Genomic DNA, 72,089 nt, shown 5'->3' on the forward strand with positions numbered 1-72,089 from the left:
AACACAAGCACTATGAGTTTATCAGCATAGCAATACTGAGCAGCTGCTCCCCCTTGCAAGAGTTGTGCTTTGAATGAAGAATGCATGGCAAGGGAGTCTTTTAATAACACCTGCCCTTAGGTCCTTTTAGGGCCTAGCCAGTAACATACCAGCCTGTAGTGATGAGAGAAATTTGTCACCAGGCATGGATTCGCAGTGAATTTCCACGTTCCAATATGGATGAATTTTTTCGAAAAACAGCCGCTCAACAAAAAAAGTCATGCACGAAAAAAAATGATTTGTGTAATTTTTTTGCTGCGCATGAAATTTTTTTTCGACGTGCATCATTTTTCACATTTCCCAAATTTTTCGCTGTTTTGCAAATTTTCTGACAAAACAGGACAGATTCGCTCATCACTATCAGCCGGGGCTGGGGCCGGTATATTTACAAGCAATCTAGCTGCTGGTAAATTTGTAATAACTTGTCCTCTACCCCTGCCCCACCTCCAACCTGCCCCGTCCCATCTCCAACCCACCCCTGTCCCATCTCCAACCCGCCCCTGTGCCACCTCCAACCCGCCCCTGTGCCACCTCCAACCCATCCCTGTCCCATCTCCAACCCGCCCCTGTGCCACCTCCAACCCGCCCCTGAGCCACCTCCAACCCCCCCTGTCCCATCTCCAACCCGCCCCTGTGCCACCTCCAACCCGCCCCTGTGCCACCTCCAACCCACCCCTGTCCCATCTCCAACCCACCTCTGTGCCACCTCCAACCCGCCCCTGTGCCACCTCCAACCCACCCCTGTCCCACCTCCAACCTACCTCTGTGCCACCTCCAACCCGCCCCTGTGCCACCTCCAACCCACCTCTGTGCCACCTCCAACTCGCCCCTGTGCCACCTCCAACCCGCCCCTGTGCCACTTCCTATCCCCTCTCCCAGCCCTTTCTAACCCACCTTGCTCCCTATTTCCCCTTGAATACGGGCCACCAATGTTATGGATTTGCAGTGGATTTCTGCATTGGGTGATTTTGTGTGACTTTTATGCCATTACGCCTATCTTTTCAAACATTCACAAATTTTTCGGCAAAGCAAAACGGGACAAATTAAGTCATCACTAGTGGCAACCCTAGCTCCTTGCATCCTGTGCGACTCTGTTGAGTGTCATAAAGGAAGTACAATAAAGGGGTTTGTGAGGTAACACCAACCTTTCATCTATGCACTGTAGCTTACAAAGACAGGAAAACTCTTTGCACTTCATTGTGGAACTCCTGGGGGACCAGGTGCATTGTGGGCAAGAAAGCATGGAGCTGTGTGCCTGTTTTTTCATGTCTTGCTTCCAATGAGCCCAGTAGTGCAACAGAATGGATTCACATGCTCACAACTTTAGTATTGGAGGCAGGCCCGAATTTTTGAGGCCACAAAGGCCGAATTTGCCCCCTGCAGAACACTGGGGATGGTACGAGCAGAAAACTTCAGCTCGGTATGCGAGCTGTAAAGATGCGCATGTGGGGGCAGAGAATGAGGACTGCCTCTGGGCACGCGTAAAAGAAATCCGGCGCTGATTGGAGGGGATCCATAGGAGCCGCATCACTAGAGGGTGCTATTGCATTCTCTGCACTGGCAGCACCAAATTCTCATTTTAAAAAAAACACAATTTTACTCTTAAAGTTAAAAGCGACGGCTTTTTGCTGCCCCAGGTAACAGGCCGCTCCCTTCTGCCTGATGGCAAGAGTGTAGCCTTATGGCAGGAGCAGCCCTGAATAGACTAATACATTGCATTACATAGCTTCATTAGAGATCATTTTAATGACTACAGTCCGTTTCATTGCAGATTTGAAAAAAAGGGTTCTGGAAGTCTAAGACAATTCTATTTTCAATGCATTTTTACAGCCATGACAGTACCTGCCAGCAGATTCCATAACAAGTGACTCAGTATTGAATAAATCTATGAATTAGGCATTTAGTGCAAGTCATACAGTTAAATACATTCGGTTCATAATAAAGTAAATGTCTTATTACAGTTTTTATTATGAATTCGGACTAAGAATATGAGAAATTGGTGTTAACTATAGTATCTATAATTAATTGTTTCACTTTTATCAACTACATGACAGCAAGCACATTTACAATGAGAAACTTTAACATCATCTTCATGTATTTTCACCTCTCAGGCGTTGGTTGTTTTGTCCTACAGGCTTTCAGAAGGAATACGTGATTGAGACGTGTGTGAATAAGTTACCCTTTCCATGTACAGATTTACACAATAAAATGTGCATTTTTATTGTGTTTTTATAAACTGTGCATATAGTCATTATGCCACGCTCTCATCAAATCTAACACCTTTAATTAACACTTGACATCACTGCTCTTTTCAGTAAAAATGTGAAATGATTATTCATATTGTTCTAATGCTATATATCGTATCCAGAGGGGCACGGGTGTTATATAGATGCTTTAGTAATGTCTAATTCTGTTTCACATTTTTTTTTTTGTTTTGTTACTACTGTTTTGAGGTTAATAAAAGTGAATTTGGGGGAGGTTAGAAAGGTTAAAATGTATATGAACAGTAATATGTATGATGCAGATGGTTGCCTTGTACTTCCCGCAAATATGAGGAATTATTTACAAAGTGAAGGGTACAGTGCAAAGTTAACAATGGGCAGAAACTGTGATCTTTATGGAAATGATGGTGCTCATTGTTCATGAGGGACAGGCTGAGGTAGAGACAAATCCCCACCCGCTTTCTTACTTGCGTGTCATTCAGACAAGAAAGTTGGTAAGTGTTGAGAAGAGCTGGGTGTGAAGGAGACCTGTCCAGAGCACATTATGGGCCCAAACACAAGTGTTTACTGAAGTACCACTAAGTCCACAACCTTTGCATTTTAGAAGGGTTAAATCTTTACCTAGATAGAGGTCCATAGGGTAAGTTTCCCCTATGGCTCGGAAATCCCGTACTGGTTGGAAATTCCCTGGATTTAGCCAGCTAAGAGTTGGACCTAATTTAGATTTGGGAGGGGGAGTGTTTCCCTTTCCATGTTGAAGTGTACCCTTGCAGCTCCAGATTTGGTTTCTGTATTTTCTTAATCTTTATAAAGGAGAGACACCAAGTTTTCTTTCTTATTAGCTTTCCCCTGAGGAACAGGGTGAATGTCTGTTGGAATCCTGGGCCTTGGGTCTACTAAATGAGTTAGGACCTTGGTGAAGTCAGGGAACAGGGCCCAGTGAATGGGCATTAGATAGTGGCAGGTGTAGCTCCCTGTATAGTACCACTCTAGGAGAGTAAGGCAGTTAGGGTTTAGCCAGAAAGAGCAATCCTGAGCTCCAGGAAAGGAGATATAGAAGTTACAGCTATCATAAAAGATTGTTTCATGCTGCAGTAAGGATGAGCAAATACTGATGCTCCCATGAATAACATTATGGAGGTAATTTACAAAGTACCCACAAGAGAACAGAGGAGCTAAGGTATGCCCTTAGTCCTCTTGAAGAAAGCACTCCTGTCTACTGTCTACCATCCATCTCTTAAAGAAAGAGCAAGGCACCACTGCTGCTTTCCTTCAGAATTCTAGGGAGTGTAACTGCAGCATGAAGGAGACATTCCCTTGCATTTCATTAACATCTATGGATTTCTAATAATGTCTAAAACTGGCAGATACTTTCCATGTTTCATGTTGTATTTATGGCTAGACAGACTTTGCTTCCTCACAGCCTCTATGATAATGTCTCCATATTCTTATTATGATACGGTTTCTCTGTCTGCGAGGATCATTGTCTCTGTAATTATGTTATGTTTTCAGTTTTTGTTTTACTCTATGATTAACTTTTTAGGGAAAAAAGAATGTAAATGTCCAATTCCAAGAAACATCAATATTGTGCTGTAAAATTGATTGTCTAGTATCAACAAGTTTAATGGATATGTCAGCAGAAGATTGATCTTGTGCAATCATTGGTTGAGGGTTTGAACATACAGAACCACTTGAAATATGAAGTCAGTGTTCTGCCATTAAAACACAAGATTCTTAGAATGAAAGTTGACAGTGGACAAGAGGTAGGCAGATAAGTGCGGCAAGGCAGCACAGAAAATGCAATTTCCACTGTAATTTTTAGTTTTGTAATTTGTGTCTACATAAGTGTTTATACAATTCTATCTTTTAGTTTTACTATTAAACACAAACTGTCAAATGTATTATTTCTGTTGCTACTGTTCTGTTCTGCTACTATTTATATAATCAGTAAATTATGTTTTGTAGCAAAGTAAAACAAAATATTTTGTAAAATATAAGGTTAAAGGTTCTTTTAAATCAGAGGTGCTCTTCTACAATGAGCTGGAATAATAACTTAGTTGAATTGCTTTATGTCCCAACTAGTGATGGGCGAAATGTTTTGCCAGGCATGGATTCGCGGCAAATTTCTGCGTTTCGCCATTAGCGGATTGTCTCGCGAAACGGATGAAAAAATTCGCCGCACGTCCAAAAATTGTCGCCCGCATCAAAATAATAGTCGCGGTCGACGAAATAATAGCCACGCAATGAAAGAATAGCTGCGGGCAACAAAAGAATAGCCGTGCAACATTTTTGCCGGTTCTCGAATTTTCCGCCGTTTGCAAATCTTTCGAAAGATTTGTGAATTTTTCGGCGAAGCAAAATGAGACAGATTCGCTCATCACTAGTCCCAACTACTCTTGTTTAGGTGGGACAACCCTTATTTACAGCCTGGTAAGAAGAAGGGTTTGCCAACAAATACAATTTAGGTTTGGCATATAGGGGAGCATGACTGAGCCCAAATATTATTAGCTGATGTGCAGGCATAGGGGCAATATAATGGCAAAATGCACTTATTGGTTATATTCTGTTGGGCCATTAGAGGGAAGTAAAGCATATTCTCAACTGTAAGGAAGGTTATAGTTGTGAGAGGTCTTCCAGACAGAGGATTACTAGTGAAAACAAAAGGAGTAAGAGAAACACTCAAAAGATTTTTTGGCTGATGTATTCCAAACGGCGAGTGTGATTCCTAGAGTCTAAGGAACCAGGTTTCAGTGGTCAGGTTTAGGTATAATTGTGTCCTCCAGTGGTGGAGTACCAGACAGGTGGACTAGAATATAATATATTACATTGTATTAGGGGTCCCCAACCTTTCTTACTCGTGAGCCACAGTCAAATGTAAAAAGACTTGGAGAGCAACACAAGCACCATAAAAGTTCATGGAGGAGCCAAATAAGGGCTAAGATTGGCTATTAGGCAGCCTCTATGTACCCTATCAGCTTACAGGGGCTTTATTTGGTAAATCTTGTTTTTATTCAACCAAAACTTGCCCCCAAGTCAGGAATACAAAAATAACTCCCTGGTTTGGGGGCACTGAGAGCAACATCCAAGGGGTTGGGGAGCAACATGTTGCCCCTGAGCCACTGGTTGGGGATCACTGCATTATATTATGGCATCATGCTACTGTAACCACTTGGTGTGTGTGTGTGTTACATCCTCTGACTCACCTTTATGGGTGGAGACACACGGAGCTACTAGTAGCAGCCACTTGTCACATTTACTAAAATAGACAATGCTGATCATTTTCTGATAATTGTCTCTACGTGTGCTTTATTAGAGGCAATTCTCAGTATTGTCTATGGCAGGGAATTTTCTGGAGTTTAGTAGCCATGAAAAAGTAGCTGATACTAGTAGCTCAGTGTGTCTTTACCCTAAAATGTAAATTTCACCTTCACAAGGAGATCAAAAGCAGACCAGTGCATTTTATATTACAAAGGTTACACCATTCTGAACTATTTTCTGGGTAGTATTGACAGAGCTAACAGAGGTTATTATAGTAGCATAAATTCTACAAATGTGCAAAACATGAAATATATTTGGCAGACTGTCATTTTTGACACTAGAGAATCTATGTTCTTAGAGAATTAGTTATTTTTAGTATAACAGGTACATTAGATTGATATCAGACAATCGGCAGCTTGCTCGGAGTGGTGAAATGGACCTACGTAGATGAATGAGAGATACCATCTAATTAGTTGCTGTGACTTACTGAACGCAACATCACAAGTTACCTGCAAAACCTGTTTCTGTTATTTCACTATTCTCCCAGCATTTATTCATTGGCCCATTCCCCTCTGCTCATTTTAGTTGACTGCTGAGGAACTTTTCCCCCATATTGAGACATTTCGATGCGGCAAAGATGAGATGATGTCAGGAAGCAGAGCTTTTTTATGCTAGAACATGTTCCCCGACTGTCAGTAAAGCTTTGGAATATATGATAAGCAATTCACTGAGCATCTTTATGTGCCCAGAAGGACAACACACAGACTAGTAAATTAGGACTTGCCTTTTAGTATGTTACTAGAGCAGTCTCTGTATAAAAAGGTTACTACACCGTGACCATTCGATAAAAATGTTAAAGGAGAAATAAAATCCCTTGTGCAAAGCTTTGAATACTGTACTACTGTGGTGATTTATCAAGGATCTGTAACTTCGCTGAGCCTTTCAGATGTAACTATTTATTTCTCACACTGGAACAGTTCAATAATTCCCAGAATTTTGTCTCCAAGATTCTCCAAAAAGCATTTGTATGGGGGATAACACTGCTGGTAACCAACACTGACCACTATCACCCCATAGAGCGGAATAGTGTGTGAACTGGTGTCAGGGTTTGCTAAATGTATCCATTTATTTACAACTTTCCCCACTGTCAGAGTTTTGATGGTAAAAATATTAAATTACATGTATCAGACCACTTAACGAGAAACCCATTATTCAGAAAGTTCCAAAATACGGAAAGGCCATCTCCCATAGACCAAATTTCAACCAAATAATTCACATTTTTAAAAATGGTTTCCTTTTACTCTGTAATAATAAAACAGTCCCTTGTACTCCATCCCAACTAAGATATAATTACCCCTTATTGGGGGCAGAACAGCCCTATTGGGTTTATTTCATGGTTAAATGATTCCCTTTTCTCTGTAATAATAAAACAGTACCTGTACTTGATCCCAACTAAGATATAATTACCCCTTATTCGGGGCAGAACAGTCCTATTGGGTTTATTTAATGGTTAAATGATTCCCTTTTCTCTGTAATAATAAAACAGTACCTGTACTTGATCCCAACTAAGATATAATTTCCCCTTATTGGGGGCAGAACAGCCCTATTGGGTTTATTTAATGGTTAAATGATTCCCTTTTCTCTGTAATAATAAAACAGTACCATGTACTCCATTCCAATGAAGATATAATTAATTATTATTAGAGCCAAAACTATCCTATTGAGTTTAATTACTGTTTAAATAATTTTTATTAGTAGACTTAAGGTAGGAGATCCACATTACGGAAAGACCCCTTATTCAGAAAACCCCAGGTCCTGAGCTTTCTGGATAATGGGCCCCGTACCTGTACTTGGAATGGTCCAGGATTCGTGTTTATGATAATTCAATTTCCTCTACACAAAACAATATATAGCTCATAGAGAAGTTGTGATGAGCGAATCTGTCCCATTATGCATCACCAAAAAATTTGCAAAACTGTTAAAATAAAAAAAAAAAAATTCACAAAAAGGGGAAACATTCAGAAAATTTAGCTACTGCATGACTTATTTGACACAGCAGCGACTTTTTTTGTGAAAAAATTTGCCAATGGCGAAATGTAGAATTTTGCAGTGAATCCATGTCTGTGAAAAAAATTCACTCATCACTAGTGATGAGCGAATCTGTCCCGTTTCGCTTCATCGAAAAATTAGCGAGTCTTTCAAAAGATTCACGAAACGGGGAAAATGTTGCGCCTCAAAAAAAATTGTCGCCAGCGACTATTCTTTTGACGCCCGCGGCTATTAATTTGTCACGCAGCTATTCTTTTGACGCCCGCAATTATTCTTTTTTGACGCAGGCGACAATTTTTGGACGCGCAGCAAATTTTTTCATCCGTTTTGCAAAACAATCCGCCAATGGCGAAACGTGGAAATTCGCAGCGAATCCATGCCTGGCAAAACATTTCGCCCATCACTACTCATCACTATATAGAAGTAATTATTGGATCAAATAATGTTACATATATCACTTTAGTGGTCATTTACAGCCGCAACTGCAATTGCGGTCAAACAAAAATGGGTGCTGTCATGAAATTTAACATCATTCATTATATATACTTGTATGTCACTATAGTTACACTTGACAACAGTCCATCATCCCACCTCCTGTTCTAAATGTCCCACAAGTGCGCCAATTGCCACACATGAGATAGGTAGGCATGAACACCTTTGACATTTCACTAATCAATGTATGAATAAAACCCACTGACACCATTCATTGAGTGGTGATATCTTTAATGATATTACTTGCTTCTAATTGGTCCCAAACTGCGCTGACAAGGAGAGCATGTACCCTCCTCTATTTAGAAACTCTGCAATTCGCACTAGCCCCTGTCTGGGGTAAAAACCATTTTCCAATCAATGAATGGGATGGGGGGCGTAAACCACTTAATTTAACCTTTGGTGTCCTGCCACCATCCCATGCCCACAAAGGGGCAATTTACCCCCCCCAGTGGGACAGAAACCTCAAAGGCAACTCCAGGGTCCGGGTTTCACATTGGTCTGTGCCAATATACGCAGTGCACTTGTGCTTAAAGACTAATATGAAGACATCATTATGATGCTTAGCGCTGGACATAATGACATACCTCAGTCATTTCCAATTTGTGTGAAAACAGAAGCACAATTTCATGTTTATTGATTGGCTGCCATTGCACCAGGAGAAATGCACCCTTAAGGCTTCTATGATACTGGAATTGCTGGGAAAAAAAAATGCTGCATTTTGAGTAAATTGCCTTTGAATTCCATGTGAAATTGCACTTGGATAAGTACCCGACCCTTTATTCCTCATGTTTATTTTGATGAATATTACTCAAGTAGCCCAGATAAATTAGTATCCTAAAGACATAACATACAATCCAATGACTGCTAGAATCACAAAATTAACACATACAAAATTCCAAATTATCAGCAAAGAATTATTTATTTGAGGTACAAATCCTGTTTTTCCAGCTCTCCTGTGTTCAACCACTTTTTATTTGTTGTCTGAACAAAGCCATACCTGATCCGTTGCATTCAGTGTTGTAATTAATACTCATGATCTGCTCTCAAAGCCCAACCTGAGACAGCTTCAAGCATTTTGAAATGCAATTATCTAGTTTTATAGAAATCGTGCCTGGTTGACAGTAGTGCAGACTAAGGGGCTGATTTACTAAGACACGATTTCGAATCCGAATTGGAAAAATTCCGATTGGAAACGAACATTTTGCGACTTTTTCGTATTTTTTGCGAGTTTTTCGAAAGTTTTTTACGAAAGTTGCGCAAAGTCGCGATTTTTTCGTAGCGTTAACACTTGCGCGCAAAGTCGCGCCTTTTTCGTAGCGTTAAAACTTAAAAGGCGCGACGTTTCGCGCAAGTTTTAACGCTACGAAAAAATCGCGACTTTGCGCAACTTTCGTAATGGCTACGAAAAACTCGTGTTTTTACGCAAAAATCGTAAAGACGCCGAAAAACTCGCGTTTTTATGCAAAAATCGTAAAGACGCCGAAAAAATCACAAAATTACCGATCATTACGAAAAAAACGCAATCGGACTCATTCGGCCCGTTCGTGGGTTAGTAAATGTGCCCCTAAGTAAACATTACATGTGAATGCTTTTAGGGCATATTTATTTCCTGCCATTATTGGTCCTTGCTGGAAAATATAGCAATGTGTTTTTGTACATAATAAATGTTAGAATTAGACGTGTTATTGGGTTTCTTTAGAAACACAAGTGCTATAGTATACCAACGCCTGAAAGCCTTTGGAAACCATTTTAGGATTTTCCCTATTCTCAGACTGAGCGATGCAGCATCTTGAACTCATCCCTCTTAACAGGCAATTTAACGGAATTCTGTCATGATTTTTATGGTATACTTTTTATCGCTTAATTACACTGTTTACATAGCACATAATTCATTCTACTATTTAATGTGTTAGTGCTATTAGCCCACAGAGACACTATCAGTTCAGCTAAATCCTTCAGCAGAGGTGTCATGAGGGTGCTCCTATATAATAACCTGCTGATAGGCTGCTGTGGGGAGAGGGGTGTACCTCTCACACTACAGCCACACTTTACTGCTATGCTGCAAGTTGATTAGTACACTAGTCACATGGCTTTTGCACCCCAGGAACTTAAGAATATGGATTTCAATGCAGCTCTTTTAATTGATGTGTTTTGGTTAGAAGTTGGAAGGCACTAAATATATTATTTGGCACAAGACTTTTGGCTTTTTTTTTCTCAGTCAGCTACAGGTAGAACAATAAATGCCACAATTTAATTGGTTGCCATGGGTTACTGCCCATGGGTAAATTTGCCCAGTGTTACTAAATGAACCAGAATGGGGGAACACCCTGAGCTTTCTTGTAGCCATCTTTGGACTTAATATACAGTACATGTCATAGGATTTCAAATACCACTCAAGATGAATGAGATTAAGGTAATGTAATAAAAGGCACTAAATTTGCCCAGGAGCAGTAACCCATAGCAACTAATCAGTAGGTAGCATTTACTGGTAACCTGTTCAAATGCAAAAATCTTATTGGTTACTATGAGTTACTTAGTGCCTTTTATTACATATAGGCGTAAATCAGTAATTCCTGTCATGTGACTGTTTTAATCTGTGTAAAGCCCTGTGAAATAAGTCTGTCTTATATAAATAAAGGATAATAATAACTTATAACAACCAAAATGTTCTAGGAGCAGAAGAGACAGCTTCCTTAAAAAATCAGATGGAAGTCTGTCTTAAACTCAAGCTAAAATATGTCATAGTTTGGAGGATTTTGTGCACAGCAATTGAGTTTTTAAAACATTTTTTCTCATTAACAAATGGAATAAGACATTTATAATTTATTATTGAAGAGGAGAAGGTTGGGGGCATTCTTCCTCAGCAGCCAATATCACCTTAAGACTCCTGAGAACAACTGACTGAATAAAATGGATAGGAATAAGGCAGGAACATCACCCAGGCAGAGCAATGTTTTCTACTGTGTATTCAAATGCAAAAAAAAGCCTATAATTTATGCAACCTCAATGTCCAGATGTCTTGCTTGACAGTAAAACCCGCTCATAATGCTGCACTTCCATCTTCTGAAAATACAGATATAAAAATAAAGCGCCCTCTTGAAAATGTCATTTGCATTATAATAAATATATTTCTGTAAAACCTTTCCGGCGCCTATCAGCAACTCTTCTCTAATTTGCCTCCGCAATTCCTTTATTAACAGCACTTTGTTTTACACGGGCACAGAGTGGGGAGAACATATTGCTGCACAGATGCAATTCACACAACATTAGCTAGAAACATGTACGACTTGATCCTGCTATTTGTAGTGAGGATATCAATTTAAATTAGACAGCAACTCAACCCTTTCTACTTATGTTGCTCATATACTGTATTACCGCTATGGGACCACTTTGTCTTACAAAAAGAAAATAGAAAAGAACCTTCGTGCTGGCCCTTCACACAACTTCTCATTTTACTATAAACATCATATTTGTAGAAATAAAACGCAGTTGCCTTTGTTTTGGCTCTAACTAAGGACAAAAGGGTTAGCTTGGACTTGTGCCCACTACATTTTTAGAGCATACACTTGCATTGACTTTATTAAAGAGTAGAAATATGTATTGAGAACAGAAGCTTCCGTCTGTTGCTTCTCTTGTAAAATAGTAGCCAAGCAACTATTATCTTTTTACAGTATTATACAGGCTTCCTGTTTCAACATAAATGTAAAGGTTGCTAATGGTAACATCGTCTTCTCAAAGAACTATCATGGGAGGGATAGAGAGGAAGAATAAGCAGAAAGTAAGAATATAATTAACTATTTTTTTAGTTGACAGCGGGCAGGTTAAAAAATCTAGTCGGGTCAGGGACCGCATCAACGAGCCGATGCGGTCCCCAATCCAACTAGATTATTTAACCAGAACCGACTTTGCCTATACCCTTCGTTATAATTCAATCATTTGGCCCCAAGGCCTACACTTTCCCTGATATCGCCTACCTGTAGGTGGGGATATCGGGTGAAGATCGCCAAGCGAGTGAATCATTACATGTATGGGGACCTTTAGTCATGCTATGCATTACCTAGTTGGTTTTGTAGCTTGACGTTTCATTCTACCTTGTGCTTATATATGCCTTTGACTATTTATTGAACACCTAGGGGCACATTTACTAATCCACGAACGTCCGGAAAGCGTCCGAATACGTTTTTTTCGTAATGATCGGTATTTTGCGTTTTTTTCGTGCTTTGTTGCGACTTTTCCGTAAATTGTCGCGACTTTTTTGTAGCGTTACGACTTTTGCGCAAATTGTCGAGACTTTTTCGTAGCCGGCGCGCCGAGTACGAAAGTTTTGGATTCATTCAAGCTTCAGTATCGTGACTTTCCTTGGGCCAGGTTGGAGCTGCAGAGTGCCATTGAGCCCTATGGGAGACTTTCCTTGGGCCGGGTTGGAGCTGCAGAGTGCCATGAGCCTTGGAGGCTTCCTTGGGCCAGTTGGAGCTGCAGAGTGCATTGAGCCCTATGGGAGACTTTCCTTGGGCCAGGTTGGAGCTGCAGAGTGCCATTGAGCCCCATGGGAGACTTTCCTTGGGCCATGTTGAAGCTGCAGAGTGCCATTGAGCCCTATGGGAGACTTTCCTTGGGCCGGGTTGGAGCTGCAGAGTGCCATTGAGCCCTATGGGAGACTTTCCTTGGGCCGGGTTGGAACTGCAGAGTGCCATTGAGCCCTATGGGAGACTTTCCTTGGGCCAGGTTGGAGCTGCAGAGTGCCATTGAGCCCTATGGGAGACTTTCCTTGGGCCGGGTTGGAGCTGCAGAGTGCCATTGAGTCCTATGGGAGACTTTCCTTGGGCCAGGTTGGAGATGCAGAGGACCATTGAGCCCTATGGGAGACTTTCCTTGGGCCGGGTTGGAGCTGCAGAGTGCCATTGAGTCCTATGGGAGGCTTCCAAAATCATGCAAAGTCTGAAAGGTTTGCCCGCCGTTTACGAGCGCTCAATACGAAAAAGTCGCGACAATATACGAAAAAGTCGTAATGGTGACAAAAAAATCGCCAAAAATACGAAAAAGTCGCAAAATGTTCGTTTCCGATCCGAATTTTTCCCATTCGGATTCGTGGATTAGTAAATGTGCCCCCTAGATTTATGTTTTAGTTCTCAGCTGTGTTACTAGGCTTAACACACACTTAACAATAGATGGAGAGTACATTATCAGGCCTTCCATCGCCATTGTGTGTGGTGTTTCCCATGTTAGTCAGATGAGGTTCGAGGCAGTGGCAGAATTATCAGATATCTGTTTAGAGCCTGTTTCATATTCTGCATTATGATCACAAAAGCCTTAATGCATTTTTCTATGCTTTATCAAATAAACAAGTTCCTACTGAAAAAAAACATTAAATTCAATGCAAAAGATCAATTTAGTTGAAAACAATAGCAAACGGTATTCATGTAAATGTTTGCCCTTGGAAAAAAAAAAACAAATATTAAAGCACAGAACCATTAATACATTGCTCAATCTTATTGGCTTTTTGAATTCCTTTTCTAAAATTTCTTAAATTCGAGATTAAGTCGTTTAGAACGTATCAGTCCTGCAGCCACTAGGTGGAGTTCGGGATTTATTCCACAAAAGATTTATTTTACAATAAATTATTTAGCACTGAAGTGTCTTGTCAACCTCAAAAGCACATTTTAACAGCAGGTTTACAAAAAAGGTGTTTTGATACATGAGAATAATTGATGAAACAAAACAAAAAAAAAAAAACCAGACACAAATGTTCAATGTAGTTTGAACAACCATAAAGGTCATTGAAGAGAATCATTTCATGTAAAAAAAAAAAAAAAGTTATAGTACTCACAGTATATACATTATTTATGGGAAAATGATTTTGCCTTTATACTCTGATGTTTGATGCCTATAATGTTGTCTGTCAGTTACGTGGAAAATATGGTTTTCTGATTATGTACCACTCCAATCAATATAAATATGTTTTAAACAAAAGGGCAGAGCAGGATAAGGATCACTAAGTACATTTTTACAAATGTTCTAGATATAATTTTGGACTAAAAATAATGATCAACTGCCTGACTGGCTGTCACACATGTTCTAAGCCTGTTAGACATGAGATTTGTATTCACTGATCTCCCTTGTGTTTGTGAAGACAAGACCCCCCTGGTAATTTTAGTGTTTTGCATACTGTATATACTCGAGTATAAGCCTAGTTTTTCAGCACCCAAAATGTGCTGAAAAAGTCACCCTCGGCTTATACTCGAGTCGGGTGCCATGGGTCCCTCCATACTAGCACCCTCTCTCCTTTGTGTGCAAATTAGGCCACCCGCAACCAGACCCTCCAGTGCCCTGGCCCACTCTCAAATTCATCTTCATCTACCATCCTCACTTGTCCCATTCTGCACTAGACATTGCACTTTATATTCTATATAAACTATATATAGTTTTGAAGGATTTTAACTCTTTGGGGCTGATTTACTAAGACACGAATTCCGACCGAATTGGAAGAATTCCGATTGGAAAACGAACATTTTGCGACTTTTTCGTATTTTTTGCGATTTTTTCGGCGCCTTTACGACTTTTCGGAAATTATCGCGACTTTTTCGTTACCAATACGATTTGCGCGAAAAAATGCGAGTTTTTCGTAGCCATTCCGAAAGTTGCGCTTTTTTCGTAGCGTTAAAACTTAAAAGGCGCGACGTTTTGCGCAAGTTTTAACACTACGAAAAAATCGCAACTTTTTGCGCAAGTTTTAACGCTACGAAAAAATCGCAACTTTCGGAATGGCTACAAAAAACTCGCGTTTTTCAGCAAAAATCGTATTGGTAACGAAAAAGTTGCGATCATTTTCCGAAAAAATCGCAAAATACCGATCATTACGAAAAAAACGCAATCGGACGCATTCGGCCCGTTCGTGAGTAAGTAAATGGGCCCCTTTGTGTTTTAGCTTGGTTGCTGAGTACTCTTAAGGTATCATTGTTGATAAAACAATTGTTTTTGTTGACCCTCGACTTACAGAGCTAGTTTACAGTTTTTACTTGAAATAAATATTTAAAAACCTATACCCCACTGATGCCTCATTTAATGTAATTTTATTGGTATTTATGTTGATTAAACTTAGCAGTAGCTGCTGCATTTCCCACCCTAGGCTTATACTCGAGTCAATAAGTTTTTCCAATTTTCTTAGGTAAAATTAGGTACCTCGGCTTATACTCGAGTATATACGGTAATTATATTCCCTTAATGATGTAGTGCCGACACATTTTACAGTGCTTTACAGAGAGTGTTTAATCATTTATAAGACCCTACACCAGTGGCCCTATTACATTCAAAACACATTAAGGTCAGTTTAATCAGGAACCAGCCTTCGGACATCTGATCAACTTTTTGGGTTTAAACCCACTTTGTGACTCAAGCATTGGTCAAGATGTGTCAATGTTTAAAAAATATTGTAAGCCTTTCAAATATACTATCCCCCACCAAACTGTAAAGTATTGCAGTTTCACGTTGTCACATATACAGATATTTAAAAATACATGGATGGTGATGAGCAAAAGTTTTCGCCAGACATGGATTCGCTGCGAAATTCTACATTTTCAATGGTGAACTTTTTTGCAAAACGGCTGCAGTGAGGAAAAAGTCACGGTTGGGTCAAATAAATTGCGGTCACATTAAAAAAAAGTAACGGTTCCGTCAAACTGTTTCTGGGTTTTGGAATCCAGTGGCCTTGTACAATTTTGGGTGGGAAGAAGTGTCCATTTCTTGATCCACAATGGACTTTGCAGCAAGTACTCATGATTAACCTTAGTTGTCTATTAATATAAAGGTACTGGCCCTTATTTTGTTCAAGATGGAGGAGCCCTTTTGGACCCCAGCAGAGTTAGGTTCTATCTTCTCTTTAAATGGTGTTTCTAGAAAACATGACTTTGCGTTTGTTACATTTTCTGCTTGAATATTGGACTGTGGATAATAAAGAGCAAAGGAAAGTTGCTTTAGAATGGTTTGTTGTCTCGAGACTTAAAACTGCAGCTATCCCACGATCCCTTGAATATCTTGATATGGGCCAACAAAGGGCAGCTCCTTTCTACAGCTGGAGTCTATGCCATCATTAAACCAATTATAGATTGCAATCTTTGCCAGAACAGGATATCCAGATGGCTAGAAGCGATCCTAAATATCACAATAGCTCAGCTTATTGCAGCATATGCAAAGCGTACAAAGGCCTTATCACCAGTCTACTTACTGGATGTGGCCCTAAAACTCCTCCATAGGTCATATGTTACACACAATCTTGCATACAGAATAGGCTTGGCTACTTCCCCACAATGTATAAAATGCTCCTGTCCCAGTGGCAACTTAGAACCATACCATGGACCTGCACAGTATTGAATACTTCTGTGAAAATGTCCTAAAAAATGTTCTGCAACAAATACAAACCCCCAGATGATATTAGGGCTGTACCCTAAGCCCACAGACAGTACCAATAAAGGCAACATTAGACTTGCAGACATCTTTGTCCTGACAGCAATAAAATCCATATTAGAATGTTAGACTGCCACACAACCCCCCTCAAAACAACTATGGGAATGCAAATTACTACTCACCATGCAACTTCAATGGGTCCTGGCACTCCAAGATAAAGAGTCCAGAGGCTCACTCTTACAACATTTGGAAGGAACCAAGACTAAAAACATCACAAATTACTAGCCCCATGTTGATACACAAAATGGTGGGCAGAAACCTGTTTTCTAGGGAAACTAAATAACCCAGCAGTGGATGGACTGTGTGGACTGCCCTTTCCTCTCCCGTCTAAAGCTTTAAACTTTCTTAGGGATATATAATAATGTCACAAGCCAAGAATAACAATAATGTAACTGCCAAGCATAAGGAATAGTTCTCCTCTGCATACTTTGCCTTCTTGTCTTGCTGTTTACTCTCTTTTTCTTCTTTCTCTAATGTTGTCTGGGACATTATTATAGATCCCTAATAAAGTGGATGTCATTTAACACAGCTTTGAAATGTATATATGAATGTACAATCTGAAATGTCATGGCATTACTCACCTGTGAAATCATGACACGGAGACATCCAAGGTGTTTTGTATTGTTTATTTCTTGTTCTAAAATAATAAAAAAAACAGTTTGATTTAAAAGAAAAACAGTTTGGTGTCCTTGTCTTCTGTCTGCAGTAACTCATTGCCAATTGTTGATGTCATTGCCAGTTGAGGCAATTCCAACAATATAAATACCATATATATAGGATATTTTAAAAAGTACCAAAAAGTATTTAGTTCTATTTGTGAAACAGAAAGAATTGTTACATTTAAGCTAAACCATAACAAAAAATATGGCTTGAAATGCTATATTTTATATACTAAACTGACTGCACAAGCCAAGCGTTTCAGCATTTTTATAGTAGTAATGGTATTGGTCTTTGCAGTTGTCACAGAAGTTACTCCATCTTGGATTCTGTTAGAAGTGTCAGTGGCACTGCACATGCTCAGTGGGCTCTAGGCAGCTGTTGAGAAGCTGAGCTTAGGGGTCATCACAAATAATCAAACAGAAAATGAGGTTTGTCTGCCATATAAATTGATGCTACAGGGCTGATTATAAAATGCTGATACTAATTGCACTGGTTTCAGAGCTGCCATGTTGTGTTAATCTGAATGAATTACTAATCCGCCTTATACTGTTATATTTATATTCTGTATATACAGTATATTGTGAGTGGGTCCCTAAGCTCAGTAAGTGACAGCAGCAGTGAATCAGCAGAAAAGAAGATGGGGGGCCATTGGAGGCATCTTTGGGGGCACAGATCTTCCCTGCTAAAGGACTGCGGAAGCCCAAACCATAATGTACAACATTTCTAGCCTATATCTTTAGTTAGGCTTTATTTCTCCTTTAACATCATAGTCTGGGGCCTGCTGTGCATTACATATGATTCATTAAAATCTCTCTCTTTATTCAGATTCAAATGTTCTTATTGTTATGGAGGTACATACACACATAATGGGTATTTTGGCTTTGAAAATCATGAATCATTTTCACAGCATTAAGAATGGCCTTGATATTTCATATGCCCTCTTTGTGCTATATGCTGAAATAAATTGTTGCATTAAGGAGAAATAATTTGAAATCTTTTGCTTTATGTTTATGTTCCATAATAAAAAAAAGCTAGCAACAGAAATAGCAGGGTAACAATTACTGCTTATTTATATAAACTCTGCTAAAAAATTGTTTTAGATATTTTACAATAAATAAAAGCACATTTCTAAACTAGCTGACAAATATACCGTTGACATAATGCAGCCTGACCAGAAATACATTTTAGATTGACACTTCTCGGGTTTCTGGATTTATATTATATATATATTAATGGAGAACAAAAGGAATATTGACAAAACCGTGCATAATTATTCTCCAAATGGTGCTCCACTGAACACCCAGGTATATTACTTACTTTTACCCCACTTATTTTCATGTGAAGTAAAATCTGTTTCAAGTAGTTTTGTAGCTGCCATCTTTTGTATCTTCGTGTTAAAAAAGTAGCATGCATCAAAAAAGTCACAAAAAAAGTAGTGTGTGCCAAAAAAGTTGTTGTTGCGTCAAAAAAGTTGTGCCTCAGATTCATGCATTCCCAAAGAAACATGGAGCTTTGGTTCATATTGATGAGACAAATGGTACAGTTGGCAATTAATGCACAGGAAGGTCATAACCTGATTTAATCACTTATTGGTAGTGATGAGCAAATCTGTCTGTATTTCCGTGTTCCGCCACGGAACACAGGGAATACAGACAGATGTATTTCAAAAATTTGCAAATATTCCAGCAAAACGGCGAAAGATTTGTGAAATGGTGAAAATGTTGCACGTCAAAAAAAATTGTTGCAGGTGATAATTTTTTTGTGCAACTGGCAATTTTTTTGCCATGAGCGAGAATTTTTTTGACAAATTTTGATGTCCGTTTCGCAAATAAATTCCCCAATGGCGGAACACGGAAATTCGCCGTGAATCCATGACTGGCGAATTATTTCTCCCATCGCTACTTATTGGTAGTGAGGAGCGAATTTTTTTCGCCAGGCATAAATTTGCAGCGAATTTCTGCATTTAGCCATTAGCAAATTGTTTTGTGAAACTCCCGTGAAAATTCGCCGTGGACAAATTTGTTGCGCGTTAAAAAAAAGGACAAGGTTGCGTCAAATTGGGCGTGGTCACATAAAAAAAGGTGCGGTTGTGTCAAATTGGCCGATGTCACGACAAAAAAAAAAGACGCGGGCAACAAAAAAAATAGGCAAGAAATGCGTTTCCTGAATTTTCCACTGTTTCGCGAATTTTCTTGCCATTTCGTGAATTTTATGGTTAAGTGAAACGGGACAGATTCGCTCATCACTACTTATTGGTAAATTATTTCAAATATTTTAGGATTGCAGGGTTTGGTTTGGATTTGAATGTGTTTGTCCATGGGAATGGGGTTAACTCATAATGATCCTGACCCTCCCTTGTCCTTTACTTGTTCTTTAATTTTGGTGAATTGGAGTCGGCTCCAGTAGCTTTTTTTGCTTTCCATTTGATTATCTAAAAGTCAAATGACAAAAAGTTGGCCATAATACCCAAGCAATCATAAATCAGGCCCTTACATTTTTGTAATTTTAAAGCTCTGGTCAACAAATGTGACAAATATTTGTTTGCAGATAATGCAATTTTTTTCATTTATGTAAAATCTTTTGTGGAGGATTTCAAATTTGGCAGAATCCCCAAATTAGAATTTTTGTACATTCATAGTGCTAAATATATACATAAACAGATTTACATTAAAGCAAATGGCTTAAATCTGGTTGCTGAATGAACAGATGTTTTAATACAACAAACAACTTTTCCACTCTGACTTCAAAAACAACTTGACTTCTCTGTAACTTTATTAAACAATTTTCGAAAGCTTTTATAAATAACCTTTAACAGTGTAAAAGTAAAATGGTGTTAATATCCGATAGTTTATCATTTCTGCTTTGATGTCTGAAATTTAGTAAATGCCAGCTCCATCATTTGAGCTACTGTACCATATATTTTTTTCATTAAAAGGTGATACAAGGGCTTTAGCTCTCTTGTTTTTGCTTTTCCTACAAAAAGAAGGAAAGCAATACTTATATAATCCTATAATTATTCTTAATTACTATATTGTGCTGTTCTTTGGCTGAAATAAAGATACTTAAAAATGCTGCTATTTCTATAAGTAAATATGTTTGAGAAAAATTGGGCAAAGTAAATGATGTTCTCTCAGAACATTAATTGGCACTACAAACACACATAGACTCGCTAATTAACACCTCTGACACTCTCTGCATTTGCAAAACATGGAAAGTAAAATGGCACCAAAAGCACAGACTAATTATAATATATTTGGAATATTTCATATTATTCCCCTTGGATCATTGTGTATTGAAACTTTGTATTTTGAAGAAACACAGAAGATATAGTAAATGCTTTTAAAAGCCCTAAAATGAAGATTTTTGCAGGTTACTATATCTCAATATCTCTCTATAGTCATCAAGATATATTTATACAGGTATCGGACCCCTTATCCGGAAATCCGTTATCCAGAAAGCTCCGAATTACGGAAAGCCCGTCTCCCATAGACTCCATTTTAATCAAATAATTCAGAATTTTAAAACTGATTTCCTTTTTCTAAGTAGAAATAAAACAGTACCTTGTAATTGATCCCAACTAAGATATAATTACCCCTTATTGGGGGCAGAACAGTCCTATTGGGTTTATTTAATGGTTAAATGATTCCCTTTTCTCTGTAATAATAAAACAGTACCTGTACTTGATCCCAACTAAGATATAATTACCCCTTATTGGGGGCAGAACAGCCCTATTGGGTTTATTTAATGGTTAAATGATTCCCTTTTCTCTGTAATAATAAAACAGTACCTGTACTTGATCCCAACTAAGATATAATTACCCCTTATTGGGGGCAGAACAGCCCTATTGGGTTTATTTAATGGTTAAATGATTCCCTTTTCTCTGTAATAATAAAACAGTACCTGTACTTGATCCCAACTAAGATATAATTACCCCTTATTGGGGGCAGAACAGCGCTATTGGGTTTATTTAATGGTTAAATGATTCCCTTTTCTCTGTAATAATAAAACAGTACCTGTACTTGATCCCAACTAAGATATAATTACCCCTTATTGGGGGCAGAACAGTCCTATTGGGTTTATTTAATGGTTAAATGATTCCCTTTTCTCTGTAATAATAAAACAGTACCTTGTAATTGATCCCAACTAAAATATAAATAATCCTTATTGGATGCAAAACAATCCTATTGGGTTTAATTAATGTTTTATTGATTTTTTTTAGTAGACTTACGGTATTGAGATCCAAATTACGGAAAGACCCCTTATCCGGAATACCCTTGGTCCCGAGCATTCTGGATAATGGGTCCTATACCTGTACTAGCTTAGTTCTCATCATCTTGTTATTACAGAATAAGCTAATGGTAAGCCATTCTAGGAGGCAATGGAAGCTTAGGCAGCAACACCTTCATATATCATAAAAGGGAAATCAAGATAATTATATAATCTCTACTATGAACAAGGTTTTTCTCAAGTAATGGAAATTTTACAAATTTGCTCTAGAACAGTGACCCCCAACCAGTGGCTCTTGAGCAACATGTTGTTCACCAATCCCTTTGATGTTGCTCCTGGTGGCCTCAAAGTAGGTGCTTGGAGACAAGTTTTGGAAGCCCAGTTTTACTCCAAGCAGAGCTTCCTGCAGGCCAGCAGTCACATGGAGCTACCAAATCACTGGCAACTGCCAATCACAGCCCTTATTTGGCATCCCCAAAGAACTTTTTGCATGCTTGTATGATTCACCAATACTTTTTACTCCTGAGTGTGGCTCACAATTAAAAAAAGGTTTGAGATCTCTGCTCTAGAATGTCCCCATGTATTTTGTTTGGTGGTGACGGAGGGAAGAAATTGCATTTCTTCATGCTGGAGAAACAAAAATGACCATTGATTCCAAAGCATTTGGCAAGAGAAAAAGCACAGCAAACCCCCTTCCCACTGACTTGCATTTGGAAAGAGAAAAAACAAAAATCCCTATTGACTTCAATGCTTTTCGTTTGAGAGAAAAGCAAGAAAAATGGCACCAATTAATTTGGCACAAGAAAAAATTGTGGTGAAAAAAATGGGCATAACTGCATTTTGCTAGTGATGAGCAAATGTTTTTAGCAGGCGAATTGTTTCGCAAAACTTCTGCAAAAAAGTCTCGTTTCGCGAATTATTCTGTCATTTTGCAAATTTTTCTCTGAAACTAAATGGGACAGATCTGCTCACTACATTTTGCAAATTTGTCAGCAGTTTTGCTAATTTTTCAGTGAAGCTAAACAAGGCACTTTCGTTCATCACTAATCTACACCCTGTTTAAATTTGACAAGTGAAAGAAAAAGATCTGCAGTTACAGGGCCCTGAGGAAGTGTTTGCTTATTTTATCAGCGATATTTATGACCTATGTTTCACTGGTCATAGCTGTGACTTTCAGCTAATAATGTTAATTAAACTTTAATTTTGTAGACAGTAAAACTCCAAACCACATGATAGTTAAGGAGAGTGACTAATTAAAAAGTACTGTAACATAATTGCTCTTGATTGCTAATGGAAAGTGGGCACATTCATGAAATGATTTACCTCAGTAGAGAAGTCACCAATATTTACTTTGAAGGGGGATCTATTCCCAAATTGAAAAATTAATATAAAACAACTTTGAGGGTAGGGATGTAGCAAACCTAAAAAAAAAAATCCGCGAACATGTTCGCGAACTTACGCCAAAACCCGCGAATATTCGCAAACTTTGCGAACCCCATAGACTTCAATGGGAAGGCGAACTTTAAAACCTAGAAAGGCCATTTCTGGCCAGAAAACTGATTTTAAAGTTGTTTAAAGGGTGCCACGACCTGGACAGTGGCATGCAGGAGGGGGATCAAGGGCAAAAACTTCTCTGAAAAATACTTTGTTGGCACAGAGTTGCGCAAAAAACGCAAGCTATTCTAGCGAAAATACGCAGCTTTTTTGCTATGTCGCGCTAAACACCATGAAAACGGGATTTGCGTAAAAACACCATGTGTGACTTGTGCGGCGTATTGTACAATACTTTTGCGACGATAAAAAACGCGGCGGAAAACGCCACGCGAACCCAAACTGCGAACATACGCTGAAAGTTCGCGAACATACGCTTTTGCGAACACCCGATGTTCGCGCTAATTTGTTCGCCGGCGAACAGTTCGCTACATCTCCATTTAAGGGATCATCTGCAGAGATGAGATGTTATGGAAATCAGATGCTGCCCACATAGAGCTTGCAATCTAAGGTTCATATCATGTTTCTACAAAACTACGATGGTCAATTTTATGAGAAATAAGAATAAATAGTGATGAGCAAATATTTTAGCCAGGCATGGATTCACATTGAATTTCTGCATCTGTCCCTCGTCAAATTAGGCGTGGTTGCGTCTAAACAGGTGCAGTTGTGTCAAATTGGATGTGGTCAATGACACGTGACAAAAAAAAGACGCGGGTGATGAAAAAAGTCATGTGACAAATGATTTTTCACAAATTTTTCGCTGTTTCGTTAATTTTCTTGTTTTGCGATTTTTTTGCACAAACCGAAACGGGTCAGGTTCGCTCATCACTAAGAATAAACTGTCTGTAGGGTTTTGCCAATAATAATGTATATTTCAAGACTTCAATGTATTTTGCAATTTGTCACGCTCAGATTATATTTTAGATTTTTTTAGTTACTAAATGAATATTTAGCACCATTTTAGGGCATTGTTATTAACACTGCAAATAAATTGCTGTTAATATGCTTTAATGCATTAATGAATACAATTTTAAATGAGCTGTACATTAAAAAGCCTATATTTTCACACAACATAACACAATTTATAATTGCTCAGTCAAACTACGAAATGAAAGGAGATCTCCACCCAAAAATAGTTTTTGCATAGTAGAAGACAATGTAATTCTTAGTAACTTCCCAATGTGCTATTAATATACACTTGTAATGGTTTTAAAGTAACGGACAGGATGTTACGATATTTTACATCCCCCAGGACCTTACTTTCTCGCTCGGTGTCAGAACCTCCCAATCAACAGGTGACTACACTACAGGTGACTCTCTTTCTCATCTGGTTTAACCACAGACTAAGGCCCTGGCTCTTGCTCATCTGCCAAAGTAAGCTTTGTGGCCTTTTTGCCCCAGTACCCATTGGTGGGGAATCAGCTCTCTGTAGCACTAACCAGACAAAAAGATCACAGTCACAAAATATCCTTTATGAATTGTGATTTTGATCAAAATTAAAAATGCTCTAAACTCTGTAAGTGTAGGGTTAAGCCTGTATACAATGACACCAAAATCTGCTGTGGGTGAAGCTGGGAGGTAAATGTTAAAGACCTTACAGATGAGCAAGGGGACCAAACACCACTCTAGAGGTTTGTTATTCATATAGGCACAAACAGTTATGATTATATTAAATATATAATACTTTCCGCATGCTATATTTTATGGAAGTTAGGAACTCTCCTACCTGTTTGAGATGCAGTCTAGATACTTCCACCCTTCTCTATACCTGAAGGAGCTGCCTTTCTCTACAACCTTATTTGCAGGAGATAAACTCCTACATGGTGGACATCACTCAGATAAAAATAAAATAGCTAACCTGGATTCCCTACCTGGCAAAGGGACTACATTGTTTGTATCGATAATTGAGGTCAGAGGGCTAATAACATTGCACTGAAATTATCCCTTACCCCTTAATCATGCATAAAAGACATACATTTTTTTTGTATCATTATAGAGGTACAGGTATAGGACCCATTATCCAGAATGCTCGGGACCAAGGGTATTCCAGATAAGGGGGTCTTTCCGCAATTTGGATCTCCATACCTTAAGGGGCTGATTTACTAAGACACGAATTCCGATTGGAAAACGAACATTTTGCGACTTTTTCGTATTTTTTGCGATTTTTTTGGCGCCTTTACGACTTTTCGGAAATTATCGCGACTTTTTCATTACCAATACAATTTGCGCGAAAAAACGCGAGTTTTTCGTAGCCATTCCGAAAGTTGCGATTTTTTCGTAGTGTTAAAACTTGCGCGAAAAGTTGCAATTCCAATTTTTCGTAGCGTTAAAACTTAAAAGGCGCGACATTTCGCTCAAGTTTTAACACTACGAAAAAATAGCAACTTTTTGCACAAGTTTTAACGCTACGAAAAAAACGCATCTTTCGGAATGGCTACGAAAAACTCGCGTTTTTTCGCAAAAATCGTATTGGTAACGAAAAAGTTGCGATAATTTTCCGAAAAAATCGCAAAATACCGGTCATTACGAAAAAAACGCAATCGGACGCATTCGGCCCGTTTGTGGGTTAGTAAATGTGCCCCTAAGTCTACTAAAAAGTCAATAAAACATTAATTAAACCCAATGGAATTGTTTTGCATTCAATAAGGATTATTTATATCTTAAGTTCAAGTACAAGGTACTGTTTTATTACTACAGAGAAAAAGGAAATCAGTTTTAAAATTCTGAATTATTTATTTATCTGAGACAGCCTTTCTGTAATTCTGAGCTTTCTGGATAATGGGTGTCCGGATAAGGGATCCCATACCTGTATAGAATCTATTTTTCAGAATGTCTGGGTTTTCCAGATAAGGAATTGCCATAAAACATTTACACATTAAATTTGTTTTGCCACCAAATGGATTCATGCAGGTTGGTTAGGATCAACTTACACAAGTTCAGATGGCAAATTTGGCCTTTTTCGGCAGGATTCGGCCAGATCCATGGTCCTGGCCGAACCAAATCCTAAGGTTGATGCCACACGTGGCGTTTTTCCGCTGCGTATTTTCTAATTCTCTCGGCGGCTGAAAAACGCCTGATATCATCATCCATAGAAATAGCTTGAAAAGACTCGAAGCAAACCACACAATGAGGAAATACGCTAGAAAACGCCTTAGCACGGATTTTTCAAGCGTAGGCCGAAATACGCCAGTATTTGCACAGCAAGCTATTCCTATCTATACGCAAAGGCAGCTGGCAGACCTAGCGGAAATACGCAGCGTTTTTTGCTATTTCGCACTATTAGCACCATGGAAACGGGATTTGCTTACATCACCAGTACTAGGCTGAAAAACTCCATGTGTGGCTTGTGCGGCGTTTTTAGGCTGAGAAAAAATGCAGCGGAAAAACGCCACGTGTGGCATCAGCCTAAAGATCATGTGACTTTTTGTCGTTATGTGCGTTTGCAGTTCTAATTAGGATTCAGATTCGGTTTAGTGTTCGCATAGTTTAAATAAGGAAGCCATTACAGAAAGAAAAAACTAGCATAAATAACATTATTTCACAGAAGGAACTAAGACAAAGTAAATGGTAATTATTTTGAGATGGCTTAGTGCTTAGGTTAATACTTTTTTATTTTACTGAAATTATCAGAAGGCAAAGTAGAAGAAATGATATTAAAATAAACTTAAACACTCATTTTTTTCCCCCTCCATGTTTGGTCGACATCCAGAAATAATTTTTCTGACCTTATATTGCAAGTCACGCAAATATTGATGGCGACTGCCAAGAATTTAGATTTCTAATTCATTGCCAACAGCAATTTATTGAAAGTGTATGCAATGTGAAGCTATTTTAATAAAAAAGACTTTCTTTTAATCAGAAATTTCTGTTGCCTTTTTTCTGTTCGGTAGAACTTTTGCCTGTGAAGTAAAATCTGACACTTTCATAAATTCTTTTTCCTTTTAAAAAATAAGCACGACCTGGGGTCATTTTTGTCAGCTTTTCCTTTTGGTCAGTTTATGTGAGGTTTTCTATGATATTCAGTTTTTTTAGTTAGCATTAAGCTTTGTAGACCATCAAAAAGATACTAATATTTATTCAGAGGAAAAAATAAATCAAACAAACCCCATAAGGGGTAATTGGGTTGATTCACTAAAGGTCGATAAGTTTTATCGCACCCTTTTTTGCATTAAAATTGACGTGAAAAAAAAAAACGTGAGATTTGCTAAAGTATTAACGCATGCGTTAAGTTGCATATTGCGTGCATTAATTAGCATGCCGAAATAACACTAACGTATGATTCACAAACACTTAAGGGCACATTTACTAATCCTCGAATCCGAATCCCGAATGGGAAAAAATCAGAGTGGAAACGAAAATATTGCGACTTTTTCGTCGCTGGCGAGATTTTTTCGTATTTTGCGCAACCAACCCGCAACCAATCCGAATTTTTCACAACGGCGACGGAAAAGTCACGGAAAATATACAAAAAAGTCGTAATGGCGATGAAAAAGTCGCGCAAAATACGAAAAAATCACGACGCCTACAAAAAAGTTGCAAAAATACCGATCATTACAAAAAATTCAGACACTTTCGGACGTTCGTGGATTAGTAAATGTGCCCCTTAGACGCGCTAAATATCGCATTAGTCTGTACGAAAATTAACACCTACTTGGCGCAGGCGGTAATTTTAGAAAAGTACAGTTAATGAGCTTTTGGCAACACAATATGGACTTTGCAGTGTTATTTATTCAAGTCTGTGTTGGCCCCAGAGTGATGCAGCCGCCAGTTTGCAGGGAAATGGGCATTTTCATTAAAAGTAGTTTTACGAAAGTAATGATGTGTATGGTTAATATGGCATGCATTTTTTCGCACACGACGACTATTTGTGCGCAATGTGTTGATTAGTGCGTATTCCGTCAAATACCACATGAAAATAGTCTTCGCGACTTAAATAACACAATAATCAGCCCTAATTACTCCTCTCCGAGCCTTTTCACCTGCAGCGAGTTGAGCTGTGGCCATTGGGTAGATCCAATAAAAATGCAAAAATACATTATAAAATCGGTAGTGCAAGCGGAATGGTTATAAAGGCAATGAACCCCAGGCAATGGGAAAAAAACCTGCAGTCAGGTTTTTGTCATTCTGCCGAAGTCCATGGTAGGAAATGCTGAAATATCTTATTAAAGACTTGCTTGAGTATCCTGAAATGTTGGCTGAATCTTAGTAATATGATGAAAAGCTGCCCATAAACTGCAAACTTGCATTTAGCTTGCACATCACAGACCATAATGCCATGGGCTCCAGGTCATACTTGGCCAAGGAAAACAGTTCCTTAATGACTTTACCGGATCTAACATTATAACAGGATTATTGTGCCTTTCTTCTCTCTCCTCTTCCTACGTTTGTTGAGGTACAGCCTGGTGTCTGCCGCTGCTTGACGACCAATATCTCATAGATCATTTAAACTGAGAATATGTTTTTTGTTCCTGCTTTCGGTTACATAAGTTGCTTCAAAAGTTACATTCCTTATTTAGATTTGTGGGGTTTTTTTCCACGTGAAAACTTTTCATTTCTGTTTTTTTTTTTTTAATTATCATGCCATTGAAAAAATTCAGCTATCATCTGAAGCTAAGTTGACATCTGTTTGAATCTCCCACTGAGCTCCTGGATATGGTGTTCAAGTTCTGTCAATAGCTTAGACAAGTAACAGGAAATTTCCCCCAGGCAAAGAAAGTGCATCAGGTAATTTTCTGCTGTATTACTTTATTGGGAAAGGTTATACAATGCCAACAGGGAAAGCGAATAGAAACAGGGCAGGCAGAGGGAGACTATTCATTTTAGATGATAGATGTTAGAATCCCCCACCCCATTAAGTGCTGATGGGTTATGTAATATGTTTGTTTATGAGCAATGTTTAAAAAGGACAGTTTTTTAAACTTTTAAGTAAATGAAGTTTTATTTATTTAGCTGCAAGCTAAAATGGATGCAAATGTTATGATTATTTATAAGATTCATTGAAAGCACAGGTATGGGATCCATTCTTCAGAAACCAGTTATCCAAAAAGGTCCTAATTATGGGAAGGTCATCTCCCATAGACTGCATTTTAAAATTTTAAACCATATTTCCATTTTTTCTGTAATAGGAAAAAGTATCTTGTACTTGATAGACTTAGAGCTCCTTTTATTGTGCAAGAAAACAGAAACCATCTTGTTTTCTTAACTCCATCTTGTTCATATCATTTGTATGTATGTATGTATATCTTTATTTATAAAGCGCTACTTATGTACACAGCGCTGTACAGTAGAAAACATTAATACAAACAGGGTGTTAAGATAATAGATAAATACAAAGTATAATAATAAATACAGATTAATAAATAAATACATTTAATACATTTAATATACATTTAATATTAGAGGGCTTTGAAATATGCTTAAGTTGTTTTTCTGTTAAAAAGCTGTGTTTGATGAGTTTTGCTGAGTCCGCCTGACAGAGGGGCCTTAAATGCCTCCACCCATTGTGTTTATGTAACACGTTGGCCTTGTTGTGTTGGCCAACTGGGCCCCAATGCCTGTTCTGCTTTTAGAGATTAAAGAGTATGCTCTGAAACACTCTTATCAGTAGTATGTATGTATGTATGTATAACTTTATTTATAAAGCGCCACAAGGGTACGCAGCGCTGTACAGTCTTACAGAATACAAAATTAAACACAGGGAGGACAAGTGATATAATAAATAAATATAATAAATACATATATGTATATATATATATATATATAAGTGCCATGTGGTATGAGACACAGTAGGAAGGAGGTCCCTGCCCCATAGAGCTTACAATCTGAGTGGTTGGGTAACATACAGGCACAAACTGGAAGGTAAGAGTGCATCAGGTATGGGCATTTGCCCTTAAGCGCAGGACTGGGCAAAATAATGTTTTAGTGCTCCAGAAGGTAACAGCTGAGCTTTTTCTTAAAGAGAGTGGGTGAGTTTTCCCTACGGAGGGATTCAGGGATAGAGTTCCAGAGGTAAGGAGCAGCAAGATAGAAAGGTTTAAGACGAGAGAGCGCAGTGGGTGTGGATGGTGTAAAGAGACGGAGGCTCTGAGAGGAGCGGAGGAGACGACCAGGAACATGTAGGGAGACCAGTGAAGAAATGTAGTGAGGAGCAGAGGAGTGAAGGGCTTTGAATGTTAGCAGAAGGATTTTGTAAGCTCCTTTGCTTGACAGGCAGCCATGCTAGTGAGCTTAATTGAGGCTGAGCAGGATTCCTCTTAGGAGAGAGCAGGAGGATCCTGGCAGCAGAGTTTAAGATTGATTGCAGGGGAGAGAGGTGGGAGTCTGGGAGGCCGGTTAGTAGGAGATTGCAGTAATCTAAGCGGGAAAGGATAAGGGCATAGATTAGTGTTTTAGCTGTTGCTTGTGAAAGAAAGGGGCGTATCTTGGCAATATTACGGAGGAAAAAGCGGCAGGTTTTGGCAGTGTTATTAATATGGTTAGAGAAGGAGAGGGACTGGTCAAAGATAACCCTAAGGCAGCGTGCAGAATTTACAGGGTTGATGGTCATGCCATCAATAGTAATGGTGAAAGGAGGAGGAGGGCCAGGTTTGGGCGGGAAGACCATGAGCTCTGTTTTAGCTAGGTTAAGTTTGAGCTGGCGTCGGTTCATCCAGGAGGAGATAGCCAGGAGGCAGTTACCAATCTGGGTTTGGACATCAGCAGTTAGTGCAGGGGTGTCTAAATATATCTGGATGTCATCTGCATATAGGTGATATTTAAGACCAAAAGAAGAAATAAGGTCTCCCAAAGAGAGAGTGTACAGGGAGAACAGCAGGGGACCAAGCACAGAGCCCTGAGGCACCCCCACACTGAGCGGAACCGGGGTAGAGGTAGTTAGCTCTGTCAGGACTGTCTGTATGTCAGGCTTACCAGGAAGGATCAAGTATGTTGATAGAGAGACCCACAAGTGCCCCACAATGTCGCCACAATGCGTCGTGACATTCTGGTCGTGACATGCACTGCGCGTCGGATCCCACTCGGATGGAGGACTGCACGACGAACACGGTGAGTATCCTTACACTGTAGATATAGATGTAGAGAGTATACAATCAAACTGGCCTGTACAACAGTTTCATTTTAACATTATCAACACTCCTCATTTCCGTTTTTGAGTAGTTTTTGAAACCACAGGAAAAACAAATTTTCTACAAAACCATGAATGCCAAGTAATTTATTAAAACAACATTTAAAAAAAGCACAAATAAAAAAAAAATGGAAAAAAAACACAAACACAAAAAATACAAATTTTTCATTTTGTCGCACAAATGAAAGCATCATAAAAATAAAAACAAAATCTCTAAAGCCATGAAGCAAAGACAGATTAGCCAATGGAAAAAGGGCACCTGCCATTGACTACTACAAGACCTATAAGCTTTTAGTTGGCATATTTTTACTTTCAGATTTGTTGTAGTTTTGACGCATAAGAAATGGCAAAAAAAATTACGGGGGTTTTTTCCTGACAAAATATTTTTGAGCAAAAAAAAAATACAAATCATGAAAAAAAATATGAAAAGGACCCCTTAAAAGTATGGAGATCAAAATGACAGAAAGATGCCTTAAAGAGAAAAGGCCAGGTCAAATATTCTTGATATCAGGTCCCTTACCTGTACTTGCCACAAAATAGGCTCCTTGCACTTCTGTGTAGAGATGTAGCGAACTGTTCGCCGGCGAACTAATTCGCGCGAACATCGGGTGTTCGCGAACACGGAAATTCGCGAACTTTTGGCGATGTTCGCCATTTTGGGTTCGCTGCGGTTTTTTTTGGCGTTTTTTTTTTTGGCGTTTTTTTTACAAAGTATTTTTCAGAGAATTTTTTGCTTGATCCTCCTCCTGCATGCCCCTGTCCAGGTCGTGGCACCCTTTAAACAGTTTTCTGGCCAGAAATGGCTTTTCTAGGTTTTAAAGTTCGCCTTCCCATTGAAGTCTATGGGGTTCGCAAAGTTCGCGAATATTCGCGAGTTTTGCCGAAAGTCCGCGAACGGGTCCGCGAACATTTTTGGCGATGTTCGCTACATCCCTACTTCTGTGTGGTTGGCACCCAGCGTCATTGTGTCTGTTCTGCCTCTTCTGCTGAATCATGTGCAAGTGCACTTATTGACACTAGGGACCCATACAGCTACCACCATCCTGAATGCGGCAATAATTCCAGGGTTTCCATATAGCATTTCATCATTAGGTGCAGCAGCACAAGAGTCAGATGAAAAAATCATTTGTGAAAAGTAATGATGAGCGAATCTGTCCCATTTCACTTCGTCATAAAATTAAAAAAATGACAAGAAAATGAGCGAAACGGCGAAAAATTAGCGAAATGCATTTGTTGCGCAATTTTTTGTCGCCTGCAGTTTTTTTGTCACCCACAGGCATTTTTATGTGACCACGCCCTTTTTTGGCTTGACCACGCCCAAACTAGACGTGACCGCACCTATTTTGACGTGATGCACCCCATTTTAACGTGACCATGCACAATTTGGCATGACCATGCCCAATTTGATGCGACTGCAACTTTTTTTTTTTTACACAAGACAAATTTTTTTGCAACACGGAAGTTTGGCAAAACAATTTGACAATGGTGAAATGCGGAAATTCGCTGCAAATCCAGCGTTTTTGAAAATGTTAACCACAATTTTCATCCAATGTGCTACCACAATCACATGCAATCGTATTTGGTTTGATGCATCGGGAGAAATTGTGTCAGATGTAATCCATGGAATTGTGGCTAAATATCCAGCATTATGGGTAAAAAAAAAAAAGTGTAAATTTCATTCAAAATTGCAATTAGCACCTTGTACACTATTGTATAAGACCATTAAAGTATCTATACATACAACTGTGGTTTTATTTTCATTCAAAGGAAGGTATGTGCCAAGTGATTTTACTTGTCTCTTATATTTGCAGTCTCATCCCATAGAATCTTTCAGCTCTGATCCACACTTTAAAAGGACTATTCTAAAAATAAATATAGTTCTATAAATAAACACTAATAATTGTGAAACGTAAAAGGTTAAATGATTTAAAAGAAAATAATCAGTCCCTTTAGTTTGAATGAATCCAAAACTTTCGTACTCGTTGCGACAAATACAATTGTCACGTAAATTTTGACGCAAAGTACAAAAATGTTGTGCAAATTAGCAAAAAAATCACAGAAAATACTCACAGTACGAAAACTTAGAAAAATAAAAAAATTCTTGAATTCGGAATGTGCCCCCTAAACTCGGTTAACTAGGAGTTATTTTTCCCTGGTCGTACTCCATATCAGCACTATCTGGGATATCCCCGCCCCCATGCCCCCTCAGAAGGATCCTCCCCAAAGCTTTAAAAGCCACCCCCACCCCCACTATGGCGTCTTTTTTTCCTTCTGCTTTCCTTACTCCATTGGAAGCAACATTTTTGCTTTTTAGCCTTGGGAAAGCATTAGGTGACCGGAAATGGCACCTAGGGACTGGGGTTTTTTGGTCCATGAGATCTTTTCCCCTGCACATTACCTCATATCCTGGGATCTTCGGCTCTGTTCTGCTTGATAAGGTAGGACAATGCTGTTTGGTATATTTGATCCCATGTGCCTTTCTGGTTTGTCATAATGGCATCCAATGGCAAGTGCTAGTCCCCCCATCCGTATGCCCTCCCAGGCCGTGAGTGTCTGGTGGCAATGGTGTGTGGCCCGACACACTTAATATTTTTGCGGATGGGCGAGGGAGGTGGAAGTTAGCAGTCAACATTTAGTTAGTGGCCTGAGTCTGGCGATCTCCATATTCCTTTTTGTTCTACTGTGTGGAGAGAGTTTTTTTTTTTGAATAGAGCCAGAGTTCAAAGCCTACTGCCTCCCTCACAAAGTCTTTCCTAAGGTTTTGTATTAAGAGGTGTTTTAAAAAAAAAAAAAAAAAAAAAAAAAAAGGGCCTGACACCCCACTGTCTTTAAACATTGGGCTGCATTATGTACTACAAATGGGTTAGTTTGCCTGCTAGTTGCTACATACCTGGATAGCTTTAGCTGAATGTAACCAGTCAAATATTATGGTTACTTGCAGACCGATTGGGTGATTCATTGAACCTTTCAGTTGTTCTGGATTGTGTTACAGTTGCTAGGGCAGAGCCATGTAGTAACCTTGGGAACTGCCTAATGAAATGCATTCCTGAGCAGCCTCAGGTGAATGTGATTATGTGCTAAGTTACACTCTACCTGAGCTTTCCAGAGATTGCAGCAGTCCTGTGTTATGGCTACTTGCTGATGCATGGGGTAATGCGTCAACTCCTTTCAGCTGCCCGCATTGTGTTATGGTTGCTAGGGCACTGTAGTGTAGTTACTACTAAGAACTGGCTAATTAGATGCATTCCTGAGTAGCCTCAGGTGAATGTGATTACGTGATCAGCTACACTCCAGCTGAGCTTCCCAGAGAGTTGCACCAGTTCTGTGTTATGGCTACTGCTGCTACACCAGGTAATGCACTAATATTTCACTTACTGTGGAAGGTGTTTATAGTAGTCAGGGCATTATAGAGTTGAAGTACCTCTGAGATCTGTATCTGCATTAGCTGTGTATAATTATGTGTATGCACATGGATCCAGTACTTTGCCATCACGATTGTAGCCAGATTGTATTGCTGCATTAGGGCCGAAGTTGTTCAGGTGCCTCGCTAGTAGTAGCCTGGCTAATTATGTTTAAAACTCTGTATAAGGGTCTGTAGTATAACCCTACTGGCTAATAGGGGTGTAACCAGAGTACCTCTGCTGAAGGTAATTATGTAATTAGCCAAAGGTGTTGTGGCTCTCATTCCAATCCTGAGTTCCCAGAGTATAGCACCATGGGCTGGGAAGGTAAGGTTCTGTATACTGATTTTGTTTGCTGGTTTCCTTTAATCAGTCCTCCTTTAGGAACCTCTTTCCAGTTGTCTATGAAGATTTTCATTCTTCTACACTGCAGAGGGCTGTAATCCTACCTTGTCAGCTAGCAGCAATTATTGGCCACGCTTTGGGGTCCCCAGGCCAGGCTTGTGTTGCTACCAGTAAACTAACACAATTATTGATTTGTGATTAGCATTATCTGCATATGTGTTAATAGTGTATTGCCATGTAGTTTTCTTTCAGGCTATGCATGGGCACATTGCCATTAAGTGTTCCTATACTTATGCTGTATGTTTCTCTGTACAATAATCACCAGCAGATTTTTTTTTTCACTTTTCTAAGGTTTAGAACCCTGTATTATGTATGCTTAAACTGCAAATGTCTGGGTACCAGATAATATTCATTAGTTCTTCAGCAACCCTGTAGAACCCTGTATTATGCATGCTTAAACTGCAAATGTCTGGGTACCAGATAATATTCATTAGTTTTTCAGCAACCATTGGCTGGTAAAAATTTGGGCAGTAAGCATACCTAAAGCTTTAGCTGACTGAATGTTTTGCTGTACTGGGCAATGTGCATGTTCATGAATCTGCAGCCCAAACAGAGTGCATCTCTAGCATTTCCAAATCTGTGCTATTAGCATGCCTAAAGCTGCAGCACAATTCATGGTTCCTGTATTATGCATGCTTAAACTGCAAATGCCGGGGTACAAAATAATATTCATTAGTTTCTGCAGCAACCAGAGTCTGGTACCAGTTTGGGCAGTAAGCATACCTACAGCTTTAGCTGACTGAATGTTTGCTGTACTGGGCAATGTGCATGTTTATGAATCTGCAGCCCAAACAGAGTGCATCTCTAGCATTTATTTTATCTGTGCTATTAGCATGCCTAAAGCTGCAGCACAATTCATGGTTCACTGTGTCCTATTATTGATAAACTTCATAAGCTGTTGCCAGTTCTGGGTTTTGTAGGCCTTTTTTGCAGTACTTCTAAGACCAGGTAGTATGTATGGGCCAAGCTGCAGGTTTCATTGGGCCCTGTGGGTATGCAAGCTGAATGCATTACGGTTATAACTACAGCTGAACCAAAAGGGTTATGCTCACATGCTGTAGTTCAACTGTGGGGCCATTGGGCCTGTAGTAATTATTGAGCCTGGCATAAACCATGATCCATAATATGCTGCAAAACAAACATTCCTCTGAGTTTGCAGTTATTCTAGAGCCCAGCAACATGCGTTCCTTTGTGCTGCAGGGAGGTATCACTTTAGTAGTATATACACTTGGTGAACAGCATCTGACTTGCATGTTCTACAGGGCTCTCTCATGAGTTTGATCTACATGGTAAGTCAGTCCGAAAACATTAAATAGTTAAATAGGGGATGGCTCCATGACCGGTTTGAAGCAAACCCATCAGTGTGTTCATGAATCTAGCCTTTTTTGAAAGGTGCCATTACACTTGTTGGTATTGCCTCTTGGGAGCTAAAGGCTGGCAGGTTGCAGCCAATCTCATGGCATCTGCGGGATCGCAGTAGCTCAAGCAGGGTAATAAGATGGCATGTACATTACATCTTAATTATGTTGCTGGGTATCTTCTCTGCCTTGAATAGCTTCAAGCTGGACGCTTGTTTTCGAAGCTGTTTTTTTGTTGACAGGGGTTAGGTGTTTTTTGCCCAGCAAGCAGCCGTTAAATAGACTATGCATTACCTTGCTAAGCTATCATTGTCACTTCTGTTGGGTTCGGAGGGTCTAACCCTTGCATTGAATTGGCTGTGGGATTACAGCTGTTTAGGCATATTGTATACATTCTACAGGGCTTGAGAATATATAAAGGTTCACCTGGCTTCCAATTACATGCTGTGAGTAAATGTTCTGGGGTAGCTGCCATTCCATACCTAGTTCCCCCAAGAGGACACGTGTTTGCTCTTTGGGTTTTCTGTTATACACTGTTCTGATTGCAGGGCATATGGCAGGGAATGACCTTGTCTCTCAAGGGATGTGTCACATTCGCACTGCTTGGGATGACCTATGCTTTCCAATTTATGGACTGTGCCATCATAATCTTTAGAGGTAAGTTCTACCTACATCTCCCTGCCTAGGGCCCAGTTATCTGGCCCATAGTATTGCCTGCGCAACAGTTAATTACTTGCCCTGAAGTATTCTCCCTTGGGTGAGGGTGCCTCCAGCTGGGAAGCTTGAAACAGGGGGTTTTTGGCTTCCATCAAATTAGTCCGGATACAGGGCATACACACTGGTTAGGTCTAGAAGCTCTAACCTTAACTCATCCTTGAAAGACAATCCTTATTCCTACCCAGTTTTCTACATTGGCTGGGATTGTCTTCCTGTTCCTATGCTATATATTAGTTTAGCGGCATGGTGGCTATGAGTATGCCTTCCCGTCCAGGGTATATCATATGTAGTGGCATTGCCGTTCATGTCTTCTGTCATGGGTTGCCCTGCTTGTCTCATTTTATGCTAGTCCCCATAAAGGGACAGCATATAGCCCAAAAATTAGGGACTGTTTTGTCATTGCAGTACCTGAGATTCCTGGAATTAGGTTACTCTTGTGGAGGGTTATCATTCTAGTATGTGACCTCGGCATGAGAGCAACCTTTAAAGATTGTTATGGGATAGAGTGCTACTAGCGGTCAAGAGGTCAGCATAAGCACATATAGGACTCATAAAGGTCTGACAGGGCTCACATGGTTTCTGCCTATAGTACTTCCTTCATGATGCATATCTTCTACGTTGTAATGTTCATGTTGCATTAGTTCCAGATACTGATATGTATAGAGACCGGATTCTCTGCTATGGTTTAGCAGGTATTTTCCACTTGCGGTGAATTTCACAGCTGTCAAATGGTATGTCTCTAAATAGTTTTGTGAAATTCTGGGAGTTTGTTCTTATGGTGTGTCAGGCACTGTCCACCTCTAACCAAGTGGCGATGAGATGGTCAGTTTGGGGTCACACTCACTGTGTGTGTTTCTCTGTGTAGGTCTGGGTCCTAGCAGGATCTTCTTTCCTTAGTATCACTGTTCATTCTTTCTCCTGGTTTGGTTTGAGATCAGCCAATCCTATTAGAAGTCTTCAATACATTGCTAGGTTCTTTTCCTGAAGTTGTTAGCATGACAATGGATAGGTTACTATGACGTTCAGCAAAGTTATTGCAGTACCATCCAGAAGTCTGCCAGAGCCTAGTTTCCCTCCCAACTGGGTATTAGCTTGCTATGTCCCAGATAGTGCTGATATGGAGTACGACCAGGGAAAAGGGAAAATTGTATCATACTTACTGTGATTTTCCTTTCCTGGGAGTACTCCATATCAGCATGTTCCCATCCCTTATGCAATGGTAGTCTTAAAGCTCATAACAAAGACGCCATAGAGGGGGTGGGGGTGGCTTTTAAAGCTTTGGGGAGGATCCTTCTGATGGGGCATGGGGGCGGGGATATCCCAGATAGTGCTGATATGGAGTACTCCCAGGAAAGGAAAATCACAGTAAGTATGATACAATTTTCCCTTATCAAGAGATCCGAATAGTGATGGGTGAAATTTTTCAGCAGCAAATTTCCACGTTTCCCAATTGTCAGATTTTTTTCGTGAAACAGGCGACAAAATTCACTATGGAAAAATTTGCTGCCTGACAAAAATTTGTCGCCCTTGTAAAAAAAAGTTGTGAGCATCTAAAAAATCATGCAAAGCAAGAAATATCACGTGTAGCAAAAAAAATGATACGTGCAACAATGTTCTGCACGGGCGTGACAAATTTTTTTGTATGAGCAACATTTTTGCTGTTTCATGAATCGGTACAAATTCGCTCATCACTAGATCCAAACTGAGAGTATGAATAGCACAACTTTTCATACTGTTGCTTTTCATATTGTTGCACAAATGACAAAATTAACAAAATGACAGGAAAATTTGTGAAGCGGTGGAAAATCTGCGAAATACATTTGTCGCCCGACTTTTTTGTCGCCCATGTCTTTTTTTTGAAGCAACCGGGATTTTTTTTTTTGTTGTGCGCCGGATTTTTCTACACAACTTTTTTCTGAAGTTTCGCGAAAACAATACGGCAATGGCGAAGTGCGGAAATTTGTTGCTAATCACTAATTACAGCATCAAAATACTTGCGAAGATCTCTAAAACCACAAAGCAAAAAAAAAAAAAATGTTCCAGTTGTAAAAGGGACATCTGTCATTGACTTCTCCATCATCTCAACAGGTTTTAGATTACATATTTTGGCTTTTGACTTTGTCAGTTTTGTCGCATGATAAAACGCAAAAACAAATTGTGTTTTTTTTTTTTTCTGTGACAAAATCCCATTTTGGCATAAAGAAACACGAATCGTAAAAAACATTTGAGCATTAGTAATTGCCCCCCTTAGTTTTCATGTTCCAGGGAAGAGAACAAAAAGCAAAATCTGGATGAAAAATTGTTTTCCAACTTTAGCACCTGTGAGTACCATATGTCAGACACAGAAGCATAAAGGAGACGTTGTTAGCGGTGACACCACAAGCCAAGAACAGAGTAACGTGCAACACATTATGCTGAACATGATCTGGTTCACAACACAACCCTGTACTAATGAAAAGCTGCCCATTTCCACCAACTCGACAAACTACCGACACGCGCAAATGGTCATTCAGTGCTCATGTTTATCGAGCAGCAGCCAGAAAGCAAACTGCTAGATTGGCAGAACTATTTTTCATTTTGCAACTCTACTTTCACTGTTATATTTCCACATCAAACTTGGAACTAAAATATTTAGTAAATGACAATCCTGAAATTATTTGTGCTACATTAAATATTGGCAAATAGTTTTTACTATGAAACTTAATGAGATAATTTGCCACAGTGCAATAGCCCATAGCAACTTTAGATTTATTCCATCGGCCGTAAAGTGTTCAGCTATTTGCTTATCGCTTTCTGTGCGTTAGGCAACATAGGGTGAGAGTTCAGTTGTGATGGGTTGCACCCCAATAACCCTGTAACACAGTGTGAGAGAGTGAATCTATTGCAATTCAGGTTTTTGACCTCAGTCTCAACTGCACTGAAAATCATTAATTTTACACCTAAAGGTCAGTTTAATAAACCTAACAAAAACATGGGAATTGCACAAATATGTTTGTATTGGCTGCATTACACATGATTAGTAATGGGCGAAAAGTTTCGCCAGGCATGGATTCGCGGTGAATTTCCGCGTTTCGCCATTGGCGGATTGTTTAGCGAAACGGATGAAAAATTTCGCCACGGAAAAATTCGCCGCACCTCCAAAAATTGTCGCTGGCGTCAAAAAAGAATAGTCGCGGGCGACAAAATAATAGCCGCAGGCGACGAAACAATAGCCGTGCGACAAAATAATAGCCGCGGGCAACGAAATAATAGCCGCGCGACAAAACAATAGCCGCGGACGACGAAACAATAGTTGCGCGACAAAATAATAGCTGCGGGCGACAAAATAATAGCCGCGGGCGACGAAACAATAGCCGCGCAACAAAATAATAGCCACGGGCGACAATTTTTTTTGTTGCACGACATTTTCACCGTTTCGCGGATCTTTTGAAAGATTCGCGAATTTTTCAGCGAAGCGAAACGGAACAGATTCGCTCATCACTACACTTGATATGTAACTAAGGATATTTAAAAAGCCTTTCATATACATAGGGGGAGATTTACTAATCCACAAACGGTCCGAAGGCATCCGAATGCGTTTTTTTCGCAATGATCGGTATTTTTGCGACTTTTTTGTCGCCGTCGCAACTTTTTCGTATGTCCTGCAATGTCAACCAATACAAGTTTTGGTTGAATACAAACAAGATTTCCCACCAAATAAAGCCCCTGTAATCTGATAGTGTGCATAGAGGCTGCCTAATAGCCAATCACAGCCCTTATTTGGCTCCTCCATGAACTTTTATGGTGCTTGTGTTGCTCCCCAAGTCTTTTTACGTTTGACTGTGGCTCACAAGTAGTGATGAGTGAATCTGTCCTGTTTTGCTGAAAAATTTGAGAATCTTTCAAAAGATTCGCAAAACGGCGAAAATGTTGCACATCAAAAAAATCGGCGCCTGCAACTATTCTTTTTTCGGCCTGGAGAAACATTTCCCCCATCACTACTCACAAGTAAAGGTGCCCATACACTATAAGATCCGCTCACTTGGCGATGTCGCTAAGCGAGCGGATCTTCACCCGATATCCCCACCTACGGGTGGGCAATATCGGGTAGCAAGTAGCTTAAAAAAAAAAAATAATCCGATCGTTTGGCCCCAGGGATTACATTTGTAGCCATGGGGCAGTCGGTTCAGGGACCGCATCAACAAGCCGATGCGGTCCCCGATCCGACTGGATTTTCTAACCTGGCCGATCGAGATCTGGCCAATTTCAGGCCAGATATCGGTCGGCCAGGCCACTCGGTGCTGCCGAAATGGTCCAAGGGACCGATATCGGCAGCTATAATCGGCCGTGTATGGGGACCTTAAGAAAGGTTGGAGATCCCTGATATAAGCCATTGACTAGGCATCTAAGCCTTAATTCTACATGCATGCCACTCATCTTGTATACATTTGTACATGTTATTGTTTCCTTGTACTTTACACAGTGTTTAATGCACTTTGCAGTAGTTGCAATTCTATGTTGTACTCTATAGAAAGCACTGTTATTCCCCAGTTTCCCACCTTCCCTTTGTGAATAAAACTGACGCATACAAATCTGGTCTGAATAAACTGACAAAGGAAGGAGTTTCACTGCATGTCAAACTATACACTGCCTCAGGGTAGGACGTAGTGAGAACAGAACAATGCACTATATAATTTCATCCATCCACAGCTATTATATTTTATGTATTTGTTGCCCAACAAATTGAGTGTTGCTTAATTATATTAATTAAAAGCTAACTTACCATTTACAACAAGTTGAACTGTACGCATTTTATTTATTGATTTAATAACCAAGTTGCTCATTAGAAATACTGCCCAATAACCAATGGTCTAAGGGTTTTTGATTCAACGCCCATCTCTATCTTCCTTCGTTTCTTCCTTTTTATATATTATTTCTTTAGCACCTTTAGGCCGAGAATATTGGATAGGAGTACTGCTAACTCTATCATTGTCATAATATCTGCCAGCCAGAAAGAAATACAATTATGGTTTAACTTCTTTTAATGTTCCACTCTAAATTACCTACAGTACTGTAGTTCCCCGACACCATTCAATATACTAAACTGATGTATATATAAGTGAGTGACCCACTACACAATTGGCCCTTTATCCATTTTATTATATTAGTGGTACAAGTAGGTCGTGGAAGATGAGCTGAAATATAAAAATTTCAAAACGTATCCACAATGTCAGAAATTATATTTTCATTAGACCTAAAAACCTGAAATTGTACTTGACAAAATATATGGCTTTATTCACTCTGTGTTCCAGCGGAAGCAATTTCAAGGACGTTTTTACCTCCGTCAATACCTGCCTTATAATGAAGTTGAAAAAAGGCACATTCACTCTTCATAATACAAAAATCCTCACAATAATGTAATAAAAGTGAGCACTGACAAGCAAATAAAAGTGGGAAATTCTAACATGAATAGAAAAGCTTTTCCAGCCCTTCTACTTTTAAGCTGAGGAATATCAGTGAAAGGTACAATTGTTGCTGTCAATCACATCTTTGTTGCTCTGTGACTAGAAATGTTCACCTGTATTAAAAGCCCATTAGCAATCTGTCTCTAATGACAGCACTGCCATTCATACTGAGTAACTTTCCATTTGATTGTCATCCTATAAACTGTATTTAATGTTCTATTTTGCAACACAGGCCATGGGAACCCAACAAAGTCGTAAGTGTTTCTGAGAAACTGAAACTTTGAATGACCAAATCGTTTTGTTTAATACGTATGTAATTATTCGGCATAAATATAAATGTGCACAAGTAAACCGGCAAACAGATTTGCAATATCAGCAGTCTAAGCTTTGCTTAACATAATAAATATTGACTGCAGACTTGATGTTGGTTAGTTAGCTAACGGGCGCTGATAAAGTTTTCACCCACAGGACAAACATTTCCAATAAAAAAATATATTATATTCTTTATATGCCTTATTATGAGTCTTAATAGTCCACATTATGGGGATGATTCACTAAAGGGTGATAAAACGAGCGCTATTTATAGCAAGCGTTAAAAATTTTCTCTCCTTTTTTTTTTTTTGGAGACTTAACGCTCGATTCACTAAAAGGACAGGTGTCATAATTAAGACGCGATGTTCTTTGCGTTATTTAACATGTGATGAGCGTTTTTCTTGTATTAATTCCCGCTGTGTGCGTTATTTCCTGCTGCGCGATATATATCGCCGTGTGTGATATTAGCACAGGCTATTACGCCCATAACCATCATTTTCTGAAAACTACTGTTCTGAAAATGACCATTTCCCTGCAAACTGGCGGCTGCATCACTCTGGGGCCAACACAGACTTGAATAAATCCCACTGCAAAGTCCATATTGTGTTGCCAAAAGCTTATGAACCGCAATGTTGTTTAAGTACCGCCTGCCCCAAGTAGGTGTTAATATTTGCACAGACTAAAGCAATATTTAGCGCGTTTAACGCTTCATATATGTTTGTGAATCATGCATTTGTACTATTTCTATTCACTAATTACCGCAATGCGATATAAATAAAGTGTGTTTTTTGGGAAATTACTTTGATGAATAGGTACTTAATTATCGTGTACATTTTAATGCAAAAAAGTAGGTGATAAGCGTTATCGACCTTTAGTGAATTGGCCCCTATGAGTCTTAAAAAACCTAAATATTTTAGAAACCCCATTCTGGATTTATTTAAAGAAAAAGTAACACATAACTTAAGTTAAAAATCCATTCTATGCCCTTCTAAAAATACCTCTACCTGCACAATGTTTATTATTTAAGGCTTTATGTTTGTTATTTGTGTTTTATGCAAAAATACCATAGTAAAGGATCACTTCCTGCTGTATGAAAAAGGTGATAGGGCAACAAACTGTGCTGGATAATACCTGTATGTGTACCCTCCTCAGCAGCTCCTCAAACCAGAAGTCACTTCCTGCTGTATCAAAAAGATGATAGGGCAACAAACTGTACCGGATAGTACCTGTATGTGTACCCTCCTCAGCAGCTCCTCAAACCAGAAGTCACTTCCTGCTGTATCAAAAAGATGATAGGGCACCAAACTGTGTTGGATAGTACCTGTATGTGCACCCTCCTCAAAGCTGAAGTCACTTCCTGCTGTTCTATTGAAGATTTCCAGCCCTATGTAAGCTCTCAATTTCTTTCTTTGTTGCCAATTAAAAATTCTCCATAGAGATGCAGTAAAAGACTTCCAGTTTGAGGAAGTGATGTCGGAAGCTGCTGTGGAGCTCGCAAGTAGCGTGTCTGGCACAGTTCATGTCACCCTCTTGCCTTTTTGAGTTATTTTTGCATAAAGCACTTAAAAAAATAAAGATTGTGCAGGATAAAGGCATATAATGGATTTTCAAGTTAATTTAGTGTTACTTTTCTTTTAATAAACAAATTATATTTATTTATGTGGGTCTATGATTAATACATATTACATTTTCTATAAATGCATATCTGCAATTCTAGGGGTATGTTAAAGTACTATGTAGAGTACTACAGGGGATAATGTTGCTCTATAAAAATATTATTTTTGTTATCATTATTATTAACATTTACTGTATATACTCAAGTATAAGCCTAGTTTTCAGCACCCAAAATGTGCTGAAAAAAGTCTCGGCTTATACTTGAGTCGGGTGCCATGGGTCCCTCTAGACTAGCACCCTCTCTCCTTTGTGTGTAAATTAGGCCACCTGCAACCAGACCCTCCAGTGCCCTGGCCTAGGCTCCCACTAGCAATACTTATTTCCCCTTACATCCCTCCGCAATGAGCGTGGGGTAGTACTCATATTGTTTTTGTTGACCCTCTTCTCCGCTTACAGAGCTAGTTTACTGTTTTTCTTTGAAATAAATATTGAAAAACATATACCCCACTGATGCCTCAATTAATGTAATTTTATTGGTATTTATTTTGATTATTAAAACTTATCAGTAGCTGCTGCATTTCCCACCCTAGGCTTATACTCGAGTCAATACGTTTTTCCAGTTTTCTTAGGTAAAATTAGGTACCTCGGCTTATATTCGGATCGGCTTATACTCGAGTATATACGGTATTTATAAAGCGCCAACATATCCTGCAGCGCTGTACAATAAGTGGGTTTCATACATTGGACATACAGAGTAACATATAAAGCAACCAATAACCGATACAAGAGGTGAAGAGGGCCCTGCCCAAAAGAGCTTACAATCTACAAGGAGAAAGGGTTGAGACACAAGGGGCCTGATTCACTAAAGTGCGATAAAATTTATCGCACGCTTTTTTGCGTTAAAATAGATGTGATAATTTAGCGTGCGATTCACCATAGTATTATCACATGCGTTAAGTCGCCATAACGCATGCGTTATTTTTCGCGTGACCGCATGCGCTAGTTTTAACGCATGCGTTAATTTCCATGCTGAAAAGAATACAATCGCATGATTCACAAACACTTAGGCGCGCTAAATATCGCATTGGTCTATGCGAAAATTAACACCTACTACAGGCAGGCGCAAAAATTATAGAAAAGTACAGTAAATGAGTTTTTGGCAATAAAATATGGACTTACAGTGTTATTTATTCAAGTCTGTGTCTTTTTACTCAATTTTACTAAAGTCTTGGCATGTATGGAATTTTGCTACTAATATACAGTACTATAGCGGTGAATATTTAGTCGCGACAATATACAGTACTTAGTGGTAAATATTTAGTCGGCAAAATATACAGTACTGTAGCGGTAAATCTTTAGTCGCACAAAATACATTACTAGGTATAATAATTATAGAAAAGTACAGTAAATGAGCTTTTGGCAATAAGATATGGACTTTGCAGTGTTATTTATTCAAGTCTCTGTTTCCCCTAGAGTGACGCAGCCGCCAGTTTGCAGGGAAATGGTCATTTTTAATACAGTAATTTTCTGCAAGTATTGGCGTGTATGGCTAACATGGCGTGCGTTCATTCGCACGACTATTTATATTCGGCTACAAGTGATGAAATGTTTCGCCAGGCATGGATTTGCAGCGAATTTTTGGACGTGCGGCGGATTTTTTCATGCGTTTCGCAAAACAATCTGCCAATGGCAAAACGCATGAAAAAATTTGCCACACAAAAATTCACCACACGTCCAAAAATTTACACAGGCGTCAAAATAATTTTTATAAATTTTTTTTGCCCGCACAACATTTTTGCCGTTTCGTGGATCTTTCGAAAGATTTGCTAATTTTTCACTAAAGATAACCAGAACACATTTGCTCATTACTATTGGCTACTATTTATAAGCAGCTACTATTTATGTGATACCATTTATATGTGGCTAATATTTATATACACCATTTATATGTGGCGACAATTTATATACACTATTTAAAGCTACTATTTATATCCGGCGACTAAACGCGAGCATTATTTAGCACATGTACCGGCAAATACCGCATTGAAATAGTCTTCGCGAGTTAAAGAACGCATGCGATATCGCGCGTAAAATAGCGCAAGTATGCTTATAGTGAATCGTGCGAAAAGTCGTGAAAATTAAGACGCGATAAAATTTTTACCGCACGCAATAAAAAGCGCACGTTATTTCGCACTTTAGTGAATCGGCCCCAAGGTGTGGGAATGGGCATGACCAGAGTTGTGAGAAGTTTGGCACAGGGTATTGCTTTTAGCAGCACACTGAGGTTATGTTAAACTAAATGAGGGGAAGCTTCTCTAAATAAATGTGTTTTTAGAGATCTCTTGAAGGCAGAGAGATTGGGAGAAAGTCTGATAGTTTGTGGGAGCGAATTCCAGAGAAGGGGGGCAGCCCTTGCAAAGTCTTGAATGCGAGCGTGTGAGGAGGGAATGAGAGAGGAGTTGAGGAGCAGGTCAGTATGAATATGCCAAAGGCTCTACTCTGTCTGTCCTCCTAAGTTGCTGTACATGTCTCAATGTCTTACTGAGATTCTTTTATTTTGTGTCATATCACTTGATTAATGATGAGCACATTTTTCACCAGGTTTCACTGTAAATGACTCCAATGTATTGTGCACTGGAAAATTTGCCACAAAAAAGTTGCTGTCGACTGGAAAAAGTCGCCACAAAAAAAAAAAAGATTAACTTCAATGCGTTTTGAGAATTTTTGTACTTTTGCAAATTTTTTGGTGAAGCAAACAGGACAAATTCACCCATCAATCTTCTTGATTAAAATTCAGGTTTTAAATGTAATTTATCACAGCAGAATACATTGGGGCACGTTGATCAAAGTACGAATTTTTGCCAATTAAAAGCATGATTGGAAAAAATTTGGACTAACCACGATAATTTCTGATGTGTGTTAAGTGCCGTGGTCGTATAAAATATTGTGATGCGATCCGAAAGTTATGAAATTTTTGTATCTGAACGATCATAAATGGCGCAAAAACCTTTCCTTTCCCTTGATCAACCATTTAGTGATGGGCTGTGTGCTCCCTCAGAGATCAGCTGACAGGAAATAATGCAGCTCTAACTGTAACAGGAAGTAGTGTGGGAGCAAAAGGCAGAACTCTGTCCATTCATTGGCTGATGGGGCCTAGCATGTATGTGTGCCTTGGCTTGTTTGTGTGCACTGTGAATCCTATGATCCCAGGGGGCGGCCCTTAATTCTTAAAATGGCAGTTTTCTATTTAGGATTACCCAATAGCACATACTACTATGAAAATATTACACATCTTCTTTAAGATTCAGAGCACATTTCAACTCAGAGTTTGCAGCGTATGGATATAATTATCTCCTATACAAGTAATGCGACAGGTGATAATTGTGAATAGATTAGTTCATATTGCAAAGTCAAATAATAAAAAAAAAACTATTTTGCATCTAAATTGCCTCAAAAAATAAATACATTCTTAAAACTTTGTCTGACCTGCTATGCTTTGAAATACAGTAGTTTTGAATGGTTTATAGTGTCAAAAGACATTTATAAATCTGTGGGGGGTTTTTTTTGTTTAGATTAGTAGCCTGTCATTTTAAGTGCATTTTGTCCCATGTTCAAGTCCATTAATCGCAAAGCTGACTGGCAGAATGCTTCTATTCATAAAAGTGTCAAACTTAGGGAAAAGGTAACTTTTCTAATAATAGTGATTTTACAAGTCAAGTATTACTCCTTCTAACTAAATTTTACAGTTTTTTTTAAAAAAAAAGTTTGATCATAAAAGTTGCAGTACATATAAAATCAGTATGTTAAAAAATATGGAGTGAATCTGTTATAAAATGGTATAGTAAAAAATAAAATACATGCTAATTAGTGATGAGCGAATTTGTCCTGTTTCGCTTCACCAAAAAAATCGGCGCATCTTTAAACAGATTTGTGAAATGGCAAAAAATCTGCGAAGCGCCGAAAATGTCGCACATCAAACTTTTTTTTGACGCTCATGATTTTTTTGCGAGTAACATTTTTTTGTTGCCCGTTTCGAGACAAAATCAGCCAGTGGCAAAACTCGGAAATTCACTGCGAATCCATCCCTGCTGAATTATTTCGTCCATCATTAAGGCTAATCTTTTTAATTAGGATTAGGGATGTGCAAATGTTTTAGTGAATACAGATTCATGGTTTTGTGAGTGGGCAAAACTTCATCATGCGTTTTGTTTTGCAGGGAAACTAAATCACAATTTTTCGCTCATGAGAAAAAATTTGACTCCAATGCATTTGGCATGGAAAAATAGCCCTATTGACTCCAATGCATAACAAAAAACAACATGATAAATCATTCTCTTTGACTTAAATGCATCTGGTTTAAAAAAAATTAGGAGAAAGAACAACCACTGACATTTTGCACATTTTTTTGTAGTTTTACAAATTATTTTACTAAAAAAATGGGCAGTTTTGTTTATTACTAATTACGATACACTCAAATGCACACCAAAAATGCTTTTGACATAAAAAGCTTTATGTATAAGCCAAGTACCCCTTCATAAATAAAAAAAAAAAACGTATTTGTTTACTTAAAAAAAAAAAACACCAATGGCACACCATTCATTGTATTTTTTGAGGAATTTTGGTAAAATTTAAGTTTTGAGCAGCACCAGAAAGCACCCTTGCACATTGCTTTTAATTAATGGTGGGAGTGTCGTTGAACATGTTTATTAAAATTGTAATACAGGTATGGGATCCCTTATCCGGAAACCCATTATCCACAAAGTTCCAAATTACGGAAAGGCCGTCTCCCATAGACTCCATTATAAACAAATAACTCTAATTTTTTTTTAAATGATTGCCTTTTCTCTGTAATAATAAAACAGTACCTGTACTTGATCCCAACTAAGATATAATTACCCCTTATTGGGGCAGAACAGCCCTATTGGGTTTATTTAATGGTTAAATGATTCCATTTTCTCTGTAATAATAAAACAGTACCTGTACTTGATCCCAACTAAGATATAGTTACCCCTTATTGGGGGCAGAACAGCCCTATTGGGTTTATTTAATGGTTAAATGATTCCCCTTTCTCTGTAATAATAAAACAGTACCTGTACTTGATCCCAACTAAGATATAATTACCCCTTATTGGGGGCAGAACAGTCCTACTGGGTTTATTTAATGGTTAAATGATTCCCTTTTCTCTGTAATAATAAAACAGTACCTGTACTTGATCCCAACTAAGATATAATTACCCCTTATTGGGGGCAGAACAGTCCTATTGGGTTTATTTAATGGTTAAATGATTCCCTTTTCTCTGTAATAATAAAACAGTACCTGTACTTGATCCCAACTAAGATATAATTACCCCTTATTGGGGGCAGAACAGCCCTATTGGGTTTATTTAATGGTTAAATGATTCCTTTTTCTCTGTAATAATAAAACAGTACCTGTACTTGATCCCAACTAAGATATAATTACCCTTATTGGGGGCAGAACAGTCCTATTGGGTTTATTAATTGGTTAAATGATTCCCTTTTCTCTGTAATAATAAAACAGTACCTGTACTTGATCCCAACTAAGATATAATTACCCCTTATTGGGGGCAGAACAGCCCTATTGGGTTTATTTAATGGTTAAATGATTTCCTTTTCTCTGTAATAATAAAACAGTACCTGTACTTGATCCCAACTAAGATATCATTGATCCTTATTGGAGGCAAAACAGTCCTATTGGGTTTATTTAATGTTTAAATGATTTTTCAGTAGACTTAAGGTATGAAGATCCAAATTACCGAAATATCCCATATCCAGAAACCCCAGGTCTCAAGCATTCTGGATAACAGGTCCCATACCTGTACATTTTGTACATAAAAGGGCTTTCACACAAAAAAAGAAAAGCACAATGATAGAATTAAAATGTGTTGTTCTTTATGTAACACTTTCAAAAAAAATTACATTTATCAGTTTTAAACAGTACAAATAAAGACAATTACAAATAGTCATAAAGTACATTACATACCACAAAGTTGTGCACAATGAAAAAAAAAGAATCACAGGGTAGCGGATACACTAGCCAAAACAAGAATTACCCCAATGTTTCGCCAGTGAAAGCCTTTCTCAAGGGGAATCCTGATGCATTTAGCGCTGTAACAAATTGACTTTCTTACCCTATATGGGGGTAATTTTTTGGGATTTTTGAGTAAACTTTTTGGGTTGGCTAAATTCGATTAAATGAGAAAAACACATCTCCTAATCCATTTCAGTTCTATGTAAATGTTTATTTAGTTTTCTTGAGATAAACCAGGAGATATGTTTTTGGTTTTATGGAATTAAATTGCCATCTATCATTTGAAATGTTAAATATTGCAATCCGCTGTCAACAAATGCGTCACATTAACGGTACAGACTGTATTCTTGCTTCAGAAGCAGGGTGTTTCATAGGAATGGAAAATCGCTTCTTTAAATGCAGCATTACTGAAACCCCAATGGATTACCAGCAATCAGTTTCAAACACTTATTGCTGTTTTATATCTAAAATACAGGTTTTTTTTCTACCTTTCAGTTTCTGACATAAATTGCGTACGGATATAAAGGAGTAGCAAGATGAATGAAATCTGTCAAATCTGCTAAACCTACAAGGAATGCTAATTAAGAGCAGAATTTCTTCCATATTATTCTTACCTCTCCTTGCTGGTCGCTTTGCAGTGTTAAAATTCATTTAAAAAAAAGGAAAGTAAAAATAATATTTTCTAAGTATACAATTCCACATTAAAAATTGTTAGCAATTATTAAGAAAATATCACAGAGAGGTGCAATCTCTAGGGGGCACATTTATCAAAGTACAATTGTTTTTTAATGCAAAAAACCCCATATTTTTTCTAGGTTTTCGTACTGTGTGTATTTTTTGCGACTTTATCGTTAATTTGCACGACTTTTTCTTCTCAGGCTAAGATTAGTGGACTAGTGAACTAGTGGATATTCAATTTTATGCAGAGGAACCCTGACAGTATTTTATAATTATACTTGGACTTCATAGCAACAAGCTCCACAAATCCATATTGGTAGCAAAACAATCCTATTTTGTAAAGTAAAGGGGTGGTTTCCAACTTTCAATTGGGGGTCACTGACCCCGGAAGCTAATAGACTATTGCTCTGTGAGGCTACAGTTTAATTGTTATTGTTACTTTTTATTACAGGTATGGGACCCGTTATCCAGAATGCTCGGGACCTGGGGTTCTCCGGATAAGGGGTCTTTCCGTAATTCAGATCTCCTACCTTAAGTCTGCTAAAAAAATATTTTAACAGTAATTAAACCCAATAGGGTTTTTTTTGTCTCATTATATCTTAGTTGGGATCAAGTACAGGTACTGTTTTATTATTACAGAGAAAAGGGAATCATTTAACCATTAAATAAACCCAATAGGGCTGTTCTGCCCCCAATAACGGGTAATTATATCTTAGTTGGGATCAAGTACAGGTACTGTTTTATTATTACAGAGAAAAGGGAATCATTTAACCATTAAATAAACCCAATAGGACTGTTCTGCCCCAATAAGGGGTAATTATATCTTAGTTGGGATCAAGTACAGGTACTGTTTTATTATTACAGAGAAAAGGGAATCATTTAACCGTTAAATAAACCCATTAGGGCTGTTCTGCCCCAATAAGGGGTAATTATATCTTAGTTGGGATCAAGTACAGGTACTGTTTTATTATTACAGAGAAAAAGGAAAACATTTCTAACAATACTGAATTATTTGATTAAAATGGAGTCTATGGGAAATGACCTTTCCATAATTCGGAACTTTCTGGATAATGGGTTTCCATATAAGGAGTCCTATACCTGTACTATATCTGTGTCTTTTTCTATCAAGGCCATCTCCTATTCATATACCTGTCTCTCATTCGAACCACTCCCTGGTTGTTACAGTAATTCAAACCCTAGCAACCATATAACTGCCGAAACTAGAGAGTTATTGAACAAAAAGTTAAATAATTCAAACCACAAATATTGAAAAATTGAACTTTTTTCTATGATAGTTGCAAGTCCTATTACCATAATACTGAACTCTGCTTCTCTACGGTTGAAATGGTTTAGAGATAATTCAGTCATATTTTTTTTTTTTAGAGAAAATCCAAATGAGTATAAACAAACTCGTTAGGATTGGAAGATGGGAACAGATTTACTGGTGTGCAGTGCTATAACCCAGAACAGCCAATCAGCAATTAGGTTTAATAGGTGTTGTGGAGTTAATAATTAAAGCAATTGCCTGATTGTAAGTATGGTTTACTGCCGGGGTGAAAAATGGCACCTGTGTTAGTAAATCAGAAACAGTTTTTCTTGGTTTCTATTTTATATTCAACTCACAAAATTGCAAATTGTCCTCGTCGAAGTCTTTTCTTCGTGCTTTAGCATTAATCAAACACCTTTTCTTCTCATCTGTGAAGCCCAGCAGGAGGTGCCCCTCTTGAAAGAACCACCTTTAAATTAATAATGCCTCCACAATTAACTTCAAATAAGCCTGACCTACTTGACATGTAATTTAAATGATCACATCTTTATTCTCCTTGTGTCTTTTCTATCGTCGATTAGCCAGACCGTTACATTGTCGCAGTTTTTATTTTTCCATCTGTGCAGTATTATATAATTACCATGCTCTCGTTTTTCTTTTGGAATTAAACTTTGTCATTTAAGATTTTATTAGCAGGTTTAAAGTGTGAAATTAGAGCTCACCAAATCACCACAGTAAAATTCCACCGCTCTTTAGCATTTCTATGGAGTTTTCAGAGGCATTATTTTCCCTTTTGGATAAATCTGTTTTATAGTATTATATATGCCAATAATGCTTTCCTAATACCAGTATCAGCTCCCGTCAATGCTGAATGACTTCTACTAGACAATAGGCAAAAAAACAAAACCTTTAGGCCAAATTAATGTATAGCAACACGGACAGGTTCATGTGATGACTTCACATAACATAATTTTTAATATCTAGTGATGGGCGAAATGTTTTGACAGGCATGGATTCGTGAAACGGATGAAAAAAATCGCTGTGCGTCCAAAAATTGCCACAAGATTAGTCGTGGGCGTAAAAAAAAAAGGCGTCAAAATCCAAATAGTTGCAAGAATAGTTGCAGGCGTCAAAAGAATAGTCGCACGTCCAAATCGTTGCAAGAATAGTCGCGGGCAACAATTTCGACATTTTCGCCGTTTAGAATAGTGAATTTATTGGCGGAACGGGACAGATTCGCTCATCACTATTAATGTCCAGTCATTAATAAGAGAAATTAAGTATTGGTCTCTGGGATAACCCTACCTGGAAATATTGCCAATAGATTTAGATGCTTTATAGATGCAGTAAAGGAAGATTATGTTTGGGACAATTTCCCAAATGTGACTGATCGATTACTCATAAATAGGATAATAACCAATTTTAGAATATTATGGGGGGGGTGAGAATTTTTACCCCTCATGTCCTGAGGACTTCCAGCTATATTGCTGGGCCATCTGACTCCAGTGTATCATAGCTTCACACACTTTTGACATCCTCAGGCTCAGTCACAAGCAAAGGCAATTGAATGGCTTGAGGTGGGACAAATACCTGAGGCATGACTTCTGATTAAGAAAGAGGACCTAACTGGCACCAAACTAAAGGAAGGGCCACCAGAGGCCCCCCTGCAGCCACTCCCAGGGAGACAACTGATCTAGGAGATGCCTATACTGTGTTTCACCAGGAGGATATAATTGGAACTCCAAATGCACAGAGAGAGACCAATCTGCCAAGCTGCAAGACGCCAAGTAGGCGAATGATGCCATTGTAGCAAGTGTTGTGTGCTGCAGAGCTCAAGTTTCCTTGTATCAAACAGACCACCATGAATTCCATTGTAGTTGTCCCCTAGTGCCTGCTAGGTGATAGCACCCCCAGTGTTAAGCCCCATGTTTCCCAGTCTCTCCCTCCAATACAGGTAAGGTTTCCCAGGTTTTTCTGATTGCTGGCAGGTAGGCACCCTGTGTACAGATGAAGCCACTTGGATTTGTGAGTTAAATGCGTCATGACTCGAGCTAAACTGAAGAAACTGTGTTATCTTAAGTCACGTTAACTCATTCAGCACATTTAACTTTTCCAAGAGCACCATTGTTTACATAAGGCAGTGATCCCCAACCAGTGGCTTGTGAGCAACATGTTGTTCGCCAAACATTTGGATGTTGCTCCAAGTGGCCTCAAAGCTTATTTTTGAATTTCTGGCTTGGAGGCATAAAAACCCTGTGTAATTGCCAAACAGAGCCTTGTGTAGGCTTCCAGTCAACATAGGAGCTATCAAATAGCCAATTATAGCTCTCAACATTTTTCATGCTTGTGTTGCTCTCCAAAACTTGTTCCATTTGAATGCGGCCAACGGGTATGAAATAAGGCAACTCCTTAATTAGATGGGACTCTGTGATGCATGGGATAAGTGATTTTAGTTGTTCTGTGTTAAACACACAATCCAAAGTGGCTTCATCTGTATGCTGTAGCCTGATCCTGTTCTAAAGGGTTGTGCCATAAAGCATTACAATTTTACAATTAGTGATGAGTGATATCTCTCCAGGCATGAATTTGAATCAAATTGCACAAAAATTTGCAGAGGAAAGAATTCAAAGAGCAACAAAAAATATTGTCACTCGTCAAATTTGTTGCGCACATCATTTTTTTGACGCATGCAACAATTTTTTTGACATGCACGTCAATTTGTTTGGATGCTCATCATCTGTTTTGCAAATTCTTTCTACGATTTGCTCATCACTACATACAATATTAAATAAAACGTACACCCTGCGCATACAGTACAAACTCAATTCAGTGGTAAAACATTATGACTGTAAATGCCAAATGCTGCAATTCTGGGTGTAATTTTTTTCCCTTTGAGGTTGGGGGCCTGGCTGGCAGGCAAAACCAATCTCCTTAATAAAACCTGTAGAGAAATGTTATTACCTGAAAAGAAATGTGACCTTTCAAAAACATTTTATAATGACAAAAAATACTAGGACAGACTGTTATAAAGTGGATTATTATTGATTATGTTACACAACAGCAGTTCACTTGTGATATACAGTATGCTTCTTACTTGCAAAATTCCAAAACTTCAGAGCAGTTATTCTCCTTTCTAGTTAATTTGAAGTCTGTTAGACATCATTCTCTTGGGCTTTAGCCACCTGTATCCATTAAGCAGTTCGTGGCCACTCAGAATTCCATTAAATTACAGTTGATTGTCTCCTTTGTTGTCCCCATTTATTTTATTAAATTACAATGTCCTTCAGCACAGTTTGCCTCATTTGCAGCACACACTTTCTCTCAGTAGTTAATCATGGCCTTACAAAGAAATTAGTTTCTTTTTATAGAAATTTATGAAATGTTTTCTAAATTAAAGGTGTCATAACAATATACAGCATTCTGGGGACAATATCCCTAGATACTAAGGAATAGTGTATCTCTTCTAAGTGTCAGTGTGTTTAAGGACACAGAACCATTATAATTTCAAGGTTACAATGAAATTATATACACACACTTTATTGTCATGCACAGATCAAAAGATCTGTATTATTATTTATACTGTATTGTTGTATTAATATTGTCCTGGAAATCATGTTAATTTATTTGGAAATAAGTGCTTACTTGTGGGAGATGGAGGTGGGTGGGAACTGGCAGCACTGAGGGCAGCTGCAAACATGGGGGAGGACAACAGGCTCACTGAGCAACCACTAGCAGGGGCCGGTGTAGGGGGGGGAGAAGGCACAGTAAAGGCTAATGAGGGAGAAAGGTTTGTCAAGAGGGGAGGTAGGGGATGGAAAGATAGGGGGCTGGCCCACAGCTTGTACATACCAACAGATTTGTTATATTGGGTGAAGATGCTGGGCTGGCTGACTCTGAGACCACCCTGGGGGCCCAGCATCTCTAATACAGGTTGGGGGCTTAATGCTAGGAAGGGAAGGCATTCTGCTGCTTGCCTGATGCTAGGGTTCAATATGTGTTGAAACAAGTAGACTTATTATTGGGAGGGGCTGGGGAAGGCCAGCCAGTCTTGGTACCAACGTTAGAGGAAGGTGGAGGTACTCAAGAACGATTAGAAAAAACTAGGTTAAAAGTTGAGGACGAGGACTTCCAAAGTAATTTTCTCAGGGATATAACCGGTGCCACTAGCAACGTTAAGAAGCAGGAGCTTAGGGGTATAAATGCATGGCTGAGAGATTGGTGCAGGAGGAGGGCTTTGGGTTTCTGGAGAACTGGGCTGATTTCTCAATCGGCTACAGGTTCTTTGCCAGGGATGGGCTGCACCCCAGTGGCGATAGAACAGTTGCTTTGGGGTAGAAGATGGCTAGAGGGTTGGATGACTTTTTAAACTAGGCATGGGGGGAGGGTGCAGTGAAAGACTTTCTGGAAGACAGGTTAGATGAGGTAGTGGGCATAATAAGGAAAAAGGGGGGAGGCGATTTAGCTGGGGGTGCTAGTGGTGGAGAGAAAATATGATGTGATTGGTGTTGCTGAAACATGGCTGAATGAGTCACATGATTTGGCATCAGATTTAGGAGGCTACATCTTGTTTCGGAGGGACAGAGGCAATTGAAAAGGAGGAGGGTCGTGCCTGATTGTTAAGCAGGATCTAAAAGCCAATATAAGGGAGGAAGTGATAATGGCAAATGAGGGAACTGAAGCCGTATGGGTTGAACTTTTCAGATAATAAACAATCCAGCAATAATTGTGGGGGTATGCTATAGAACCCCTAATGTAAGTGAAGAGGAAGAGGCTCACCTACTGTTGCAGCTGTTAATTTCAGAAAAGCAAACTTTAACTCATTAAGGGCTGTCCTTCAAAGTACAGATTGGGTCATTTGGTTTTCTGCCAAAGACACAGAACAGAAATGGTCGTTGTTTATAGTTGCATTAAGAATCACCCTTTGTGGTTTAATGCAGAAAACATGTCAATAGGAGAAAAAAGGAAAGCTTTCAAGCAATACAAATCAGAGGGGACAGAAGCTGTGTTTAATGAATATAAACACTATAACAAGTGTTATAGAAAGATAGAAAATGAGGAGCGCATTGCGGCAGTGGCTAAGACTAAATCAAAAAAGTTTTTTTTCCCATCATGATTTTAACCACACAAAATTCATACTTTCATGAATGGGCCCCTTAGTGTGTGCTATAATCTCCAATAGGGTGGAGTTAGGGTAGGGGCTCAGAGACACAACCTAAAGTTCTTTCAAAATTGACTTTCATGAAAAATGCTTACATTGTCTTCTAGAATTTTCTGGTCTATAAGGTTGATGCCACACGTGGCATTTTTACGCTGCGTTTTTTCTCAGCCTCAAGCCACACAGCCCCTGACTATGGCGTTTTTCAGCCTAGTACTGGTGACGTAGCAAATCCCGTTTCCATGGTGCTAATAGTGCGAAATAGTAAAAAATGCCGCGTATTTCTGCTAGGTAGGGGCTAGGTCTCGCAGCTGCCTTTGTGTATACATAGGAATAGCTTGCTTTGCAAATACTAGCGTATTTTGGCCAACGCTTGAAAAATCCATGCTAAGGCTTTTTCTAGCGTATTTCCGCATTGTGTGGTTTGCTTCGAGTCTTTTCAAGTTATTTCTGTGGATGATGATATTGGGCGTTTTTCAGCCGCTGAGAAAATTAGAAAATACGCAGTGTAAAAACGCCTCGTGTGGCATCAGCCTTAGGGTAAAATTTGGGTGAATATTTATATACTGTAATATATTCTCTGCTCTCCTGAAGTCTGAATTACTGTTACATTTAGTAGTAAAACAGCCAATATAATGTCAAAAACTAGTGCAATGTTCAGCTCCACCCCTTGTCTTTATTTTATTTATGAAACCAACCAAAATAAATCTGGTGTCTGGACATGGTCAGACAAAATGTGAAAACTTGCTGGCTGCATCTGCAGTAACTAGTGATTAGCAAATTTTTTTTGGCAGGCATGGATTTGCAGCGAATTTCCGCATTTCGTTATCGGTGAATTGTTTTGTGAAACTTCCGTGAAAATTTGCAGAGGAAAAATTGTTGCACATCAAAGAAAGTTGCGGTGCGGTCGCGGCAAAATGGGTGTGGTCGTGTAAAAACCAGGGGACGACAAAAAAGTTGCACGACAAATGCGTTTCGCATATTTTTCGCCATTTCACAAATTTTTTCATATTTTCATATTTTATGGGGAAGCGAAATGGAACAGATTTGCTCAGCACTAGTAGTAACAGTAAGATTTCTGTGGGGGAAGTCAATCATAGGGCACTAAATATATATTTTTCTGCACTGCATAAAATAGTAATCAGTGACATTTGTCTTTGATTACTATTTTATGCAGTACAGAAAAAAAGTATATTATCAATATATATTGTCACTAGTCGTTATGAACATGAATGAATGTTTTTTTTTACAGAAAAAAAATTACGGCATTTATCTTTTTGATTTCTGCACGGAAACAATTACCTGCAAATTGTGTTTGAATTTGACACAATTCAATCTTCTGCATTTTTACGCTTATGAACATAACATTGGAAAATACATTGGCATTTGGAAATAGATCTGCAATCAGTAAAATCACAACTTGTTGTTATTGGAAATAGGTTGCACAGTGAGTAACTTAAGAGCATTCATCAGTGGCAATCACTTGGAGGTTTTTGGTGGCAGCAAAATATAACTCAAGTGCATTGTAATACCATGAGAAAAAACATCTGGCTAGAATTATAACAACCTCAATTTTAAATGATCCTGATAAAAATCAAATCCGTACTGCACTGATCCTGAATAAAAACTCAGTACTTTGCAGGATAATGTGATAGCCTAGTCTTTTTGCACATTATTTGTTATGTATTTAGCAGGGGCATTTTTGGCCTTGGACCTGCACAAGGCCAAAAACTGGCGCTTGCCTTTACAACCCCAGAGGATGTCCGGGGGGGAGGGGAGCATCGCTAATTCAGAGAGTGCAATTGCGCTCGCTACACGTGCAGAGCCGAATTTCCATTTTAAAAAAAGGAAATTAGGCACTTAAAGTTACCAGGAGCGTTTTTTTGTCCAAATAATTTTTGTATGTATGTATTTGTGTCATTACCAACTTTCTGGCACTAACTGGCACAGAGACCCAGCAATTTTTGATACAATGGCTTCAGCATTTCATGACAGTGACCCCTGTATTTTAACACATGGTGACACTAAAATATTATGGCACAATGGCTATAGCATTTTTATTGGCCCGAGTATTCCAAGACATTGCACCCACGATTTTATATCAAAGTCCCAATTCCTCCCATCCCTCTCTCTGATCTCATTCCTCAGAAGGACACTCAACCCATTTTAACCACTCTAATACCTATGGTAACATAGACCTGTTATATGATACTTTTATCTTTATATTTTTTCTTAATTTTCCTATTTTTCCTTTGATCCCCCAAAATGAATGTACAGCCAGCCACTTAGGCACTTTAATGATTAATCAGATATTTAAAAGCAACTGGCAAATACATTCTGGATTTAACTTACATGCAAATAATTTCTTTAACAAAAGTTGAAAAAGCATTTGAAACAATATTATACTAAAATTGGAGTTACCAACGAGCTTTTAAACTGTTCTTTTTTCATGTCTGTTATTAAAATGTCTTTTGACAAGAAATATGTACCTGTAAGAAATTAACTTTTGCTGGAGGCACTTTAACAACACTCAGCTTCAGCTTTGCTGTAATATTTCTTACTCTCAGTTAATAACAGAGAGAATGAATAGATGATGACTGAAATGCATATTCCAGCAGCAAGCTGGGGAACTTAAATACATAAACCCCATGTATGTTAACAAATGATATTATCAAAATAATAATAGTAATGGGCAAAATAATTGGTATCTTGCTTGGAGTGAGACTGAGATGTTAGTGGTTACAAATAGCAATGAGCAAATTTTTTTGGCAGGCATGTATTCGCAGCAAATTTCCGCATTTCGCCATTGGCGAATTGTTTCGTGAAACTTCCGCGAAAATTTGCAGCCGAAAAATTTGTTGCGTGTCAAAAAAAAGTTGCGGTTGTGTCAAAATCGGCATGGTCGCGTCAAAATGAGGTGCGTTCACATCAAAATGAGGCACCGTCGCATTCAAAAAAGGCGCGGTCGCGTCAAAATGGGTGCGGTCACGTCAAAATGGGTGCGGGCGACAAAAAAAATCATGTGACAAAATTGTTTCGCTAATTTTTTGCCGTTCCGCGAATTTTTATGCGACATGAAACGGGACAGATTCGCTCATCACTAGATACAAAGGTTAATTGTTTTTATTGGGGGGTCTCTATGTGGGTAATTAACACTGTTAGAGTGATTATCACACAGCTTCTGAGGAAGAGGCTATGTGCCACAAAATGCATCAAGCCAAGCTGGTGTTACTTTAGGGTGAAGCCTGTAATATTTTTTTGATTCTTTTATTACATTAATAAACTTTTTGTCTATTTTACCATTTTGGCTGGTGCTCCATGCTATGGACCGATACTAGTTTGATATCTGTGAAAGGAAAGTTTTTAGAGGATTTAGTAAAGCATAAGATATTTACACACTTTATACTGTGAGTAGTTTGTACAAATGCACCAAGAGATCCTGCCAGACAAATGTGATTGTTAGCCCCGGAGCAGCAAGGTCGGAGGAGGGGCTGCATGACCCAGCCCAGCATCACTAGCCGGATAGGTCAGTTTAAGCCAAAGGGGAGGGGAGAAATAAGGCGGGAGGAGAGGGTATATAGGAGACATAGTGAGGGCTGGCTATCCACCATTTTGGAGGATAGCAGCAGAGGAAAGGTCCCCACCCACCCTCCCCTAGTTGGGGGTTGGTTCTATTGGGTTACTTATTGTTTCTTGCTGCCACTCATGTGGCCTCGGAGGGTTAGGGGTACACAGGATTTAGCTAGAAAGGGGGGGAGAAGTAGGAAAATGACGCGGTTTATTGGCGTCATGGTAGTTGTCACAGCTTTGGCGGGTCCTTGTCAGTCTGCCGGGGAGGGAAGCTTGTTCTGGTATGCCAGATCAGGTAGAGTGGATGGTCTAACCCCTAAGGTGGGTGACCATTGGTGGATGGAATAAGAAAGGTGCGCTATAAAGCGCTGGGTGGGTACGGAACATGGCTAATTGAGAAAAGGGACCGGATAGGTCCCGGATTGGCGGCGGTTATCCTCTGAGCTAGGGAGTTGGCGGCTGGAGGATAGCATGGCTCAGGGTAGTTGTGGAAGGGCAGACCCAGGGTCGGACTGGGGGGTGCAGGGCCCACCGGGGCTCCCGCCCCAGGGGCCCTGCAGGTGCCCCAGCCGCGTCCCCTAACCCCCCGAAGGGCCCCCACCTGACGTCCTCCCCGAGCGCGTATAAATTGAACGCGTCGGGGAGGAACAGTCAGTAGCGGGGAGCGCCGGCAAAGGTCGGACTGGGCCGCTGGGGCCCACTAGGGCCGGGGCCCACCGGGATTTTTCCCGGTGTCCCGGCGGCCCAGTCCGACCCTGGGCAGACTGGCAAGGGGCTCGGGGTCATTGTTTTCGGTTTGTTAATATTAGCACTTATTATTTGATGTATTGTTATGATTAAAATGTTACAAGTTTGTATTTAATCTATTTGCACTGTTCGTATTTATAAATAAAGCTGTGGCCATTATCATTTCCAACAATGATATCGTCACGCAGTTTTTATTGGTGAGTGAGGTGTGAGCAAGTGTAGGTGGATGCGTGGGTCATGCCTTCTGTGAGGAGGTGAGAGGAAACCTAGACCTTGGTGTGGGAGTGACTGCAATCAACTTAGATTTTGCTGCATTTAAAAAGGAACCCCAGATGGTTGCTAATTACATTAAGCAATATGGCTTTAAAAATATTATTTGTACTTGGAGAGATAGCTGGCTGAAGGATAGATCACAAAGTTATGAATGCAGGGTTTCTCATTGGATCAAGGTTGTTACTAGAGTACCTATGGGATTTGCCCGTGGCCCTTTGATGTTGTTTGGGTTTCACCTGATTATTGAACAGGGTTAGGGGGTGAGTGCTAATTTGCTGAATCTCCAAAATATCATGGATACGTAAGTGCAATACACTGCATCCAAGAGTCGCAATCATAAAATATGCATCTCACTAGAGTTCTTTAATATAATAATATACTGGTTGTTGGTGATCCCTATAGTGATCAGGCCAATTTATTAATATTTCAGCACTTTTTCCCCTTTATAGAATGCTGAAAATTATATTTGTTTTATACTCTGGTTATTATTGTTGTTTCACCATGCAAGCCCATGTAATGCCATCCATTTTGTAGTGAGTGAAGTGGTCTGCATGGCTTAGTGCCATTATGTCTTGCTATGTTCTAACTGTATAGTATAGTTCCAATATACAGCAAATATGTGTCAACAACTGTAGGCTTGGAACCCTGTTTTAATGTATAAATGATTTTGTTATGTAAAATGTAGCAGTACTCATGGGAGAGCTGTAAAAACATTTTGAAACAACATTTTTTTAGTCAATTCTCAGAATATAAGCCTTTTCCCATATAGCTATATGCTCTCAATTGATTTGAACAGTTTTATTAATCAAGTGTTAACTATTAGTTCTTTCAATTTTAAAATTTGCGAATCGGCGGAAAATTTGCAAAACTCATTTGTCGCAAGTTTTTTTTTGTCACCCGCATCTGTTTTGTGGCACACGCTTTTTTTTGTTGCCCACATTTTTTTTATGTGACCGCGCCCTTTTTCGACGCACACCAAATTTTCCCGCAGCAAATTTTCCCAGAAGTTTTGCAAAACAATTTTGCCAATGGCAAAATGCGGAAATTCGCTGCGAATCCATGCCTGACGAAAAAATTCGCTCATCACTACTCACAGAAACACTGCACTGAGTTCTCTTTCAAAAGAAACAGGATTTCTTGTCTGTTTGTTTTCCTGTGCCAGAGTCTGTGCAGCTCTCTCCTCTCTCCCCTCTCCTGCTCCCCCTCCCACAAAAATGCTAAGAACTCCCTCCCCCCCTTAGGAATGTGGATCTGAGCCAATCAGCAGGAAGCTTCCTCATAGGCTTACTAACTAAGCATGTACACCGGTCTTGGTCTTGGTGCAAGGCATTATGGGAATTCTTTACAGAGCTCAGCGTTTTTTTCCCTATTGGGCTTCTGATCATCTGAACGGGAGAAATATGGGGAGACTTAAGGGCACTATTGAGAGAACTGAAGGTATGCCTGCAGCTTGAGATTAACTCTTTATTAGCCTTTCCTTCTCCTTTAAGGTTTCAGATGCATCAACATAATACAATATATAAAACCGTAAATATGCTTTCATGCTACATTTTAGGGTAGCAAAATGTATTAAAACCCTAATTCTACAAACATTTCTTTATTATCAAGAGTATATAATAAGAGCATGGATTTAAAGAAAAAAAGGTGGAAAGCTCTTATTAGAAAAACAATACTTTGAAGATGTTTTCAAGCAATCTTAAAATGTAATAATGTAGGATAAAGTTGCTACATCTGCTGGAATCAATATAAAGACTGTTTTATGGCCGTGCTTTAGCGCTGTGTTCAAATATTTATTAAATCAATATTTTCATGGAAAATACATATAAATTATGGATTAAAGGAATTTCAAAAATGTAGGGTTCTGCTGCATTCACTTTTTTTTTTCTATTTTATTAGTGTTTGAAAAAAATATAAACAACAACAAAAAAATAAATACAAATGTACAAATGAGCCAACTTGCCTGGGTGCATTAGACAGATTTAAAAGAAAAAAGCACCACACTCATCAGGAACAGTCCAAGAAAAAAACTCATGTTTCAACCACTGACTGTGCTCTTCCTCAAGGAAAATAAGGAAGATCTAAATAATCAACATTTATATTCTGCCCCCGGTGAAATTGCACCTAAAATAGTGATGACCGAATATGTCCCATTTTGCTTGGGTGAAAAATCCACAAAACAAAAGGAAAATTCACAAAACGGCACAAAATTCATGAAACGTGTTTGTCAAAGGTCCTATTTTGACGTGACCATGCCTATTTTGACACGGTCCAATTTGATGCGACCACACCCAACTTGATGTGACCCCGCCTATTTTAACAGGATTCAATTTGACACATTTGCAACCAACTTGTCGAGACCACACCCAACTTGACGTGGCCACGCCTATTTTGACACAACCCAGTTTGACAAAACCGCACCCAAGTTGACCTGATCATGCCTATTTTTACATGACCGCTGACTTTTTTTGACACGGGACAAATTTCATTTGCTGCAAATTTTCTCAGAAGGTTCACAAAACAATTTGCCAGTGGTGAAATTCAGAAATTTGCTGCGAATCCATGCCTAGCGCAGAAATTTGCTCATCACTATTTATGAGTTATCATAGCCATGTCATAAACAAGACAGTAACAAAAAGAGTGTTTGAAATAAAAGTCAGTATTTTAGATAACTAGTATAAATAAATCTAAAGCAACTGGACTTGCTAAGTAATCATTGAAGACGTTTCACTACTCATCCGAGCAGCTTCTTCAGTTCAATATTCTGAGGACTTCCCATACCAGTCAGTTGAACTGAAGAAGCTACTCGGATGAGTAGTGAAACATCTTCAATGATTACTTAGCAAGACTAGTTGCTTTAGATTTATTTTTATACTAGATTTACCATGACCTGATGAATGAAAATCTTCATAGTCATATTTTAGATAACAGTCCACAGCCAGAGAATATCCCCTGTTTGATATGGCTCTATAAGTTAATTCAGTTATGCGTAACAAACAGTTACCCTGTGTATTTTTTATTTTTTTTTAAAACTTACTGCATACTCATGGGATTGGCCAGTCAATCAACTACCTAATAAGAGTGTAATAGAGGCCCATCTTGGTATACTGAGTTGTAGCGCCTACTCAACCTAGAGCACAAGGGGGGAATCCACCTGCTGTAAACACAGTAATTGGAAGCTCACTGAAGAAAGGGGTCCTTGATTGGCCCTTTATTTATGAATAAATTAAAGCCTCATTGTGGTCAGACAACACTAAAGGCCATATTTGTAAAGGTGTACAAGTTGCTATGAAATATGTACTGTATAAATGTAACATAAAATGTTCCCTCGCTGTCCTAATCTGTCCATTACACAAATCTGCACTGAAGATATATTTTTATATCTTCAAGTGAGCAATAGGGATGAGTGAATTTTTTCGCCAGGCATGGATTCGCAGTGAATTTCCACATTTCGGCATTGGCAAATTGTTTCACGAAATTTCTGCAAAATTTTGCAGCGTCAAGAAAAGCAAGAAAAAGTCACGCACATCCATAAATCGCATGACACCTGCGCTTCGCAAAATTTTCTACCGTTTCGAGAATTTTTTTATCTAAGCCAAACGGGACAGATTCGCTCATCACTAGTGAGCAACAAAAGAGAGCAAAATAACCCAACTGAAGCATTTATATTAAAGTAGTGCCATTCTACCTATAACAATAGTTGATACATTTGTCATTTTAGGACATGCTGAGCAGAATCCTCGAGATTCATTTGTTATTTCACAGATGCTGCTGGGAAATATATCACCTAATGTAGCAAATTGGACCAGTTCCAATCCTGACCCTGAGTTACTGTGATGCCAGCCTGAAATATTTGCAAAAGTAACATTAAAAACAAATGTTTTCAATTGCTGTCTACTTTTATGCTTTTTGACATTTTTCCGAAGCTTAAACATTCTCTCCAGCCTACTATTAAATAAACAAAAGAACTATAAAACAGTGTTTGGAAGGTGAACAATCCCTTTAAGAATGTTTTACCAGTTGAATGCGTTCTTAAAATGTCAACCCTTTCATGTTTTTCTCTTTATAAACATTCTGTGTTCAACATGAAATACAAAGTTCCCTTGGAGCAACAAAATAACAATACACTCTGTTTTCTATTAGCCATTTATCCATAAGATGTTCGATGAGAAAACCTTATGAGAATGGAGAGGGGTGAAAGTTTATTAGGGGGAAAAGGAATATTATGGTGAGATCAGAATCATTTATTATTATTTAATCTATTTTCTTATGATGTTGCTCTAACTCAGTGATCCCCAACCCCAGTGGTTCCTAAGCAACATATTGCTCCCCAACCCCTTGGATGTTGCTTCCAGTGCTCTCAAAGTAGGTGCTTATTTTTTAATTTCTGGCTTGGGGCAAGTTTTGGTTGCCTAAACCCAGCGTAAAGCCAAACAGAGCCTTCTATAGGCTGCCAGCCCACATAGGGGCTACCAAATAGCCAATTATAGCTCTTATTTGCACCCCCAGGAAATTTTTCCATGCTTGTGTTGCTCCCCAACACTTTTTCCATTTGAATGAAGTATAAAAGTTTGGGGATCCCTGGTCTAACTGTATTGTTTTAGCTTTGCTGGGCAACTGGCCTTTTCCAAAGTGTAATTTTAAGAAAAATATCAATGTAGTTTAGTATATGCGTATAGCAACTCACTCTATATTTGAAAAATAATTGAGCGCACCAACTAATAGCAGACTTAAATCAATTCAGATTATCTATTGTATAAGTAAATCTCAGGTTTATACCAAACAATATGATCACTTTTGTATTCAACTGCCAAAATAAATGTCAATTTGTCAATATCTTCTCGGACACAGGATGGAGAAATCAATGCATTTATTTAATAACATGTTTTCTTTGAATAAGCAACAGTATGCATGCAGTCTACAGTATCTGGGATTGTCAGTAGTGGTGGGTGAAATAAATTACCAGGCATGGATTTGTGGCTAATTTCTGCATTTAGCCATTGGCAGATTTATTTTGCAAAATGGGCACTGAAAAAATAGTTGGCAGCGCAAAAAAAAAATATCTTTTGCAGTGCAACATTTTTAGCGTTTCCCGAATTTTTCGGTGAACAGATTCAGTCATCACTAATCCAGATAGTAACTAAAGCCAATTTGAAGAAAAACATGGATGAAGCCTTATGCCACTGTAACCCTTTCTTCGCAGACTTCTGCAAAAGTTGGATTGCACTCACTTATCTGGCTTGTGCTTAGTCCCCTTTGCAATCGTGAAAGGTACTGGGAAACTGGGATTCGCAGCGCAGTGTCTGCACTTAGTGGACACTGAGGAGCACACCTCAGGGGAAATTCCACTAGGAAAATAATTATACACACTTTGGAGCAAGGATAACGTTATATAACAGTTGAAATAAAGTAAAGAACAACTATATGGATAAATGATAATCCTGCCCTGGGGAACCTTTGCAGTCTATCCACTGGTACAGTCTCTTAAGGTGCCTGGTCCCACACTTTGATCCGGATAGGCAAAACCCCTTTTCTCAGTTCGGTCTCTTCCCCAAGAGCTCTTATGTCCCCCCAGGTAGCGCTACCTTCCCCAGAGTACCTTCCCTTTTGGAAAGGTGGCTGCTCGAACAGGCACTCAAGCAATACCTGTCCTAACCAGGGAACACACAGAGACTCACAAGGAGGAATTAGCAATCACCAGCAGCCCGGCAGACTTCTATCTTTGTAATATGAACACAACAGTAAGTGGCTGGCTACTCACTCGGATCTCTCTTTCAATTGCTGGGAAAACAACAGGGGCTCCCTTTATAAACTGCTGGACCCACCCCTGATTTTTGGCTCCAAACTTAGGCACACCTCCTCTCTCCCAATAGTGCACTGGGGCATCCAGTCAATTGGGGTTCTCCCCAGTCTGTAGCCGGGCTGGATACTGTCACAGACAGAAAAACAGGGGAAAGAGTTCTCTGATCCCCTACACCAGTGATCCCCAACAAGTGGCTCGGGGGCAACATGTTGCTCTCCAACCCCTTGGATGTTGCTCTCAGTGCCCCCAAACCAGGGAGTTATTTTTGAATCCCTGACTTGGGGGCAAGTTTTGGTTGAATAAAAACAAGATTTCCTACCAAATAAAGCCCCTGTAAGCTGATAGTGTGCATAGAGGCCCCTAATAGCCAATCACAGCCCTTATTTGGCACCTCCATGAACTTTTATGGTGCTTGTGTTGCTCAGTCTTTTTACATTTGACTGTTGCTCACGAGTAAGAAAGGTTGGGGATCCCTGCCCTACACCATTTTATCATGGCATGGCATGGACTGAACTTGTGGGTCCCCAGGGTTGTAGAGGACCCTTTCTTCTGCATAACTATGTATATATTGCTTTAATCTGAAATATTTTGTGCTGGGTACTTTTTCACATTTTAGACTCCATTGCCGAGTGAAGGCCATAGCTTCCCCCCAACTACTAATAAAAGTAAGCACTATCTTTCCATTCTACAAAAGACAGCTGATTAACAGACCCGTGAAAAGCATTCAAGCTGTACTTTTGCTGCATTATTTCAAGAGCAATAAAATCATGTTTATACATTTAACGTTTTTATTACATTTCATGTTGTCTTTTTAGAACTATTATCTTTTATAGACAAAGTTCTTCGTTAGTAACTGCCTTCTTCTCTAGAAAACTCACTTACACATTCTCACTGTTAGACATTTTGAAACCAACAGGGAGAAATTTGATCACCTAAATTGCTATATATCAAAAGATTTGTCAAAAATTTCAACAATAAATGTTTTTTTCATTAGACTGTTTACATTCCCGGTACATGTTTTTGCTACATAAAAATTATAGTGATTGAAAAATAAAACATGCAATTGAAAATGTCTTGTATTTCTTTTTCAGACCTTTCCTTTTCTGTTTCGATTGTGGAATTATACTTTCATTTTTAAAGATGAATGAAAGATTCTTAAAGATTAGTCGTTATTGGAATATTGGAATTTAATATATCAGGTACAGGTATCGGACCCCTTATCCGGAAACCCATTATCCAGAAAGCTCTGAATTACGGAAAGCCTGTCTCCCATAGACTCCATTATAATCAAATCATTAGGATTTTTTTAAATTGATTTCCTTTTTCTCTGTAATAATAAAACTGTACCTTGTATTTGATCCTAACTAAGGTATAATTAATCCTTATTGGATGCAAAACAATCCAATTGGATTTAATTAATGTTTTATTGATTTTTTAGTAGGCTTAAGGTATGAAGATCCAAATTAAGGAAAGACACCTTATCTGGAATACCCTTGGTCCCGAGCATTCTGGATAACGGGTCCTATACCTTTAAAATGTATATATTGGATAACTATTGTGATAGTTTTTCATATTTCACACACTGCCCTACCAATGGTAAATGACCCCTTATTAATTTCTCTAGTGTAAAACTTACCTTAGATTGTAGATATAGACTTTTTTCTTTTATGTCTCTTAACACGTTACATTTAATATTTGTAACTGTAAACAAGTATTTATATTTTTTATTTCAATATTTGCTCTCTGTGTTATGTATTATAAAAATGTACTCCCTTGCACTATGCAAAAAACAAAAAACAAACAAACAAAAAAAATATATATATATATATTTCAATCCAAATGCTGTCCGCACTCCAAGGCTCAATATTCTGCGGGGTGCAGAATATATATATAAAATAATGCAGAATTGTCCAACTGGAGGATCATGGGCCAGATGTGGCTCTCCAAATGATTTTTATGGCCCCCAGTCTGCTCAAAGGCTCCACAGACTTCAAAGTATGACATATCATTAGCGATGAGGAAATCTGTCCCATTTAGCTTCGCTGAAAAATTCACAAAAGGGGTGGAAAATTTGCGAAACAGTGAAAATTCAACCGTGCCTATTTTGATGCGACCATGCCAAATTTGACGTGACCATGCCTATTTTGACATGACCGCAACTTTGTTTGATGCACGATGAATTTTTTCAAGCCAAATCTTCACTAAACAATTCGCTGATGGTGATATGCAGAAATTCGCTGCATTCCACGCCTTCGCTCATTACTAGTTATCATTTTAATTTAATCTTCTTATTCTGGCCCTCTAACTTGCCATATGAGAAAGAATTGGCCCACTACATGTTATAAATTGGACAGCACTGTTTAATGTAATGTATATCAAAATTATTATTTGAAACGATTTTCCCAGTCTACTAAACAATCAATAAAACATTAATTAAGCCCAATAGGATTGTTTTGCATCGATTAAGGATTAATTATATCTTAGTTGGGATCAAGTACAGGTACTGTTTTATTATTACAGAGAAAAGGGAATCATTTAACCATGAAATAAACCCAATAGGGCTGTTCTGCCCCCAATAAGGGGTAATTATATCTTAGTTGGGATCAAGTACAGGTACTGTTTTATTATTACAGAGAAAAGGGAATCATTTAACCATTAAATAAACCCAATAGGGCTGTTCTGCCCCCAATAAGGGGTAATTATATCTTAGTTGGGATCAAGTACAAGGTTCTGTTTTATTATTACAGAGAAAAGGGAATCATTTAACCATGAAATAAACCCAATAGGGCTGTTCTGCCCCCAATTAGGGGTAATTATATCTTAGTTGGGATCAAGTACAGGTACTGTTTTATTATTACAGAGAAAAGGGAATCATTTAACCATTAAATAAACCCAATAGGGCTGTTCTGCCCCCAATAAGGGGTAATTATATCTTAGTTGGGATCAAGTACAAGGTTCTGTTTTATTATTACAGAGAAAAGGGAATCATTTAACCATGAAATAAACCCAATAGGGCTGTTCTGCCCCCAATTAGGGGTAATTATATCTTAGTTGGGATCAAGTACAGGTACTGTTTTATTATTACAGAGAAAAGGGAATCATTTAACCATTAATTAAACCCAATAGGGCTGTTCTGCCCCCAATAAGGGGTAATTATATCTTAGTTGGGATCAAGTACAGGCACTGTTTTATTATTTCAGAGAAAATGGAAATCAGTTTTAAAATTCCAAATTATTTGATTATAATGGAGTCTATGGGAGACGGGCTTTCCGTAATTCAGAGCTTTCTGGATAATGGGTTTCCGGATAAGGGATTTTTAGGTTTTTGTTTTCAACATGTACGACCTGTGACCAAGCATTGAACAATTCTTTATTGTTCAAGAATATGGCTGAATACTTTCTTCACAATTTTGGCTTTTAAGTTTTCTGACAAATGTACAAAAAAATTAATGAAAATAAACATTTTCTCTGTGACTTTCAAACAGTTAAAATAATTCTGTTTTTATGCATTTAAGCAGCATATATATAATTTAATTCTTCCTGGAGTTTTTCATATTTCCCCAAGTTCTTATGCCTTTAGTGTAGTGCTTCCTTCAGCTCATTAAATGTACATATTTCTGTATTTGAACAAGTTTGCCCATTTTCTTTGAGTAAATTAATCATTCAATAGTTGTCTATACATGAATTTGAAAGTTTCAGATTTAAAAAAAGCATATTTTGCCATTTGGGAAGTTAATAGCAAACTGTGCAGTGTAATGGCTGTGGAGTCAACTGGGTTCACTCAGGAAGTTGCTTGCAAGCATCAATTATTCCTAGTAAGTTAAATTATCTCCTTTTTAAATATAAAACTCAAAGATTTGTCAGCTAAAAATGGTGAAAGCGTTGCTCTGTATGAAGCAAAAGTGTGTTGGAGATACATGATGACTAAGTAATTGATGTCGCAGTGGGGATAACAAATAGGTCTGATCATTCTTGTTCTGCTTAGAACTGAGCGGTTTAACAAAGTCTTTCTGGTTTCTTTTATGAGCACATTAGTAGTGATGAGCGAATCTGTTCCAAAAAATTCGGGAAACGGCGAAAATGTCGTGCGGCAAAAAAATTTGTCGCCCGCAGCTATTTTTTTTTTTTTTTTTTGTTTAGATGTTTTTATTTTGTGGTTGAAAGTAAAGCATACAGAGGAGCACCTTTTGGGTTATCCCAGGGTGCCAAGCAAATTTATACATAATCATAAACATAGGGAAAGAGGAGGGGGGGGTAGAGGAAGGGGATAAAAGAGGA

At 38.7% G+C, this 72,089-nt stretch overlaps 1 long non-coding RNA gene across 1 annotated transcript; it reads right to left on the bottom strand.

Annotated features, from left to right (window-relative positions):
- Positions 1-15,300: 15,300 nt before the first annotated feature.
- LOC116408755 lies at positions 15,301-30,961 on the bottom strand. Its single transcript, XR_004221209.1, has 3 exons — positions 30,810-30,961; positions 17,102-17,157; positions 15,301-15,998 (listed from the first exon to the last, which is right to left on the bottom strand). It is a non-coding gene; the product is annotated as an uncharacterized LOC116408755 (long non-coding RNA).
- Positions 30,962-72,089: the final 41,128 nt, after the last annotated feature.

This window comes from Xenopus tropicalis, chromosome 2 (assembly GCF_000004195.4).
Source record: "Xenopus tropicalis strain Nigerian chromosome 2, UCB_Xtro_10.0, whole genome shotgun sequence".
NCBI classification, from domain to species: domain Eukaryota; kingdom Metazoa; phylum Chordata; class Amphibia; order Anura; family Pipidae; genus Xenopus; species Xenopus tropicalis.